Source organism: Carica papaya, chromosome 1 (genome assembly GCF_054855325.1).
Source record: "Carica papaya isolate Zhongbai chromosome 1, ASM5485532v1, whole genome shotgun sequence".
NCBI lineage: Eukaryota > Viridiplantae > Streptophyta > Magnoliopsida > Brassicales > Caricaceae > Carica > Carica papaya.
This window is the reverse complement of record NC_142309.1, coordinates 17,884,381-17,951,878: the sequence shown is the minus strand read 5'-3', so window position 1 is coordinate 17,951,878 and position 67,498 is coordinate 17,884,381. Positions and strand designations below refer to the sequence as shown.

The following is a 67,498-nucleotide window of genomic DNA, read 5'->3' as shown; positions in this document are numbered from 1 at the left end:
CGTTAGAAGCTAAAATCCTAAAACCCAACATAATATAAAGACTAATACTGAGGCATTTACTGTGCCGGAAAAATTATAAATTCATTTTAAATAAATAAAAAAAGTTCGCTTAGAAGAATCCTTGGCCAAATCCATGATACTTTGGAGGCATCATATTCGGATTGTTGAATGGAACAATGCTAAAACTTAATCCACCAGGCTTTGTCTCAAAAGGAAGACTGCTCCACCGGAAGAACTTCCCAGAAAAAAAGGATGGTTAGGATGATGATGATGAGGATGAGGATGAGGAAGATGAGGATGAGGATGAGGAAGATGATGATGAGGATGATGATTATTTTGGGTACGAATCAAAATCTTCTCAGCATGCTTAGCCACATTCTTCTTCAGTTCATCGAGAGAGCCCTTCAGTTGTTGAAGTTGTGTCAATCTCATATCGTTCTTGCGAGCCATCCACCAACATTGATTCTCATTTGCCTTTTTCATATGGTTAAGCTCTTCGCCTCACTTCTTCTCGATTTTGAGTTGGTTAAGAACCTGTACATGTGGTAAAATTAATATATATTATTTATACCGAAAATGTTTTATTAGAAAGGAAATTAATGAAAATAACCTGAGTGAGCTGCATGTTTAGCTCACGGACACTAGTGTTCCGATGAGCCTCAATGAGTTTCATGGTTCCAGATGCAGCTTGTGGTGGATTACTACTAACAAAACGTTCCAACACAGTTTTGACACAAGGATGGCCAAAAGAGAAGACCTTCTGACCGGGTGAGAAGACAATAGTATCAATCTCAGCCCCACATAGAGTGCTCAATTCACTCGCCTTCTTGAAAAGTCCGACTCGACGTTTGGAGAAAGTGACTTGGAGATTGCTTTCATTATTCATCTTCGCCATTTCAACCTTTTGCCGTCCCTTACTCTTTCTCGCCATGGTTACAAGTATTGAATATGTGCAGAGAGAAATTAATAGAGAGATTAATGGAGAGAAATAGTTTGTATTGAAAGAGGAGAAAATGAGTGATATTTATAGGAGATTTGAATCGAGGTTGTGAATTAATAAATTTTAGGTAGACATCCTGTATATATTTTCTTGTTTTAATAATTTACTTGTTTAGGGTTGCTTGAGAATCTCCTCCTTATTGAAATATATGGTAGGAAAAATCTGGACAATTAAAGTTAAATTTTAGCTGTACTTTTATACAATTTTCAAAATCATCATTATTTTAACATATATATATACATAGCTAGATGGATATACATGAAAATTGAACCTTCTTGAAAATTTTATATTTTTTATGTTATATATATGTATATATATTCTCGATATTAATTTGGGATTGAGAAGGGAAGAGAGCTACTTTTAATTTTATTTATTTGTCTCTTGTTAGGAGACACACTGAATCAAATTGCAATGATAAAAATCCTTAGATAATTTCTGTTAAAGTAATAAAAAATTTAAAAATGTATTATAAGATATATTAAAATTTAAAAACTATGATGAATTCTTTATAAAATTAATTGATCATTAGTACTATGGATAATTTTAATTTTATTTATAAGCATTAAGGAAGGATCAAAGTTGCAAATTAAATTATAACTATCAATTGGATCACATTTAAAATTCAAAATTTTAAATAATTAAATTTAATTGTGACACTCGATTAACCTTCATAACAATAAAGTTTTAATTCGATTGCGTGTGATATTCAATTAAACTTAAAATTCATATAATTCATGTTTAGCTCTTTCAAAAGGTGACTTACAATTATTTTACTTGTACAACACTTCAACTTGAGCCTGCTTAAACAAAATCCAATTTCTTTGATCCATTTGATTGAAAATTTTTATTTAATACTGTTTGGTCCTAATATAAAATCTTCCATGCATTTTTTAGGGAATTTTTATTTAAATTATATCTCATATATTTGAATAAGTTAAATAAACAATTAACATTTAATAAAGATATTATCCATACTTGGGATATATATTCCCAAATATATAGATATATTTGCATACTTAGATAAGTACTCTCAATAAAATATTTCCCATGAATATTACTTAATTTCATTATTGATTTATTTTAAGATTAATTACTCACATTAAAGTAGTAGAATTTTCTTAGCTGGAGCTTGTGCATGTGACCCATATAGGCTTAGTATTAAATTATTTATAGGACTTTAACCAATATAATTGATTTATTATGACTAAACACTTTTGACTCATCATCATGATTTATTTATCGCATCAATAAATTGGATGAACATACAGGTCACCAAGAGTGTCACCTAATAAATATATCACAACTCTTACAATGTATAAAAATTTGATCATGAAATTCAATAGTTTGTCCGTTGATGCATAATTACCAGATAGTTAATTCATTTCATTTATTATATTTCAGACTAACTCAAGATGTGACTTGTACCAACCATTATTTAACTGAATAGTTGGTATATTTCTTCCTATGTAAGAGATTGTACTTCCCTGTATGATTTTAATAAAATGTTATTTATATTGTTTTAAATTTGATGTATATATATATTAGTTAATTAACCAACACAGGTATTTATTCAAAAATAGAGACTCATAATTGTCAACGTAAAAAATTAACTCGCATAAATATGACATAATTGAAGGTTTTCCCAAAGATGATTCATGTTCTTATCGAAGCACGATTATGTGACTTTAACATCTTTTTTTTTTATATTTAGACGTTACTTTTGTCTTGAGTTAATGAGTTAAAAGTAAATTACTTAAAATATTTTCTCCTATTACAACTCTTAGAATAGTTGGTTGATTTCAACTTGAAAATAAAAATAAATGCATAGATAAAAATAACTCAGGTTGAATAGTCAGATGGCCTAAACATGTGACTCTCTTCATGTCCTGAAGTTGTACCTGTTGTGCGGTCCTTATCTGCCTACATTTTGAAACCATCAAATGAGCTAATGTACCTGCATTTTTCCTACTAAGTGCGTCGGCTACCACGTTGCCCTTACCCGGGTGATATAAGATGTCGCAATCATAGTCCTTGAGGATTCTATCCACCTTCTCTGACACATGTTGAGATCATTTTGAGTGAATATGTGTTTCAAGCTCTTATGATCAGTATAGATATGAAAGGTCTCCCCATACAAGTAATAGCGCCAAGTCTTCATGGCGTGGATAATCGCGGCCAGTTCTAAGTCATGGGTGGATTAGTTTTTCTCATAACTCTTCAACTGCATAGACTCATAGGCTATGATCTTCCCATGCTGCATCAAAACACAACCCAACCGTAGGTAGAAGGCATCATTATAAATTATATATCCATCCTATCCGCTCGGCAAGGCTAACACATGTGTGGTAGTCAACTGTCTCTTTAGTTCTAAAAAACTTCTTTCACATTCCTTATTCCACTCAAACTTGACGTTCTTCTTTATGAGCCGAGTTAGAGGAGCAACTAGGCTAGAAAATCCTTCCACAAATCTGCGATAATAACCTGCCATCCCTAGAAAGTTACGAATCTTCTTAACCGAGGTCAATTTTTCCCAGCCGACCATTGCTTCAACTTTTTTGGGGTTCACCGACACTCCATCTTTTGATATGATGTGCCCTAGGAAGGTAGTCTGCTCAAGCCAGAACTTACACTTACTCAACTTTACATACAACTTCTTCTCTCTAAGAACTTGCAAAACCTGAGTCAGATAGTGAGCATGTTCCTCTCTGCTTTTTGAATAAATCAAGATATCATCGATGAACACAATGACGAAATGATCTAGGAATTGTCTAAAAACCCTGTTCATCAAGTCCATGAAGATGGCTGGAGCATTAATTAGTTCAAATGGCATGACCAGAAACTCATAGTGTTTGTATATAGTTTGAACGGCTGTTTTGGGGGTGTCTTCTGCCCTGATCTTTACTTGATGGTAATTTAAATGCAGATCTATCTTGAAGAAGACTTGGGCACTCTGCAATTGATCAAAAAGATCATCAATCCTAGGGAGGGAGTACTTGTTCTTGATCGTGACCTTGTTCAGGCCTCTATAGTCAATACATAACCTCAACGTCCTATCTCCCTTTCTTACAAATGTGACTCTGACACCCCAAGGGGACACACTATGTCGGATGAATCCATTGTTCTGTGATTCAGTGATCTATTTTCTCAGTTGCTCCATCTCAACATGACTCATGTGGTAAGGAGCAATCGAAATAGGCTGGGTATCTGGCTGAAGGTCTATGGTGAATTTGACTTTCCTGTCTACTGGCAGTGCAGGTAGTTCATCCAGAAATACATCTGAAAAGTCTCGGACTACTAAAATTTTTTGAATACAAATTTCTTCCTTGGGTTTGCCTTGTTAGAGAAAATAGTTGGGTTAAAGTACTTTATGATAAGAGAATCTGCCATGAGGAAAACAAATGTTAAAGAATTTTATTAATTTGTAAATGACTCCTCATTAGGAGGGTTGAATACAACCTTCTTGCTAAAACAATCTATGGTGGTGTGACATGTCGCTAGCCAGTTCATTCTTAAGATTACATCAAAGTCCCTTGTGTCAATCTCTATTAGGTCCACACTCAATTTTCTAGCTACTATATTTATGACACAGGCTCTGTATACAACTTCCCCCAGTAGTGTTTTACTTCCACAAGTAGACACAAATAACACAGAATCAAGTTTTTTAGGTAATACATTTAATTTTGATGCAAAAACATGTGAAGCAAATGAATGCAGTGTACCAATATCAATCAAAACATGAGCAGGATGATTACAGATAGTGTACATACTCTGTACCATGTCCGGGTCTGCTTTTGCATCTTGTTGAGTGAGGTTGTAAGCCTTGCCTTGGATAGGAGGTCTGGCCTAGTTTTGATTCCTCGGGCACTCCCTTGCATAATGTTGGGCACTACCACATATGCGGCAGGTGTTGTTGAGGCGATAGTAGGGTTGGTCTCCATGATCCTTACCACAGTGCTGACAAGTCTTACCGCGCCTTGCTATTGGAACCTGAGGAGGAGCCTGAGTGATCGACCTGAGTCTTTTGTTCTGTTGAATAGGTGCAGTAGGTGCTGGACTGCGGTGTGGAGCCGATGGCCTGAGATTCCCTACTGCTGGAGGGAAGGTGCGAAGGTTCTTCTCCACCAACTGCGCCTTAGCCAGGACAGCAAAATAAGTGTTGAGCTCAAGCACAAACAACTGATGTCTGATCTTAGGACGGAGACCCCACTCGAACCTTCTAACTTTCCTGCTTTCATCCGTCATGCTCTCCGAAGAATACCAGCCCAATTCTAAGAACTTGTGATCATATTCTGATACAGTCATATCTACCTGGACTAAGTGTGCAAACTCAATCTCCTTTAGATGTCAGAGATGCTCTAGAAGGTACTCTGCATGAAAGGCCGTCAGGAACTATTCCCAAGTGACTGGAAAAAGTAGGGTGACCTGCTTGAGTTACCACCAGCGGCCTGCTTCTCCCATCAGCATGTAGGTAGCAAGGATGACTTTCTGTTCGGGAGTCACCCCAAGCGTCATGAAGGCCTTTTCTGTCTCAGCTAACCAGTACTTTAGCCTCTTCAAAGGAGGATCCCCTGCAAAAGTAGATGAGTTTAGTCTTTTATACCTCTCGATGTAGCTTGGGTCCATCATGGGAGGAGCTGGGTCCCGTAGAAGAGGGACTGGACTGCGCTGAGGATGGACTGGGTGGCCCTGCGGTGGTACTGGATGATATGATAAAGGTACCAGATTGTACTGTGGTGGTGCCGGATGATGCAGTTGGGGTAACGGGCCATATTATGATCGTGTAAGGTGATACTGTGGCTGGGGCACCAGATCATATTGAAGTGGTGCCGGGTGGTACTGTAGAGGAGCATGGTTGTACCGGGGTGTCTCGGAATCCTCTCGCTTCAGAGGTGGCTCAACCTATGGCAGTGGGAGATGGTCAGGTAGCTCTCTCCTTTCTTTCCGGGCTTGTTGGGCAGCGATAAGTCTATTCAGCATCTCAAATAACTGGTCAACATCCTCTCGTAGTGAACCCTCCCGGGCTACTCAGTTTAGTGAGGGCCTTCCTCTCCTCATCTATTTGTACATGCATTTTATGAGGAACGATTGAGTGATAATTCATTGTTTTTTTATGTTTCCTAAGGATTTTGTGTAAGGAATGGGTTTGAGAAACCTGACATTGATACCAACTGTAACGACCTCAAAAATTCTAAAGAAAATAAATTATGAATTTAGTGCGGAAGCGAAATAAATAGTTAAGGTTTACATTCCTTACACAAAAACTTAAAGTCCCAAATAGTGATACGAGAATTACTCTTTGAAGGAAATACGAAGAAAATAAGGAAATAAATAGAAAATAAATAAAACTGGTATCCTACTCGCAACCCTCTTGTGGATCAAGTTTTGGATCCTAGTGCTCTTGATCTGAAATAGTTAAATAAGGAATGAGCTACACTAGCTCAGTAAGAATATCATGCTACTCACTAGTACAGAAATGAAGGTTAGTAGAAAAATCAAAACAACCAATGGAACTTTTAATTAAACAAATTCAGTTATCATATATAAAATCTTTTACCATTTACTTACTGTAGTGAGATTTACAAACAACTTATAGAGACAATAACATAACTCATATAATGATTTCATATGTAATCGATTTAAACAACAATTCTATCATTTATCAGCCTACTAGTATCCATGGGGGTTCATAGGGATGTCCCCAAAATGTGTGAACCTTTTTCTTTAACATTTCAAATTAACGAGTTGTCCCCATACCCCATCCGGTATGAACTCCAAACCACTAAACCTCAATACCCCGTCCGGTATGAGGGTGAAATGGGTCGTCTCCATACCCAATCCGGTATGAGCACCAAATTATCAAATCTCGATACCCCGTCCGATATGAGACAATGTTCACGGTAGGGTTCCTTATGCACCCGATCCGTCCACCATCTCCCAGGATATCCAGTAAGGCTACCGTTTTATCCTTTCACTTAATCACACAATTTTTCGTATTTCTTTAATCTCTATTTTTCCCAATTCAATTGCAAACCCATAAAATAAACAAATGCATGCATTCAAAGTTATAAAATTGATCAATAAGATATTATAATGCATTCATACCGTAAAAACAATCAACAGAAATGACAATAAATAATTTATGATTCTAGCTCCATTAATAGCTCGTATTTAATTATGGATATTTTCTAAATTTTACAAAATACAGTATTATTGTTAATTTGACTTCAGTTCCATAACAGAGAATAGGGTGAAGGATTCTCACTCAATTTGATTTCTGAAAAGCGAAATTTGTTGACTGCGCTTACTGACGGTCCTCGAATTCTCTGAATTTTTTTTAGAGATTAAAATACACTACAAGTATCTACAAATCTATCAAAAAATCCAAAAACAGTGTCAGGACCCCTTTTTGGCCAATTTCAAAATTCCAGCATTGCAGCTCCGTCGTGCTCCAGTGACTGCACCACTGTGGGCGGCGGAGATCCACCTCGAGTTGGCTATTTTTGGCCAGTTTTGCATCAATCCCTATAAAAAAACACGTTAAGGGGCCTCAGTTGGCCAAAAAAAATAAAAAACTGAAACTCGCCAGTGGCGGGGCTCTCTGGTGCTGCGGCTCCGTCAGCTCACTTTTACGGTTGGGTGTTTTGCTTCAGTCAACCTGTAGAGAAGGAAACTGTAATTAGAACGGTGAAAAAATTTCGTAGAATGGGAATTGGGAAGGGCCTCATCGAAGGCATTTTTGAAATTTTCTACGGCAGTGCTGCTAGGCTTTGCCTGCGGTTTTCGGCTAATCTGTCGGTCTTTTGGATCTGATTTGGTCATAGGGGTGTTTAAAATTAAATTCTGAGTAAATGAGAAAATTTTTACCTCTTTTGGCAATCGGAAGTGTCTCCGGTGCGACGGTGAGTGGCGGCGTCTCTCCATCCCAGCGACTTGGTCTTCTTCTCTGGCGAGGGTATCTAGCGACTAGAGTTAGGGTTTGGTGTGAAGTGGGTTATTTATACCCGTTTCCTTTTAATCTGAGCCGTCCATCGCATTTGATCTTGACCATTCGATCGCGATTAAATAAAAAGTGTATCTGAACCATTGATCGCATTTAATTCTGACCGTCCGTGGGCGCGGGAGCGGATCTGGGTTGTCCGATCGCGGGCACGTGGATCGCCCGCGTGGCACCGCATCAATGTCCGTTGCCACGCGACATGTCCTGGTTTGTCAGGGTTGCTGACTGGGCATCCTACGTGGCACAACTTTCATAAATTATATTTTGACTCCCAATTTCTGATTTTTCTTTCAAAAATACCTACAGAACCCAAAATTTCACCATTTTTTCCCAAAATTATTTTCAATTTCATCCCCCTCTTATTTTTTTTTTCATTTTTTCATTAAATTAAAATTCAAAAAATTTAAAATTATTTTTGTAAATTAATTTAATTACATTAAATTAATTTGGGTATTACATTGAGGGATGATATTTTGGCACTCATACCGGACGGGGTATGGGGATGGCCGGTTAATTGAAAATATTAAAAAAAAAATCACGCGTATTGGGATCTATGGACCCTCATGGATACACGTAGGCTGATAAAAGAGAAAGTTGTTGTTGCCAACTGATTGCATATGAGATTATGATATTATTTATGTTACTGACTCTATAGGTTGGTTTCGAAAATCTCGTTATGGTAAGTATGCGGTAAATGATTTTATTTATGGTAAACGAATTTACTTAAATTAAGAGCTCCATTAGTTGTTTTCATGATTTTTACTAACTTTTATTTCTGTGTGAGTAAGTGGTGTGATATTCTTACTGGGCTAATGTACCTCACTCTTTCATTAACCATTTCAGATCAAGAGTACCAAGATCCAGAGCTCGATCCACAAGAATGTTGCGAGTAGGATGTCCAGTTGTTTATTTTTCGTTTATTTCTTTGATTTTTCATTATTTCATTTAAGAGGGTCATTCCCGTAACTCTATTTGGGTAATCTGAATTATTGTGTAAGGAGTGTAAACCCTAACTATTTATTTTGTTTTCGCATTCAATTCATATTTATTTCCTTTCAAGTTCACAAGTCGTTACAAAAATTTTATTTACTTAAAAAATAATAATTATTAATAATAAAATTAGTAGGTTGAGCAGGGCTCCCCCATAATTGTTGGAGTCAAATTAAGAAATTTATAGGCATGAATAACTTATTGAGAGTCTTACTTCGTTCAATGGTTTCTTTTTAATATTTAATTCATGAGTTAAATAAATAATTATTTTTTATAAACTAATTGTTTTTGTAAATTAATAATTTAATAAGCATAATTAACAATAAATAATTATATATTTAAATTAATTAGTGTATTAATAAAAATATAGTGATTAAATCAGTGAAATTATTATGTTTATTTTCTTTTAATTACAGTATCTGTAATGGGTAAAAATATTAACCTAATTCTTTTGATAAAAAAATTAATAGAAACTATATAATAAAAGAATAGTGATTATACTTTTAACTTTTAATATTTTCTAAATTAAAGATTCCACCGTTGGTTATTACATTAGTCATATAATAGTTTATATCTATAAAAAAATTCAACCATCAAAATCCAGTGCCTATTTTAATGATACGTACTTATCATCACCAGTAAATGGACGACACGCATTTATCTTTTTTAATGTTTAAATAATTTATTACATATTTTTTTCTATTTAAAAAAAATACTTATAATAATATATAATTTTGACAATTTATTATTTTGTTTAGCACCAATTATATTTTATGTAATTAATGCTTATTATGTGAAAATATTATGTATTAATTTTCTAGACTAAAATTGAGTTGATTATGTTAAAATATTTAAAATAATTTTTATAATTAATGATTGTAATAGCACGTTCCTTAAAATAATGACAATAACCAACATATTTAATCCATTAATTGAATAATTTATATTAACTTAGATATAATTCAATTATTTTATTTTATCATAAAAATATGATTTATGTTGGTGTTTTGTTAATTTTACATTATAAATGTAATATCCGGAATTAATTTTAATATTTTTAAAATTAATGTATAAATATAAATTTTAAATTTTTAAATTTTTATTTAATGTAAAAATGAAGAAAAATAGGTGGAGGATGAATTGAAAATAATTTTGAGAAAAATGGGTTAAATTTTGGGTTCTGTGAGTATTTTTAAAAGAAAAATTAGAAACTAAGGGTCAAAATAGAATTTAGAAAAAATTTGCCACATACGACGCCCAATCAGCAGCCGCGACGAATTGGAGTGCGCTGCGTGGTAAGGCACTCTGACGCGGTGCCACACGAGAGGTCACGCTTGCAATCTGCGTGCCTGCGATCGGACAGTCCGGATTTGTTCCTGCGCATGTGGACGGTCTGGATTTGTTCCTTCTTTAAACGCGATCGTATGGGCCAAATGAAATCACGATGAATGGTTTAGATTTACTTCCTATTTAAACGCAATCGGACGGTCCAGATCAAATTGATGGATGATCTAAATTAAAAGAGACAGATATAAATACCTCACCCCACACCAAACTCTAACCCAAGCCACCAGACCCCCCACCGGAGAAGAAGAACCTGTTGCCGGGAACGGAGCCGACCGCCACCCGCCGCCGTGTCGGAGCTACCTCTAATAGTCAAAAGAGGTAAAGATTTTTTCATTCGCTCGAAATTCGATTTTGAACACTCCCATGGCTAAATCGGAGCAAATAGACTAGCAGATGAGCCAGAAACCGCAGGTAAAGTTTGGCGGTGTCGCCACAGAAAAAATCAAAAACTGCCTCTGATGAGGCCATTTTCGATTCCCGTTTTTTGTAACTTTTCCATCATTATATTCACCATCTTGTTTCCCATAAGTTGATCAAAGAAAAACGCCTAACCGCTAAGGCGAGCTGGCTTAGCTACCGCACCGAAAAATTTCGCTGTCGGTAAGTTTCTATTTTTTGACTTTTTTCGGCTAACCAAAGTCCTTTAACGTATTTTTTTGCATGAATGAGCACAAAACTGATCGAAATCAGCCGAAACTGGCCAAAAATGGCCAACCTGAGGCAAAGTGCCATCACCGGAGCATGGCAGCACTGCCATGCCGGAATCTCAAAATTGGTCGAAAAGGGTTTCTAACACCGATTTTGAATTTTTGGGGTATTTTTAGGTACTTGGAACGTATTTTAATTTTTGAAAAAAAATTCAGGGAAGCCGGGGACCGTCAGTAGGCGTATGTAAAAGTTCAATGTTCGGACACCAATTTGAGTAAGAATCCCTCACTCTATTCCTGGTTATGAAATTGAAGTTTAATTATAAATAATGTGGTATTTTATACAATTTAAAAAATATTGATAATTAATCACATGTCACTAATGGAGCTGGAACCAGATTATTATTCACTGTTTATCCTGTATGATTGATTTTACAGTGTCAAATGCATAATAATACACTGAAGTTGGCATGATGATTTGTTGTGTTTTCTTGATGTATGTATTGCTTGTTTTGCGTGATTTACAGTTAAATTGTGAAACTGAAAATTAAATGTAAACAAGGAATTGTTTGATTAAGTGATTGAATGAATGGTAATCTTACTGGATATCCTGGGAGATGGTGGAAGGATCGGGTACATAGGGAATCCTACCATGAATGTTGCCTCATATCAGACGAGGTATGGAGGATTGGTACTTTGACGCTCATACCGGACGAGGTATGGGGATAACTCGTTTCACTCTCATATCGGATGAAATATTGAGGGATGATATTTTTGGCGCTCATATCGGACGAGGTATAGGGGCGGCTGGTTAATTGAAAATATTGAATAGGGGTTCACGCATAGTGGGGACATCCCTATGAATCCCCATGGATACCAGTAGGCAGATAAAAGGCGAAAGTTGTTATTTTTACTTAATTGTACGTGAGATTATGAGATTGTTTGTGTCATTACCTCTATAGGTCAGTTTTTAGAAATTTCACTACAGTAGGTGTATAATAAATAATTTATTTATGATAAATGAATTTACTTAAATTAAGAGCTTCATTAGTAGTTTTCATGATTTTTACCAACCTTCATTTTTTGTATCGAGTGAGTGGCGTGATATTCTTACTAGGTTGGTGTAGCTCACTCTTTCATTAACAATTTCAGATCAAGAGAACTAAGATCCAGATCCCGATCCACAAGAGGGTTGCGAATAGGATGTTCAATTGTTTACTTTTCAATTTATTTCTTTGATTTTTCGTTGTTCTTTTAGAAGGGTAATTCCTGTAGTTCTATTGTGTATTCAGAATTATTGTGTAAGAAATGTAAACTCTAACGCTATTATTTCACTTCCGCATTCAAATTTATAATTTATTTCCTTTCAAGTTCTGGGCCGTTACAATAAATTTTGATAGTGTACAATAATTGGATTATCACTTAATAATCCTTTGATATGATTATTAGGTTATCAATTTTTGTTTAAAACAATTGGTTGATAAATTACTAATAAAAATTTGTTCTTTAATAAAATAAAACAAAAGACATTTGTTTATAATTGCATTTAATTTATTAGAGTAACTATGAAAATTATCCTATAACAAATAGGATACACATAAATTATTGTTGTGAATATTTGTATACATTTAGTGCAACTTTTATTTTATAATTTTATTTAGCATCATTCATAGCAACAAAATCTTACAATAATTAAAATATTCGTATTATATTTAAAAATTACGAGTTTGAATATCATTTAACATGTAATAAAATGCTGCTTTATAACTATATTATGAATTAGTGGTGACTGATTGTGACGTCTCTGCTCTCCCTTAAAATGATTATAGTCGTCAAACACTAGATATACAATAAAAATTTACTTAACAAAATATTTATAGATTCAAAATATTCATAATTTATCTTTTGACCACATTGCAATATTATTTACAATACACGAGATTCGTGTAACAGAGTTAAGATAAAATAGATATCCGTCTGGTTACAAAATATAATTTCCATCATAGGTGCTCAAACAGTTTCTTCTCGATCCAGTTCAGGGGTGAGATCCTCTTAATCCACAATCAAATCCTCTTGATATGGAAAGATGATAATTTAATGAGATAAACAATTTTAACACGCTCAGTAAGTATAAGAAACAAGTTACATGATAGGCATGCAACATACAATCAAACAATCAAGTAAAGATGTAAAACTTTTTTTTTTAATCTTTTTATTTGAAAACTATGAAATGCAAATGTAATCAATTTTTTTATCTCATCTCTTAAACTCTCCCTAAACTTAGGTATTATCCATCAAAATTCTCTTAGACTCATTTTTCCTCAAAATCCCTCTAGATCCATTTTATCCCATAGTTTTTCTTAAGCCATCTTTTATCATTCAGAATCACCACCAAAAATGTTCTGCAAGTTTTCGGTCAAAACAAGACATTAGTAACCCCTCAGTGGGTATTCTCTATTCTCAATTTACCCCATCACAATAACTAGATTGAAGTTATTAAAGTTTTAAATTTTTTTTATATTGAACGGATGTATCCGTTATCCATTTGGTAACAATACGAGATCAGAATTTCCACTATCACAAGGGGATGCACATACAAATAATACATTTACATTGGTCATAGTATTCCATTACCAAGTGACCCAAAACAGAATACAGATCCCAACCACCTATGGAATAGTTTCTATCCACTCAAGGATAGGGTTCACCACACTACTAAAGTTCAGCCATACCAATTTTAAATGGGTTATCTCTAAATTTTCACTTCTTTCAATCTTCGTATTATTTTATTTTCTTTCTATTCTATTTAAAAATGATATTTTATTTTATTTTATTTCACAATTGAAGTTTCACTTATCACTCTTCCCTTCCATTTCTAACTAATTCCCTCTTAATTTACTTTAAAAATTTTATTTAATTATTTGAGTTTTTTTTTTTGTTAATATTCGTTTACTTTATGTAATTTTTTATTATTTGTTAATATTATATATATTTGCTAGTATTTATCATTATTATTATTATTGTTATTTTATTTTATTAGTATTACTTATATTATTATTATTATTTAATTTGTTCTATTTATTTTTTATTTTTTATTTTAGATATTATTATTTTTTAATTCTTATTATGTGTAATTAGTATTTTTTAAAAAAATCTTATCCTTACTCTAATTCTTTTTATTTCTAATCTAATTACTTATTTTCCCATTTTTAGTAACTCGAATCTAATTTTCTTTTACTTCTAATTTATTTTTTTCTCTTTTTCTTCATCTACTTAAATTCTTAATTTTAACAACCTCTTTTTCATATTTTTTTAAATTTTTTTATTTTAAGACAATTTATACATATATACATTATATAAATATCATACATGAATTCAATTAATTCAATCAAATAAATGAGAATTTAAAAACATGATAAAAAATATCAAAATATCTAAACAGACAGTTTGAAGACCTTTTCTAGCAGTTTAAACTGCCTTGATAAGTTCTTAGATGAGTTTTGAACCCAACACAGTAATCTCTTTTTGCAAACTTATAACTTCTTATCCGGTTAACGAAATTTAATAAATATTTATGTTATGTAGGCTTTGGGTTACCTATTAATTATACTTATAATTTGAAAGTCATTATGAAATGATTTGAGCTCCAAAAATATCATTTGAGAAAAAAATTGTAGGGAAAAATTCTTTTTCAAGTCAGTAATAAACCAGCAATTTGCATGCAATTTTCCATGCATACATGGCTTGATTTTGATTTAATTTGAACTTTAAACATGTTCTATTATATGTAAGCTATCTCTAGAGAATTTTGTTTAATTAAACTGATAAATAAAGCTCTAGAAAATTACTAACAAAAGTGCCAGTTTGATCATGTGTTGTGCTCACAGGTCACCAGAAAACTTGATAGATTTTCACAATTTTCGGCACCGGTCAGCCATAAATCACCCTTCTCTTGGTGGTAGGGCCTTCGTCGGAGATCTTTGCGTCTCTTTTTCCCTCCTTTCACCTTTTTTTCGCTAAGAATAGCGGACTTCGACCTCTCATTCTCTTCTTCTTCCTTTCTTCTTTTCTTATTTTTTTGTTTTTTTCTTTCTTTCCAAATTGGGCTGGGTTGAGTGGTTTGGATGAGTTTTTAAATCCAACACTAAATAGATCTAGACTGCACAAACATCGCACGTGTGGTCGCGTACAGTCCATTGGATAGGCCTTGGCAAAATTGTAATTTTGCCATCTTGTTCCCTCAATCGCTAAATCGCGATTCTCTTTTAGATCTGAACCATTTGTGCGTAGGACTATTAGATCGCCTTAGAACACAAGCAAGTCATTCGATTGGCATCTTGTATGTGGATTGTTGGATCACAATCATTTTCTCTGCATATTTGCACACTGTTGAATTTGAACACTGCAATTTTCATTGTTGGATTATTTTATAACACTCCGGATCGTCCAATCTGCTTACCATGGGTGCCCACATGGCAGACCACACATGCAAGTCAAATGCCACGCGACTTTCTTTGATTGGTGGCTGCCGCATCACTAGTCCAGGTGACCCATTTTTTAGAAATTATGGAATGACCCAGATTTCGAGTTTTCTTTAGATTTTAGCGCCTAAATCAATTTATTAATTTATAAAGGACCCCAAATAAATTTAATTTTATTCAGTTTAGTCTCTAATTTTATTTTTTGCATATTTAGGGGTAAATTTTAATTTTTTAAAATTTTTCTTGGGTTTTAATTTATGCATAACCATATTTAACACAAAATTTCCATTAATAATTACTTAATTATCCACGTGGTGTTATAAATTCTCCCCCCTTAAATGAATTTGGTCTCCCCAATTACATAATTCAAAATAAGTGATGGTACATTTCCCGCATAGAATCTTCATGTTCCTAAATAGCTTTATTCTAGGAATGGTATGGCCAAAGACCTTTCACCATGAAAATGGTCTTGTTCTTGAATACCTAGTCTTACTATTCAAGAGTGGCCAATGGTACCTCTTCAAAAGTTAGGTTCTCTTCAATTAAAAGTGTTTCATAGTGTAGTATATGAAATGGGTTTGGATGATGCCTGCATAGCATAAATACGTTAAATACATTATAAACCTTGACTAGCTCTGATGGAAGTGCTATCTAATACGCAAAAGTACTTATATTGGCTAAGATCTCAAACAATCCAATAAAGTAGGGACTCAATTTTCCTTTCATTTGAAATCTCATGATGCATTTCAGTGGTGATATCATCAGGAATATATGATCACCAACTTGAAATTCTAGATCTTTTCGCCAGTTATCTGCATAGCTTTTTTGTCGATTCCAAGCAGTTTGAATTTTTTTTTAATTAGGGCAACTTTGGAATTTGGTTATTACTCTATTTCTAGTCTATACAATTTTCAATCTCCTACCTCTTCTCAACACACTGGAGATCTGTAAGGTTTGCCACAAAAAGCTTCATATAGAGCCATACTAATATTGGACTGATAGTTGTTTTTGTAAGTAAGCTCAATTAGTGGAATGTGATCATCCCAATTCCCTCATAAATTAAGAACATAAGCTCGAAGTATATCCTCCAAAGTCTAGATGATTTTTTCTAATTGTCCATCCATCTAAGGGTGAAAGGTTATACTGAAGGACAGTGTAGTGCCAAAAACTTGTGCAAAATTTAGAAGTAAACTGAGTATCTCTATTAGAAATTATTGAAACAAGAATCCCATAGAGTGTGATTACCTCTTTAATGTATAACCCGACAAGCTTTTTGAGAGAATCTGTGGTCTTCTTAGGCAGAAAATGAGCTGACTTAATCAATCTGTTCACAATTGCATCATGAATTGAACTGGTTCTAGGTAGCCCTGTAATAAAGTTCATACTGATGTATTCCTATTTTTATTCTAGAATTAGGATAAGTTGGAGTAAACTATCAGGTTTTTATTGCTTAGTCTTAACTCTTTGACATGTGAGACATTTACTAACGAAGTTTTGACGTCCTTTTCACACCTATCCAGTAATCTCAAGTTCTTATACATCTTTATGCTACCAGGATGGATTAATATTTTAGAATAATCGGCTTCCTCTAAGATTTGCTTCTTCAGATTTTGATCATTAGGAACACATCATCTATTCTTGAATATAAGGATTCCATCATCATGAACCCTGAAGTCAGCCTTTAAATTCTATTTTACTTTCTTTTTTAAGGCTTGAATAGTAGTGTCAGTCATCTAACCATTCTTGATTTTCTGAATTAGTACCAGTTGTATTCTTAAATTGGCCACATAATAACCTGAATGGTAATCTTTCCATTGAAGTTCCTAAACTGTCTCTAGATCCTTCCAATAAAAAACATAACATTGGCCAGCATACAAATACTTTTTTGATGTAATGCATCAACCACTATCCTTACTTGGATGGTAAGAGATGTTACTATCAAAATCCTTTAAAATATCCATCCATCGACGTTGACGCATGTCTAATTCTTTCTGTTTAAAGAGATACTTGAGACTCTTGTGGTCAATAAAGATCTCAAATGTCTTTCCATATAAGTACTGATGCCACATCTTGAGAGGAAATACAATAACAGCCAATTTTATATCATGAGTTAGATAACTTTGCTCATAGTTCTTCAATTATCATGACCTATAAGTGATGACCTTACCATACTGGATTAAAACACAACTAAGTCCAAATATGAAGCATTTGTATACATTACATAAACTCCAGAACTACTAGGAAGAGCTAGCACTGGAGTAGTAACAAACCAATTTTTAATTTCTTGAAAACTATTTTCATAATCATCTATCCATTCAAATTTTACATATTTTCTAGTAAAGTAAGGGGACCTACAATCTTGAAAAATCTCTTGATAAATATGCGGTAATAACCTGCCAATCCTAGGAAGCTTCAGATTTCTGTAACAATAGTAAGACGCTTCTAGTTCACTATGATCCCATCTTAGAAACCTTATGACCAAGGAAGAAGATTTTATCGAGGCAAAATTCACATTTGCTCAGTTTAACATATAACTTTTCTCTTCTGAGAGTTCCCAAAATACACCTTAGATGTTCAACATGTTCATCAATAGTCTTGGAGTAGATCATGATATCATTTATGAACATAATGATAAACTTGTCCAAATAAGATCGAAATACCCGATTCATCATATTCATAAACACTGCAGGAGCATTTGTTAAGCCAAAGGATAAGACCCGAAATTCATAGTGACCATACTTGGTTTTGAAAGCAGTCTTGGGAATATCTTCTGCCTTGATCTTTATCTAATGATATCTAGACCTCAAATCAATCTTTGAAAGTACTTTTACACATTGCAATTGATCAAAGAGGTCATCAATCCTTTGTATAAGATATCTGTTCTTGATTGTGACTTAGTTGAGAGTCTTATAGTCAATACACAATCGTTCAGTCCCATCATTCTTCTTCACAAATAGGACTGGTGCATCCCATGGAGAAATGCTAGGGTAAATAAAATCTTTCTCGAAGAGTTCCTCAAGTTATTTCTATAACTTTGCTAATTCTACTATTCCCATTATGTAAGGAGTAATAGAAATAGGCTGAGTGTCAAGCAAAAATTTAATAAAGAACTCTATCTCTCAATCTGGTGGTAGTCCTGGTAACTCTTCAGGAAATATATTAAGAAATTCTTATACCACTAGTATTTCTTGTAGTGGAATTTCTGTTTGCTTTTTGTCTATCAATTAGTTCCAACAATTAGTTGAGAATAATTAAATTTGCAATTTAATTTTTAGAAACTAATTACATTTTATTTATGAAAGATAAATTTAGGACGTACATGACTTTTGATTAAGAAAATGGAAGACAACCTTTTTGTTGTAACAATCTAAAGTTGCATGGTAGGCTGCTAGTCAATTCATTTCTAAAATTATATCAAAGACTGTCTCTAGAAGTATTAAGTCTACTGCTAATTTCTTTTCGGCTATTTCACTTATATAAGATTTATACATAAAATGGGAAAATAAAATATTATTTTTAGCAGTAGAAACCATTAAAGTCTTATCCAATTAAACAGGTGTACCACCCAAACTTGGTGCAAAAATAGATGATACGAATAAGTGTGTGGATCCTGGATCAATTAATACATGTGAAAGAGTTTTAGATATAAGATATGTACCTTGGATAACCTCTGGATTAGCCTCAACATCTAGCACTCTAAGAGCATATGCTCTGCCCTAGGTGGTATGTGCAGGTTGCATATAGTGGTATCGACAATCACGGATCTTGTGATGAGTGCTTTTACAACCATAACATGCATTATTGGCATGGTAGCAAGACTGATTACCATCCTTTGTACAGGATATCTATTCTTGACTATGACTTGGTTGAGAGTCCTCTTGTCAATACACAATCGTTCAGTCTCATCATTCTTCTTCACAAATAGGACTAGTGCACCCCATGGAGAAATGCTAGGGCAGATAAAATCTTTCTCTAAAGTTCCTAAAGCTATTTCTATAACTTTACTAATTCTACTCTTCCCATTTTATAAGGAGTAATAGAAATAGGTGCCATGTCAAGCAAAAAATCAATAAAGAACTCTATCTCTCGATCTGGTGGTAGTCCTGGTAACTCTTCAATAAATATATTAGGAAATTCTTGTAACACTAGTATTTCTTGTAGTGGAATTTCTTTTTGCTTTTTGTCTATCAATCACTTCCAACAGTTAGTTGAGAATAATTAAATTTGCAACTTAATTTTTAGAAAATAATTACATTTTATTTATAGAAGATAAGTTTAGGATGTACATGGCTTTTGATTAGGAAAATGGAATACAACCTTTTTGTTGTAACAATCTAAAATTGCATGGTATGTTGCTAGTCAATTCATTTCTAAAATTACATTAAAGCCCGTCACTAGAAGTATTAAGTCTATTATTAATTTCTTTTCGGCTATTTCAATTATATAAGATTTATACATAAAATAGGAAAATAAAATATTATTTCTAGCAGTAGAAATCATTAAAGTCTTATCCAATTGAACACGTGTAATATGACTCAGAATAATGGTGGAAATGGGCAGAAGTTTTTCTGAATTTGAAGTTTGTGAGAATGTGTTTTGAATAGTAAGGTCACAGAGTGCTCATGTAGTTTGACTTTCATATTTAAGCTATATTATCAATGGAATGTAAAGTGATATATTTTATAAGTAAAAGATCTATTTGCTTTCATCTCAACTCTAAATTTTACAGTACTATATGTTATACATGCATTATAAATATTATATGTCTGTGCACTGTTTAATAAATATTAGGGCTTAGATTTATGCCCAAAAGAGATAGAGATAGAGAAGAAACATAGACCAAGAATCAAAATGAATTTGTATTTACATATCTAATATGCTCTATTAGATGTTATATGGGGTGGCAGGTTCTTGAAAAATCATCGGTGAAATATTAATTATTTACCAATCTACAGTTAAAACAGATGTTTGGTACGTAATGGCTGTAATAATCCAATGAAAAAACGAATATATAGGTTGTGGATAAGATATATAGTGGATATATATAGATCAACTTCAAAAGTAAAACATAATTAATTTATTCTTATTTAACAAAAAATTTTAAAAAAGACATGGCAGTGAAAGTAAAAATAAATAGCGCATTAAAAATGCATTATGCAAATACGGATACAAGTGCACGTTATCTTAAAATATATATGCGTACTTAATAAATTTACTATGCAACGTGTTATATTTTATATCAAAAATATGATATTTCAGTATATTATAAATAATCGAGTGTTGTTAATATAATATCCCATATTGAAAAAATTAATTGAAAACATTACAACAATGTTCTATATTTACAAAATTTTTATAAAATATATTGTGTTTTTTCATCAGCATAACTACTACTTATGATAGACACTGGTGAGGAACCCTAATCTCTTTCGGGTTTGAGTTTTTTCCAAAAAAAAAACTGCCCTCGAAGACAGATTCCTTCATGAAAATATGAATTCCAATTGAGAATATTTGATTAAAAACATGAGTATCTAAATCCTTCCATTTTGTTGTAAATTTATTGGGAAGAATGACGAGATTAATGAAAAAGCAAACATAAAAATTTAGTTAGATAATCCTAAAATTTTGACTAAAATATCTCTCATGGAAACACATTTAAGTCCCTATGGATTCAAATAGAGTATAAATAATTTTGAATCAATGTAAAGAAGATTAGAGAAGATGAGCAATCATCGAAAGCGTCAAGAAAGATAATGTACTATGAAAGATAACTCACCGTGGTGAAGAATTGAGCCAAATCGGAATAGTTCTATAGAGAAGCTTCATCAAAACCTTTTATGGCTAAGGTTGAAAAGAAGAAAATGGTTTTTAAAATAATTAGTAGGGTGGTAATTGTATGATATTCTGTACTTTGGGATTTTCTTCTTCAAATTTTAATTTATTTTTATATATAACTTATTAAACTTCATGGTGGTTTTGCAATATTCGCTATAATTTTATTACCAAGCTTGAAATTTTTTGTTGACTAATTTATTATTCATGTATGGAGAAACATGAAAAATATTTTCATTATCTTCCCAAATTTGATATATATATATATATTAGGAAATAGGTTTGTAATTATATAATACTGTGTATTAAGATGTGTAATTCAAATTTTATTCATCCTTGCAAATATGCTGACACTATTTTTATTATCTTGTCAAATTTGATAAGCAAGAAAATGTGGCTGCTAATAACTATTTCTAAGAAGATTCATCTCATTTCATTCTACAAGCAAGGATGATTTGGAAGTGGTAAATTCGTATAACTTATAGGTAATATTATATCAATCTTCAAGATTTTTTTACTACATATTTCAATGAGGTGATTGTAAAGCATTCCAAACAAGTAAGTTTTTAAAGCTGATAAATTTACATAGAAAATTCGTCTAAATCAAATTATATATTGAACAATATAAAATAATAATGCCCAACTTGGTGACTCAGAACGAGTAAGTCATCAAAATCGAAAAAAAATTATATAGAAAATTCATCTAAATCAAGTTGTGTTGGATAGTGAAAAATGATAATGTCCAACTTGATGATTTCAAACAAGTAAGTTATTAAAGCCAATAAATTTGTATAGTGAATTCATCTAAATTAAATTGTGTATTGGATAGTGAAAAATGATAATGTCAAACTTAGTGACTTCAAATGAGTAAATAATTAAAGTTAAGAAATTTATATGAAAAATTCACCTAACTCAAGCAATATGTTGGATAGTGCAAAATGATAAAGTCAATCTGGTAACACCAAATGAGTAAGTAATTAAATACAAGAAATTTTTATAGAAAATCTACCTAACTTAAACTATAGGTTGAATAGTGCAAACTGATAATGCACAACCTGATGATTCCAAATGAGTACGTAATTAAAGTTAAAAAATTTATACAAAAGAGCCACCTAACTCAAGCTATATGCTAGATGGTGTATAATGATAATGCTCAATCTGGTGACTCCAAATGAGCAAGTAATTAAAGCTAAGAAATTTATGCAAAAAATCCATTTAGTTCAAGTTATAGATAGTGTAAAATAATAATGTCTAACCTGATGACTCCAAATGAGTAAGTAATTAAAGGCAGAAACTTATATAGAAAATTCATCTAAATCAGATTATAAGTTTCATAGTGAAAAATGATAATGCCCAGTCTGGTAACTCCAAATGAGGATGTAATTAAAGCTAAGAAATTTATATAGAAAATCTCTCTTAATCAAGTTAAATATTGAAGTGCAAAATGATAATGTCCAGCGTAATAATTCTCAATAAATAAGTAATTAAAGTTAAGAAATTTATAAATCAGTTTATATATTGGATGGTGCAAAATGATAATATGCAATCTGCTCCAAATGAATAAGTAATTAAAGTTAAAAAAGTTTATATAGAAAATTAATCTAAATCGAGTTATGTATTCGATAGTGCAAAATGATAATATCTAACCTGTTGACTCCAAATAAGTAAGTAATTAAAGCTAATAAATTTATAAATCAAGTTATATGTTGGATAGTACAAAATGATATTTTCCAATCTGATGAATCCAAATGAGTAAGTAATTAAAGATTAAAAAATTTATATAGAAAATCCATTTAATTAAAGTTTGATGTTGCATAGCACAAAAAAATAATGTCAGTCCGACGACTCTTATAAACACTATACATTTTCTATCAGTTCCTAGTAAATTATAAACCAACTTTTTTATCTTTTCTTCACATCGTCTTTTTCTTTCACTTTTAGCAATGGATAGGAAGGGCAAGGGCCGTCAAAAGATTGAGATGGTGAAGATGAGTAACGAAACCAACCTCCAAGTAACTTTCTCAAAACGAAGAGCTGGTCTTTTTAAGAAAGCTAGTGAATTGTCCACTCTTTGTGACGTTGATATTGCAATGATTGTTTTTTCCCCTGTAAGAAGGCTTTTTCTTTTGGTCATCCTTGTGTTGAAAAAGTGATTGAAGATTTCATTTGTGGTAATCCTCCACGAGATACTTCAGGAGCCATGATGCTCATTGAGGCTCACCGCAACTCAAGGATACATGAGCTCAATATGATCCTCACACAGGTTTGAGTAGACCATATTTAGATTTTAAAACTTAATATACTTATTTGATCTTATTTTTGTTGGATTAAAACTTATACTGACTTGTACTTATTATTTGAAAAAGATAAAAATAGGTTCTCAATCAATTGGAAATCGAGAAAAATCACAATGCGAAGCTTAAGGAAATACAAAAAAAAAAATGTGAGAGTAAGTGTTGGTGGATGGGTCCGAAAAAGGAAATGAGTTTCTCACAACTTGAGCATTTAAAGACATCTCTTATGGAATTGAAGAAGAAAGTTACTGAAGAAGCTGAGACGATTATAATTCAGAACGAATTAAACATGATGCCTCATGTATTGAACGACCCAAACGCGATACCTAACGTGTTCAAGGATAATCCCAATATATATATTCAAGGAAATGGGAAAAAAAGATTCTACTAAGTACATTTCTTGATTAAGTCTTGGAAGGATGAAATTAAAAAGAGTTGTAAACACGATGCTTGTAGTTTGTTTTATTTTATTTATGTTAGATATCTGGTGCCTTAGCGTTAGGGTTTTCATCATGTTCCTTTTCATTGCAGTGTTGTGGTACTTTCTAAGAGTGTAATAATAACATAATTTTTTTATCTATGCATTTATTTTTATTTTCAAGTTGAAATCAACCAACTATTCTAAGAGTTGTAATAGGAGAAAATATTTTAAGTAATTTACTTTTAACTCATTAACTCAAGACAAAAGTAACGTCTAAATATAAAAAAAAAAGATATTAAAGTCACACAATCGTGCTTCGATAAGAACATGAATCATCTTTGGGAAAACCTTCAATTACGTCATATTTATGCGAGTTAATTTTTTACATTGACAATTATGAGTCTCTATTTTTGAATAAATACCTGTGTTAGTTAATTAACTAATATATATATACATCAAATTTAAAACAATATAAATAACATTTAATTAAAATCATACAGGGAAGTACAATCTCTTATATAGGAAGAAATATACCAACTATTCAGTTAAATAATGGTTGGTACAAGTCACATCTTGAGTTAGTCTGAAATATAATAAATGAAATGAATTAACTATATGGTAATTATGCATCCACGAACAAACTATTGAATTTCATGATCAAATTTTTATACATTGTAAGAGTTGTGATATATTTATTAGGTGACACTCTTGGTGACCTGTATGTTCATCCAATTTATTGATGCGATAAATAAATCATGATGATGAGTCAAAAGTGTTTAGTCATAATAAATCAATTATATTGGTTAAAGTCCTATAAATAATTTAATACTAAGCCTATATGGGTCACATGCACAAGCTCCAGCTAAGAAAATTCTACTACTTTAATGTGAGTAATTAATCTTAAAATAAATCAATAATGAAATTAAGTAATATTCATGGAAAATATTTTATTGAGACTACTTATCTAAGTATGCAAATATATCTATATATTTGGGAATATATATCCCAAGTATGGATAATATCTTTATTAAATGTTAATTGTTTATTTAACTTATTCAATTATATGAGATATAATTTAAATAAAAATTCCCTAAAAAATGCATGGAAGATTTTATATTAGGACCAAACAGTATTAAATAAAAATTTTCAATCGAATGGATCAAAGAAATTGGATTTTGTTTAAGCAGGCTCAAGTTGAAGTGTTGTACAAGTAAAATAATTATAAGTCACCTTTTGAAAGAGCTAAACATGAATTATATGAATTTTAAGTTTAAGTGAATATCACACGCAATCGAATTAAAACTTTATTGTAATGAAGGTTAATCGAGTGTCACAATTAAATTTAATTATTTAAAATTTTGAATTTTAAATGTGATCCAATTGATAGTTATAATTTAATTTGCAACTTCGATCCTTCCTTAATGCTTATAAATAAAATTAAAATTATCCATTGTACTAATGATCAATTAATTTTATAAAGAATTCATCATAGTTTTTAAATTTTAATATATCTTATAATACATTTTTAAATTTTTTATTACTTTAACAGAAATTATCTAAGGATTTTTATCATTGCAATTTGATTCAGTGTGTCTCCTAACAAGAGACAAATAAATAAAATTAAAAGTAGCTCTCTTACCTTCTCAATCCCAAATTAATATCGAGAATATATATACATATATATAACATAAAAATATAAAATTTTCAAGAAGGTTCAATTTTCATGTATATCCATCTAGCTATGTATCTATATATGTTAAAATAATGATGATTTTTCAAATTGTATAAAAGTACAGCTAAAATTTAACTTTCATTGTCCAGATTTTTCCTACCATATATTTCAATAAGGAGGAGATTCTCAAGCAACCCTAAACAAGTAAATTATTAAAACAAGAAAATATATACAGGATGTCTACCTAAAATTTATTAATTCACAACCTTGATTCAAATCTCCTATAAATATCACTCATTTCCCCCTCTTTCAATACAAACTATTTCTCTCCATTAATCTCTCTATTAATTTCTCTCTGCACATATTCAATACTTGGAACCATGGTGAGAAAGAGTAAGGGACGGCAAAAGGTTGAAATGGCGAAGATGAATAATGAAAGCAATCTCCAAGTCACTTTCTCCAAACGTCGAGCCGGACTTTTCAAGAAGGCGAGTGAATTGAGCACTCTATGTGGGGCTGAGATTGCTATTATCATCTTCTCACCCGATCAGAAGGTCTTCTCTTTTGGCCATCCTTGTGTCCAAACTGTGTTGGAACGTTTTATTAGTGGTAATCCACCACAAACTGCATCTGGAACCATGAAACTCATTGAGGCTCATCGGAACACTAGTGTCCATGAGCTAAACATGCAGCTCACTCAGGTTATTTTAATTAATTTCCTTTCTAATAAAAAATTTTCGGTATAAATAATATATATTAATTTTACCACATATACAGGTTCTTAACCAACTCGAAATCGAGAAGAAGCGAGGCGAAGAGCTTAACCATATGAAAAAGGCAAATGAGAATCAATGTTGGTGGATGGCTCGCAAGAACGATATGAGCTTGACACAACTTCAACAACTGAAGGCCTCTCTCGATGAACTGAAGAAGAATGTGGCTAAGCATGCTGAGAAGATTTTGATTCGTACCCAAAATAATCATCATCCTCATCATCATCTTCCTCATCCTCATCCTCATCTTCCTCATCCTCATCCTCATCATCATCATCCTAACCATCCTTTTTTTCTGGGAAGTTCTTCCAGTGGAGCAAGTCTTCCTTTTGAGACAAAGCCTGCTGGATTCAGTTCTAGCATTGTTTCGTTCAACAATCCAAATATGATGCCTCCAAAGTATCATGGATTTGGCCAAGGATTCTTCTAAGTGAACTTTTTTTACTTATTTAAAATGAATTTTTAATTTTTCCGGCACAGTAAATGCCTCAGTATTAGTCTTTATATTATGTTGGGTTTTAGGATTTTAGCTTCTAACGAGTAAAGGTTTGTTCTAGAAAATAAGAGGCATCTTATTTTATGTTATTTGTTGAAGTACTTTGTAATCGTTCAGTGATACTGCATCTAGTTCTTAATATAAGTTTTCTTCCTTAAAACCCTTTGCGCTTGATTATATATATATATATGTATATGTATATATCTCAAACATTCTACTACGCTTTTTTTTTTGTCATGCGTTGTGACACTATCAACTGCTACCTATATAACATATTGTAATATGTATTATTTTAATATATAAACAATTATTATCAAAATATTTACTCATTTATATTCACCATACAAAATGTAAAACACATATATACAAGAGTTTTGCCTCTATTATATATATATATATATGTGTGTGTGTGTATATATATACAGTGATCTATTATCTCTTATTTATTGTACACCATACCTCGAGAGATTGAGGAAAGTTTAGAGCTTGAGGTAAGCATACTAGAATTTTTCAATATCAAAAGCTTTCAGGTTAGAGATAGATATTAGATTACACAAGCATGAGTTTTTGTTATTCGGGTAAATTTATGGAATAATTAGCATGCACAAGAATTAAATTACGTAAAAATTATAATCTACTATTTTCTTATGTACAATTTAAACGTATGTATGATACTAAATGACTGTATGAATCCAAATAAAAATAGAACATATAGGTTGTAGAGAAGGTAAGTAGTAGATCTATATATAGATCAACTTTAAAAGTATAATATAGTTAATTTATTCTTATTTAACAAAAAATTTGTAAGAACGACATGATAGGGAAAATAAAAATAAATTATTCATTAAAAAGATGATGCATGTACAGATATAAATGCACGTTTTATTAAAATGTATATACGTATTTAATCATAAATCTGGCTATTACACTCCTATATTGAATTTGGAGCTATGTTGGAATCATAAATCTACTCAGCATATTATTTTCTTTCTCAATTTTTTTTATTTCTATTCCATTTGAATTTCTATTTTCTATATTTTTACACTGGATCTACAACTCGTGTATGTCTACAATTTATATCTTTTTCCCATAAAGATATCCTTCTCTGCTCTAAGTTCGGTGTAGGTATCAAATATTGATCATATTGTAGCTATTATGTGAAGACAGCTACTAAATTTTGTAATAAAAAATTTGCTGGCAATGCTTCTGAAATGCAGGGGACACTGCATATGGATTGGATAGATTGGTTATATTGTTAGCAGGAGCTAGTAAATAAGAGATGTCATAGCTTTCTTGAAGAAAACTATCGTACAGTGTGCTCTCACCCGAGCACCATCTGAAGTCGATCCACAGCAGCTAAAAGATCTTTCAATCTAAAACTGAACATATTTCTAAACCAGAGTTTCAAACATATATTTATACGGGAGAATTTGACTCTGCTTCCCGGTTCATGTGATCCATTCAATTTTGATTAACGAGGGTCTTATTTTTGTATACTTATCTTACTATTTTTTAAAAAACTCGTAACAAAGAATGAAATTTTTTCGCTAAGGAAAACATATTTCTTACCAGATGCTTAATCAATGCATATAAGTGTGATATTCATTCTTAAAATTTTATTTCGAAAGATTTATTGTTAAACATATTTTCAGACTAATTTTGTACACTGAAACTAAATATCTTTCAATTTTGAGAGCAAAATTAATCTTGAGAGCAATAAAGGAGGCCGATAAGGAAAAACATGCTACTAGATTTAAGATTAAATAGAAAAAAAAAGAAAGAGAAATAGGAAGGGCTGCTGAATGATGCATTAACATGGCAATACTATTATGATATATTGTTTACATTTTGAAGCCTTATGAAACACAAACAGATATGCATGAAGAACATATTGCGTTCAAGGACAAAAACAGAACAAGAAGACTGGAATATAAAAAATATATAGACACGTTTATATCAATGAGATTGTGTCAAATTCAATAATAACGATAGAATTTAACTTCTCTCTTGCATTATACCGAGTGCATGACATATTCATTATCAGATAAGATCATCTTTTTGACCATGTTAAAATCGAGCCTTCTGAGTTACTTGAGAACAACTAAATGATATGTTAATACGGGAAATGCATAAAAGGCAAAAACTCTTGAACTATTTCACTTTAGTTAATTTATGCATGATGTAAGAGCATTAGGTTATATAAATCTTCATAAACTTTCTATTTTGTGTTCCAAGATCGTGGCTATTATGATCATTTCCATGCCATTAATAAATTTCTTTTTTGAGATTGAACCAAACTTGATGCAATAATTTATTCATGAATGCATCTAATAATAAAAACCAAACAAAAAAACTGAAATAAATAAATAAAAAACAAATAGATATATCATATCGATGAGACTATCAAATTTATTCAGGGTAAAAACATTTTTAACTTCTCCCTAGCATTACACAATGAACGACATATTAGTTGTTAGATAAGATCACCTTACTGACCATTATAAAACTTAACTTGTTGATTTACATAAAAACAGTTATATGAATTGTTAGTAAGTGAAATGCATGAAAAAGAATAATATTGAACATTAGTTTGTTTTAGTCAATATTAGAGAATTAGGTTCTATACACTTACGTATACATTTCATTTTTGTATTTGTCATGATCATTAATACGCCAAGGATGAATTTCTTCCTTAGTTTAAATCAAGTAGTAATAATTTGTTCACAAATGCATCCAGTGATAGAAGCTAGATAAGAAGACTGGAACATAAAAAATATATAAACATATAAACTATCTCGATGAAATTATATTAAAATTCACTAATTATTAAAGAAATTTAACTTATCTCTAGCATTATACTAAATGAATGAAATACTAATAGTTGAATAAGATCATCTTGACGACCATGATAAGAACAAATTTTTTTATTTAGTAGAAAATAATTAAATGAACTATGAATAAGGAAAATACATTAAAGGGAATTTAGGTTCAACATGCTTGTGTAAACTTTCTATTTTTATATTCCAAGATCGCCGTGCTCATACGATCATTGACAAACGAAGAATAAGTTTTTTCCTTGAGATGTAAGCAAATCAAAATTCATATATGAATGTTTTACTATGTACTAGTAAGAAAGGTAAAGAATTCTTGATAGTATCAGAAATTTAAGTTTTGGATTATGTCAAGATATTCCTTACCTTATATTTTAATGAAAAAAGGATTCTAGCCAGAAATGTAAATGCATAAAAGTTAAGTAAATCCACCTAACTCAACTTGGATAGCCTCAAGTGGTACCTCCAAACCTTATAAATACCTTGCGTAGTTTACAATCGTCAATTGCAATAATAGTATACTTACATCTTCTCATCATAATCTCCATTATCTTCTTCTCAATTTGCCGAGGTTATCTTTTGTTATTTTCAGTTTTAGCAATGGCAGATGAGGGGACATCAAGTAAAAGTAAAGGTCATCAAAAGATAGAGTTAAAAAAGATGGAGAATGAAGCCAGTCTCCAAGTTACCTTCTCAAAACATCGAAGTAGCCTTTTCAAGAAGGCGAGTGAACTTTGCACTCTTTGTAGACCAGATGTTGGCCTTATTGTTTTCTCCCCTGGAAATAGGGCCTTCTGCTATGGCAATCCTAATATCGATATTGTGATTGATCGTTTTTTTAGTATTGATGTTCGTCCAGTTAAGATCCTGACAACGACAATGATACTCAACAAACAATTAGTAGGATCAATGAGGTGTTAGCAACTTATTTGTTATCTTTTTTTTATAATATCCATTTATGATAATCTAAAAATTATCATGAGTCACTAATACTTAAATCTATGATGTTACGTCATATATTTTGAATTTTTTGTTGGACTTTCAAATCTTTAGCCTAATTGTTTATCTAATACTGTAAATACATGAATATGTATATATGATAACAGGCTCAAGACAAGGAGGAGGCAGCAAGGAAGCGAGGTAAAGAGCTCAAACAAAGAAGAAAAGGATTGATGAAAGAGCTTTGGTATATGCATTCAATGGACAAATTCAGCTTGGAAGAGCTTGAAGTTTTGGATGCTGGTATGAAGGCCTTGTGGAATGATGTTGCCGAACTTGCAAAGAAGCTAAAGAAGGAACAAGGTAACTCGAGTTCAGCTGAGGGTTCTCCAAGGGATGACGGGATGTTTTACTCAGATCCAGCAATGAAGGCCTTGATTACTCTCCCCATGCCTAGTATGCCCAGCAACCCAACTCATGAATATGCCCCTAGCAGTACTAATTCAACTCCTCCCCTGAGTAGCTTCTGTAACCTAGACTCTGGCAATCCAACCATAATGATGATGGATAACCCGTTGAATGATTCAAGCATGGCGTTAGATCCTGTTGATGACTTGAAGGCCATGCCTAGGGATCTCTTCAATAATTTAGTCATGATTGAATCAGATGATCCAATTGCAGCACTTAATGCAGGAGATAATCCAGACATAATGTCTGATGCCTTCGGGAACCAAATTGCAACAATGGATATTAATCTGTCAAATGATCCAAATATCGGGCCTAATGAGTTTTTTAATCCGAGTACTATGCCTCATACACCAAATGATCCAATTAGCACAACATCCGATGCTCTAAATATGATATGTATTGTGCCAGATGATTCAAATCTAGACTCAGTATTTGATGGCTTCACTCTAGAGATGCTGTTTGCGGATCCATTGGATGATGAGAACTTCATTGTGGACAATCCAAATGAGGCGGCTAACGGTGATAATCCGAAAACAATGCCGCCTCCTCTTGCAGGGAATGTTCTAGGAAGCAGCCAAGGATTTTAATGACTAAGTTTGTTGATTATCTTGAAAAGAATCAAGGGCTAGTTTAAAGAGTTTCACTATCGTGTCTTTTGTTTTTGTTTGTCTTGTCTTTCAAATAATGCTTTGGGAATTTGGGATTTCAATTGGCTTGAGTTTTGTATTTGCTTACTTTCAGGTGGTGTTCTTGTGTGTGTGCGTGTGTGTGTTTTTTTTTTTCTTTATAAATGTTGTCGTTGTTAGTCTTGGATCGAGGTAATAAGTATATGTGTGTTTCATGAGTGTTGTTTATTTTACATTCTTGTTAAGTACAATTCCACAAATCTTTAAAAATATTTAATCTTCTATAATCACCCTATAAAGTACATTTATATGATAGTTCCGTCTCTTTATATATATGTGTGTGTATGTATATATATGTATATATATGTATATACAGTAGTCAGTTATCTCACATTTTTTGTAAACTATATCTCGAGAGATTTAAAAGAGTTTAGAATTTGGTATCAACACACTCAGTATATGAAAATATTGAAGCTCTTTAAGTACGTAATAAATTTATTATTTTTAGAAAGTTAATTATTACATTATATATAAATATATGTACGTGTAAATCTGTGACTTTGAAGAAAAAAGGTAAAAGATTATTCCGCATACTCATTTCGCTTCCCTATTCCATTATATGGAAATATATAAATCGTTGGTATATATTTAATTTGGTAGCATGCTTAAGAGTTTGTATAATTTTAACTTGTATTTAATTTAAATTACAATACAAATACCACATATCTGAATTGGAAAAGAGTTATGATTCTAAATCAAATTCAAATTATAGTTTTTAAAAATCTTTAATATGAGTTTTGATTTTGTGATTGTATTAAAAATTCTGGATTCACTGATATAATGTAAAATAATTCAATTGACGTTTAGTCTCAATATCCGAATGTTAAAATGAGAATGCTTTTGTTATTATTAAAAAATATGTAAATAATTTATTATGAAAAATTATAAATGTCATTCTCATATATATTAGTTTCAATATAGATATTCAAAAGGACAATATAATATTCTCATCATAGTTAAATGTAATAAATTATATGATAGATATAATTTATAATGTAGATATATTTTTTAAAAAAATTATAATCTATCCAAAATGCAATAGATTGAAAGATCGATCATTCTCTTAAATATATTATTTTGAAATTTTAATATTCAAAATAATAAATAATGTGAAAGAGGCTATAAACTATTTAATTCGTCAGGATCTATTATATTTTCAAAAAGAATTATAATAGTTATTTACATATATAATATTCAACATACAAAACTTAGTAAATTAAAGATTGATCATTCTCTTAACTATGGCGAAATACTTTTAAATTCTATTATCTGAAAGGAAAATATAATATACTCATCGCAATTAGGAATAATAAATTACATGTGTAATAACATGTTAAAATTTATAAGCATTTTGCTATTTATATACTAAGCACATAATAAAATTTGAATGACGCAAGAGATTTCATTTAAGTCAATGTTCATTAAAAAAGATAATTCAATCAATTATTTTTAGTCAAATAAAAAGAATATCTTAGAAGCTCTATGTCAGATTATTTAGGAAAGATTCTAAAAACTTCAAGTGCATTTATTTAGACTAGTCTAAATTAGTTAAATTATATTCTCTCCATTATTACAAAATCCTAAAGGAGTAAGTAAAATTTAGACACAGTTAATTTAAATGTAGGAATACTTAAAAATTGTAATTGTCAAATTGAGTAGTCTATAAATATACTTCATTCTACTTCATCCTTATTCAATCATTCAAATCATAAATTAATCTTTTTATTCGTGCTAAATTTATCCATGGAGCCTCCTTGGAAGGTAAAGGGTCGCCAAATGATTGAGATGGTGAAGATCAAGAAGGTGACGAATCTCCAAGTTACCTTTGCCAAACGGCCGGCTAGCATTTTCAAGAAGGCGAGTGAAATTAGCACGCTTTGTGGCGCTAAATTTGCAGTGATTATTTTTTCACCTGCCAAAAAAGTGTTCTTTTTTGTCAGTCCTTCTATGGAAAAGTTGATCAATCGATTCAGTGGCCTAATAGAACAACCTCCTTCAGCTAACAGATGTATGATGGATGCTCATCGAAATGCTTATCTCCAAGGGCTCAACTCACAGCTAAATAAGGTATAATCACTACCATGTCTTCATATATCTATACTATTTGATTTTTATAACTAATCCTTGAATTTTTTTTGGACATGATTATATATAATTAAAGCTTAATGCCCAACTGGATGCTAAAAAGAAGCGAAGTGTGGAGCTTAAGAAGGTGATGAAGGAGAATGCAAGTAAAGCCTGGTGGATGGGTTCCATAGATGACATGAACCTTTCACAGCTTCAGCAATTTCAAGCTCCTCTTGAGGAATTATACGAGAATGTTATAAAAGTTGCCAAAGAAAAAGATGTTGAAGAGGACAAATATTAATCCTAATTCTGATGATCAGCTTTTTCTTGGAACCTCTTCCAATAGAACTAGACTTCCATTTGAATCTATCCCCTTAAATGCTATCGTTGGTCCCAGAAACATGGTTAATCCGAACATGAATAGGGTTAATTCCAACATGGTTAATCCAAACGTGATTAGTCCCAGCATGATTAATCCTAACATGTTAATCCTACAGCTTATATGAAGATGCTTCGTGACATGCTCAACAACAATAATCCAAACATTCCCTTGTCCAATTCCATGATTCCCAATAATCCAAACATGGTCTCTAATGTCATGCCTATCAACAATAACCCTACAAACATGATGCTATCGGCGGCAAATATAATGATCAACAATGATCAAAACATGGTTCCAGTCGATCATATGATGATGAACAATGACCAGAACATGATGGTGGGGGGATCGGATGCGATTAACGATTAAAACTTGATGTATACCAATGGTCTTAACAATGTGAACATGATGCCAGCTACAGGATATAATATGACTTAGAATAATGGTGGAAACGGGTAGGAGTTTTTCAAAATTTGAAGTTTATGGGAATGTGTTTTGATTAGTAAGGTCACAGAGTGCTCATACAGCTTGACTTTCATATTTAAGCTATATTATCAATGAAATGTAGAGTGATATATTTTATAAATAAAGGATCTATTAGCTTTCATCTTAACTCTAATTTTACAGTACTATATGCTATGCATGCATTATAAATCTTATATAGACGTGCATTGTTTAATACATATTAGGGTTAGGGCTTAGATTTCACCCCAAAAGAGAGAGAGAGAGAGAGAGAGAGAGAGAGAGAGAGAGAGAGAGAGAGAAAGAGAGAGAGAGTGTAACACCCAAGTAATTTAATTTTTATCATACTATTTTTATTTTTATTTATTTGAATTTTTTAGATTTTTAATTAATTTAATTTGATTTAATTTAATTTAATTTAATGAAAATAAAAATAATAAAAATGATAAAATTGGGTAAAAATATTATTTGGATTTAATTGAAATTGATTTTGAGAAAAAGGGATGAAAATTTGGATTCTGTGGGTGTTTTTGAAAAGAAAATTGGAAACCGGGGGTCAAAATACAATTTAGAAAAGTTATGCCACGTCAGCAGCCACGTCAGCGGCCCGGTCAGCAGCCCCGGCCAACCAGGACACGCCGCGTGGCAAGAAAATGCTGACCAGGGGACGGGCCACGTGGGTGATCGGACAGCCCAGATCCGTTCCCGCACGCACGGACGGCCCAGATTCAATCTGGCACGGACGACCTAGATTGCATCGTGATGGACGGCCCAGATTTAATCCCAATTAAATCGTGATCGAACGGTCCAGATTTAATCTTGATGGACGGTTGAGATTAAAAGGCAAAGGGTATAAATAACCCCACCCACACCTAACCACAAAACCCTAGCTGCCAGTGCCTCGCCGGAGGAGCCGGCCACCGCCACCGCACCGGGGAAGTTTTCGACCGCTGAGCGAGGAAAATTTTCTCCTCCTGGCTCATTTTTCGATGCTGAGTTCGCCTATGGCCAAACCAGAGCCAAAACATCGACCAAACGGCCAGAAAACCCAGCTGTAGTCCAGCAGCGCCGTCCCGCCCCCCTCTGTTTTTGCCTCCGATGAGGCCCTTCCCGGCCTTCGTTCGATGCAAATTTTATACCAGTGTGATCACCGTTCTTTTCTCTACAGGTTTATCAGAGCCAAACATCAAAACACGACTCACGCCGTAGGAGCCGCCGCACCCGAGAGCACCACTGCCGGTAAGTTTCAGTTTTTTGTGATTTTTTGGCCCACCAAGGGCCCTAGGGTTGTTTTATCATAGGGATCGATGCAAGTGTAGCCGAATTCGACCAAAAACGGCCAACCCGAGCCGTCGCCGGAGCACGGCGGAGACATCGTGCCGAAATTTCGATATTGGCCGAAAGGGGCCCTAGGTCTGATTTGGGATTTTTTGGGACACGTGCAGGTACCGGTAGTGCGTTTCAATTTTTCAGAAAAAATTCAGAAAAATTTGGGACAGCTTGTAGGCACACTGTAGAGTCGAATTCAGACCCCGAAACAAGTAAGGACCCCTCACCCTATTTCCTATCACGATATTAAAGCTAAATAAATAACTAAACTGTACTTTGTGACTTTATAGATGTATAATTGATTAAGGTTGCCAATGGAGCCCGAGTCTGATACAGTGTTGGTCTGTTGTTGTTTGATCTAATTTTCAGTATTAAATGCAGTATGATGTTTGATGTAATTATGTTATGTTCTAGTATGCATGAATCATGGTTTCTTTCATTATGGTTTGTATTATGGTGAACCCGGTACTGTATTGTCTTGTTTGGTGTCAATGACTGGTTTACATGTTTGTGTATGGTTGGATGAGTGAGACCAAGGAAAATGACAAAAAGGTTATGTGAATTGATGAGTGAAAAATGTGGACAGTCTGACTAGATATCCTAGGAGATGGTGGACGGACCGGGTCCGTAGGGAACCCTACCGGGAACGTGGTCTCTCATACCGGACAGGGTATGGAGACCTTATATGTTTTGGCGCCCATACCGGACGGGGTATGGGGATGACCCGTTTCACCCTCATACCAGACGGGGTATTGAGGTTTATGGTTTTGGTGCCCACACCGGACGAGGTATGGGGACGGCCCGTTTCACCCTCATACAGGACGGGGTATTGAGGTTCATGGTTTTGGCGCCCATACCAGACGGGGTATGGGGACGGCCCTGGAATTAGGTTGTAAATGTTAATGGTTCATGTGTAGCGGGGTCCCCCTATGGATCCCCATGGATACTAGCAGGCTGGTAAAAAGGAAATCTATTTTCTGATGATTGAAATGTAAAGGTATGATATGTGTTATGTTATAAAGTGTGTATGATTTCACGATATTATAAGGTTATTGTTTTCATATGTTGTTTTATAGATCTCACCGAGGTAAGTGGACAGTAAAGGTTTTTATGTTAATAAATGAGTTCGTTATAAATTATGCTCCATTGGTCATTTTTGTTTTCTACCCACCTTTACTTCCGTGGCGGTGAGATAGTGTGATGTCTTTACTGGGCTGGTGTAGCTCATCCCTTATTTAACCATTTCAGATCAGGAAGACGTTGTTCCCGAGCCCGTTCCGCAGGAAGACGGCGAAGGGGACGCCTAAAGACTTCATAGTTATATTTATAGTTTTTATTTCGAGTATCTCTTTTAGTTAGTTTGTTCCTTCATGTTTTGAGTACGTTTTGGTTATTGTGTAGGGGATGTTAATCAAAATTTTTATTACTCTTCCGTATTTGAGATTTTTAAATACATATATTTTATTTAAATTTCCGAGGCCGTTACAGAGAGAGAGAGAAACAACAGATACAAAGAATCACAATGAATTTGTATTTACATATCCAATATGTTCTATTAGATGTTATATGGGGTGGCAGGTTCTTGAAAAATCATCCATGAAATATTAATTATTTACCGATCTACTGTTAAAACAGATGTATGGTGCGTAATGGCTGTAATAATCCAATGGAAAATAGAATATATAGGTTGTGGAGAAGATATAAAGTGGATATATATATAGATCAACTTCGAAAGTAAAACACAATTAACTTATTCTTATTTAACTAAAAATTTTAAGAAAGACATGGCAATGAAAGTAAAAATAAATAGTAAATTAAAAATGCATTATGAAAATACGGATACAAGTGCACGTTATATTAAAATATCTATGCGTACTTAATAAATTTACTATGCAACGTGTTATAGATTATATTAAGAATATGATATTTCAATATATTATAAATAATCGAGTGTTGTTAAAATAATATCTCATATTGAAAAAATTAATTGAAAAAATTAATTGAAAAATTACAACTGAAATGGTCCCAGAAATTTAGAATGAAATATGTGTATTAAGAATGTCAAATGCGGAAGTGTAATAAAAATTTTGATTAACATCCCTTACACAAAAATGAAAAACGTGCTCAAAATATAAAAGAACAAACTAACTAAAAGAGATACTCGAAAATAAGAACTATAAACATAACTACAGAGTCTTTAGGCGTCCCTTTCGTCGTCTTCCTGCGGAATGGACTCGGGAACAATGTCTTCCTGATCTGAAATGGTTAAATAAGGAATGAGCTACACCAGCCCAGTAAAGACATCACACTATCTCACCGCCACGGAGGTAAAGGTGGGTAGAAAACACAAAAAAGACCAATGGAGCATAATTTATAATAAACTCGTTTATTAACATAAAAACCTTTACTGCCCACTTACCTCGGTGAGATCCATAAAACAATATATGAAAGCAATAACATTATCATCATCATGAAATCATATGAACTGTATGACATAATAATTACCACGCCTTTGCATTTCAATCATTAAACAACACATTTTCCTCATTTACCAGCCTACTAGTATCCATGAGGATCCATAGGGGTCCTGCTACCCGTGAACCCTTAACATTTATAACCTGATTCCAGAGTGGTCCCCATACCCCGTCCGGTATGGGCACCAAAACCATGAACTTCAATACCCCGTCCGGTATGAGGGTGAAACGGGCCGTCCCCATACCCCGTCCGGTATGGGCGCCAAAACACATAAGGTCTCCATACCCCGTCTGGTATGAGAGACCACGTTCCCGGTAGGGTTCCCTACGGACCCGGTCCGTCCACCATCTCCCAGGATATCTAGTCAGGCTGTCCACATTATCCATTTATCAATTCACGTAACCTTTTATTCCTTTTTTCCTCAGTCACCATCGTCAAATCACACACAAACATGCAAACCAGTAGTTTATGCCAAACATGACAACACACAACATCAGGTTCTCAGTCATTTAGCCCATAATCAATAAAACAGTGATATATGCACACGAAACTATGAAATGAAAACATCAGACATCATACTGCATTTAAAACTGTAAAATAGAACAAACAACAACTGACCGACAAATACACCAGACTCGGGCTCCATTAGTGACCTTAAACAATTTCACATATCTGTTGATTCATGAAATACCATTTTATCATTTATTAAACTTTAATACCGTGATAGGAAATAGGGTGAGGGGTCCTTACCTATTTCGGGGTCTGAATACGGCTCTACAGTGCACCAACAGGTTGTCCCTAATTTTTCCTGAATTTTTCCTAGGAAACTGAAACGCACTACTTGTACCTGCACGTGCCCCAAAAAATTCCAAATTAGACCTAGGGCCCCTTTCGGCCAATATCGCAATTCTGGCACAGCGGTTTCGCCGTGCTCCGGCGACCGGCGGCGATTCACCTCGGGTTGGCCGTTTTTGGCCGAATTCGGCCACGCTTGCATCGGTCCCTATGATAGAACAACCCTAGGGCCCTCGGTGGACCGAAAAATCACGAAAAACCGAAACTTACCGGCAGCGGTGCCCTCGGGTGCGGCGGCTCCTCCGGCGTGAGTCGCGTTTTGATGTTTGGCTCCGGTCAACCTGTAGAGAAAAGAACGGTGATCACAGTGGTATAAAATTTGCATCAAACGGAGGCTGGGAAGGGCCTCATCGGAGGCAAAAATCGAGGAGGGGCGCAGCGGCACCGCTGGATTTTGGCTGGGTTTTTCTGGCCGTTTGGCCGGTGGTTTGGCTCCAGTTTGGCCATAGGCAGACTCAGCGTCGAAAAACGAGTAAGGGGGAGAAAATTTACCTCGATTGGCGGTCAGAAACTTCCCCGGTGCGGCGGCGGGTGGCGGCGGCCGGTTCCTCCGACGTCTGGTTCTTCTTCTCCGGGGAGCACTGACGGCTAGGGTTTCTTTGGTCAGGTGCGGGTGGGGTTATTTATACCCTTTGCCTTTTAATCTCGACCGTCCATCAAGATTGAATCTGGGCCGTTCGATCGCGATTTAATTGGGTTAAATTTGGGTCGTTCATTGCGTTGAAATCTGGGCCATCCGTGCGCACGTTTGATCTGGGCCGTCCGTGTGCGCGAGAACGGATCTGGGTCGTTCGATCGCGCGCACGCGGATCGCAATTTAATTGGGATTAAATCTGGGCCGTTCATCGCGATGAAATCTGGGCCGTCCGTGCCTGATTGAATCTGGGTCGTCCGTGCGCGTGAATTTGGGCCGTCCGTGCGCACATTCGATCTGGGCCGTCCGTGTGCGCGGGAACGGATCTGGGCCGTCCGATCGCGCGCACGCGGATCGCCCACGTGGCCCGTTCCCTGGTTAGCGTTGCCTTGCCACGCGGCACATTTTGGTTGGCCGGGGCTGCTGACCGGGCCGCTGACGTGGCTGCTGACGTGGTGCTGACGTGGCACAACTTTTCTAAATTGCGTTTTGACCTTCGGTTTCTGATTTTCTTTTCAAAAACACCCCGAGAATCCAAATTTTCTCCCCTTTTTCCCAAAATCAATTTCAATTAAATCCAAATAATATTTTTACCTAATTTTATCGTTATTATTACTTTTATTTTCATTGAATTAAATTAAATAAAATAAAAAAATCAAATAAATAAATAAATAATAAAAATAAATAAATAAAATTTTTATTTTTATTTGGGTGTTACAACTCTCCCCCCCTTAAAGAAATTTGGTCTCCCAAATTTACCTCTTACTCTTGGTCGAACAAATGGGGATACTGGGCTCTAAATTCTGATTCTAGCTCCCAAGTAGCCTCCCTGGGCGTGTGGTTCTGCCACACGACCTTTACAAATGATATTTTCCGGTTGCGGAGTATTCTACTCTTTCGGTCCGTGATACCGACCGGCACTTCTTCATAAGACAAGTCCTCTTGGAGTGGAAGCGGTTCATGAGCCAAGACATGAAAAGGGTCCGGGTTGTACTTACGTAGCATGGATACGTGGAACACGTTGTGGACTCTGGAGAGCTCTGGAGGCAGTGCTAGTCTGTAGGCAGCAGTACCAATCCTGTCTAAGATTTCGAAGGGTCCAATATACCGGGGGTTTAATTTTCCCCTCCTGCCGAACCTACTAATTCCCTTGAAGGGAGTGACCTTAAGAAACACCCGGTCGCCTTTCTCAAACGCTAGGTCTCTCCTCCGGGTATCTGCATAACTCTTCTACCTACTCTGAGCTGTTTGAATGTTATTCTTGATTTTAACTATCTTGGACATGGTCTCCTTTACCAACTCCGGGCCGAACAATCTTCTATCGCCCACTTCCTCCCAGCAAATCGGTGATATGCACGAGCGTCCATATAACGCCTCATATGGAGCCATGCCAATGCTTGCTTGGTAGCTGTTATTGTACGCAAACTCTATCAGGGGTAGATGGTCGTCCCAATGGCCCTCGGAGTCAAGGACACAAGCTCGGAGCATATCCTCAAGCGTACGAATTGTCCTCTCTGATTGTCCATCAGTCTGGGGATGGAAAGCAGTACTAAGGGATAGCTTGGTTCCCATAGCTTGCTGGAAGCTACTCCAAAACTGAGAAGTGAACCTGGGATCCCTGTCGGACACTACTGTCACTAGAACCCCATGCAATCTGACTATCTCCCGAATATACATCCTTGCCAACTTGTCCAATGAATTGGTCATCCTGATGGCTAGGAAGTGGGAAGACTTGGTAAGTCGGTCAACGATTACCCATATGGCATCATGTCCTGAACGTGCCTTGGGTAGCCCCGATACGAAGTCCATGGTGATGTGTTCCCACTTCCACTCCGCGATTGGTAAAGGCTGAAGTAACCCACCTGGGCGCTGATGCTCTGCCTTGACCTGCTGACATACCAAGCATTTAGATACAAAGTCGGCTATGTCTCTCTTCATCCCATGCCACCAAAATCGGGGTCGCATGCTTTGGTACATTTTGGTACTTCCTGGATGCATGGTAAACTTTGAGCTATGGGACTCCATCATGATGTCCCTTTTTAACTCACTGTCATCTGGGACACACACTCTGTCTTGGAAACGAAGTAATCCATCGGCAGAGATTCGGAATTCTGAGCTCCCTCCCTGTTCTGCATCCTTCCTGCAGGCTACCAGGGCGGGGTCAACTGTCTGGGCTTCCCTTATTCTTTGGATTAACTCGGGCTGGACTGTCAGGCGGCCCAAACATGTGACTCTCTTCAGATCATGAAGTCGAACCTGTTGCGTGGCCCGAATTTGTGTGCATTCTAAAACCATCAAATGGGCTAAGATACCTGCACTTTTCCTACTGAGGGCATCTACTACCACGTTGCCCTTACCCGGATGATATAAGATGTCACAATCATCGTCCTTAAGGAATTTCATCCACCTTCTCTAACGCATGTTGAGATCCTTCTGAGTGAATATGTATTTCAAACTCTTGTGATCGGTATAGATCTGATGAGGTCTCTCCGTACAGATAATGGTGCCAGGTTTTCAAGGCATGAATGATTGCGGCGAGCTCCAAATCATGGGTGGGATAGTTCTTCTCGTGATTCTTTAACTGTCTGGACCCGTATGCTATAACCTTTCCATATTGCATCAGGACACAACCCAGGCCCAGATAGGAGGCATCACTATAAACTGTATATCCTCCCGATCCACTCGGTAAAGCCAGCACGGGTGCAGTGGTCAGCCGTTTCTTTAATTCTGAGAAACTTCTTTCGTAGTCTTCATTCCACTCAAACTTGGAATTCTTCTTTGTGAATCGGGTTAGAGGAGCTGCTAGACTGGAGAATCCTTCAACGAACCTGCGGTAATAACCTGTCATTCCCAGGAAGCTACGGATTTCCTTAACTGATGTCAGCTTCTCCTAGCCAAGTACCGCTTCAACCTTTTCGCGATTCACTGATACCCCTTCCTTCGATATGATGTGTCCTAGGAAGGCAATCTGCTCAAGCCAGAATCCACACTTACTCAGCTTCGCATATAACCTCTTGTTTCTAAGGACCTGTAAAACCTGGGCCAGATGGTGAGCATGTTCTTCTCTACTTTTTTAGTAGACTGAGATATCATCGATGAACACGATGACAAATTGATCCAAGAACTCTCTGAAGACCCTATTCATCAGATCCATAAAGATTGCCGGGGCATTGGTTAGCCCGAATGGCATGACCAGGAACTCATAATGTCTGTTCGTGGTTCGGAAGGCCGTCTTGGGGATGTCTTCTATTCTTATCTTCACCTGGTGGTAACCTGATCGTAGATCTATTTTAGAGAAGACTTGTGCACCCTGCAGCTGATCAAAGAGGTCATCATTACGGGGAAGGGGATACTTGTTTTTGATCGTGACCTTGTTCAATCCTCTGTAATCAATGCACAGTCTCAACGTTCCATCTCCCTTCCTTGTAAAAGTGACTCCGGCACCCCAAGGGGACACACTGTGTCTAATAAAACCACTGTCTTGCAATTCAGTGATCTGTTTCCTCAGCTCTTCCATCTCAATGCGGCTCATGCGGTAAGGAGCAACCGAAATGGGCTGGGTACCTGGCTGTAGGTTTATAGTGAACTCGACTTCTCTGTCCATTGGCAGACCGGGCAGTTCGTCCGGAAACACATCTGGGAAGTTTCAGACTACAGGAATCTCTTGAATACAAATTTCCCTCTTGGGCTTGCCTAGTCAGAGAAAACAACAAGATTAAGGCACTAGAAGTTAAGAAAACTTGCCATCAAGGAATACGTACTGAATAATTTTATTAATTTGTAAATGGCTCCTCGTTAGGAGGATTAAATACAACTTTCTTGTTGAAGCAATCTATGGTGGCGTGATACACTGCTAGCCAATCCATTCCTAAGATTACATCAAAATCCTCCGTGTCTAACCCTATCAAGTCTACACTCAGTTTTCTATTTGCTATCTCCACGGCACAAGCCCTATAGATAGCTTCCCCTAGTAGTGTTTCACCCCCAGCAGTAGACACAAACAACAGTGATTCAAGTTTATCAGGTGATACATTAATTTTAGAAGCAAAAGCATGTGAAACAAAAGAATGCGATGCACCAGTGTCAAATAAAACATGAGCAATATGGTCACAGATAGTATACATACCCTGTACCATATCCGGGTCAGCGTCGGCATCCTGCTGGGTAAGGTTGTAAGCTCTGCCCTGGATAGGAGGCCTCCCTTGATTCTGGTTCCTCGGGCATTCTCTAGCATAATGCTGGGCACTGCCAAAAATGCAACAAGTGTTGTTGAGGCGGTAGCAGGGTCGGTCCCCGTGATCTCTGCCACAGTGTTGACAGATCTTCCCACGTGCTGCCCCTGGAGCCTGAGGAGGGGCCTGGATGGCTGGTCTGGGCCTCTTGTTTGGTTGGGCAGACGCCGTGGGTGCTGGCCTGTGGAACGGAGCTGAGGGTCGGGAACTCCCTCCTGGCTGAGGACGGGTGCTGAAGCTTCTTTCCACGATCTGTGCCTTTGCTAAGACTGCTGAATATGTCTTGAGCTCCAGTACTACTAAGTGTTGCATGATCTCTGGGCAGAGACCCGACTGGAATCTCCTAGCCTTTCGGCCCTCATCCATCAACGTCTCTAGGGAGTATCGGCCCAGCTCGAGGAACTTACAAGCATACTCTGATACTGTCATGTTTCCCTGAACCAGTTGAACAAACTCCGTTTCCTTTAGGTGTCGGATGTGCTTAGGGAAATATTCCGCATGGAAGGCCGTTAAGAACTGCTCCCAAGCGACTGGTGTAGGCAGGGTGGCCTGCTCGAGCTCCCACCAACGTCCTGCTTTCCCTACCAGCATGAAGGAAGCAAGGGCAGCTCTCTGCTCAGGGACTACTCCCAAGATCCTGAAAGCTCTCACAGTCTCCGCCAGCCAGTACTGGGCCTCTTCAAAAGAGGATCCCCCTGCAAAGGTGGAGGGGTTCAGTCTCCTGTACCTCTCTATATAGCCCGGGTCGATCAAGGAAGGAGCGGAGTCCCGTGGAGGAGGGACTGGACTCGGCTGGGGATAGACTGTGGGGCCCTGTGGTGGCACCGGATTGTACTGTGGCGGTGCCGGGCAGTACGGTGGCTGGGGCACCAGTTCATACTGCGGTGGTGGTGTCGGGTGGTACTGTGGTGGAGCAGGCTCGTGCCGGGGTGACTCAGGATCCGCTTGCTGTAGCGGTGGCTCAACCCGTGGTAGTGGGGAAGGTTCGGGTAACTCCCTTCTCTCCTCTCGACCTTGCTGGGCGGCCATGATCCTTTCCAGCATGTCAAATATTCTGTCCACATCTTCCCGAAGGGAACCATTCCTGGCTGCTCAGTTTAGTGGGGGTCTTCCTCTCCTCATCTCTCTGCAGCTGCATTTCATAAGGAATGGTTGAGTAACGATTTATCGGTGAATATTTCTCTAAGAATTATTGTGTAAGGGATGGGTCCGGGGAACGCAGCTCTGATACCAATTGAAACGGCCCCAAAAATTTAGAATGAAATATGTGTATTAAGAATGTCAAATGCAGAAGCGTAATAAAAATTTTGATTAACATCCCTTACACAAAAACGAAAAACGTGCTCAAAATATAAAAGAACAAACTAACTAACAGAGATACTCGAAAATAAGAACTATAAATATAACTACGGAGTCTTTAGGCGTCCCCTTCGCCGTCTTCCTGCAGAACGGGCTCGGGAACAATGTCTTCCTGATCTGAAATGGTTAAATAAGGAATGAGCTACACCAGCCCAGTAAAGACATCACACTATCTCACCGCCACGGAGGTAAAGGTGGGTAGAAAACACAAAAAAGACCAATAGAGCATAATTTATAATAAACTCGTTTATTAACATAAAAACCTTTACTGCCCACTTACCTCGGTGAGATCCATAAAACAACATATGAAAGCAATAACATTATCATCATCATGAAATCATATGAACTGTATGACATAATACTTACCACGCCTTTACATTTCAATCATTAAACAACACATTTTCTTCATTTACCAGCCTACTAGTATCCATGGGGATCCATAGGGGTCCCGCTACCCGTGAACCCTTAACATTTATAACCTGATTCCAGAGTGGTCCCCATACCCTGTCCGGTATGGGCACCAAAACCATGAACCTCAATACCCTGTCCGGTATGAGGGTGAAACGAGCCGTCTCCATACCCCGTCCGGTATGGGCGCCAAAACACATAAGGTCTCCATACCCCGTCCGGTATGAAAGACCACGTTCCTGGTAGGGTTCCCTACGGACCCTATCCGTCCACCATCTCCCACGATATCTAGTCAAGCTATCCACATTATCCATTTATCAATTCACGTAGCCTTTTATTCCTTTTTTCCTCAGTCACCATCGTCAAATCACACACAAACATGCAAACCAGTAGTTTATGCCAAACAAGACAACACACAACATCAGGTTCTCAGTCATTCAACCCATTATCAATAAAACAGTGATATATGCACACGAAACTATGAAATGAAAATATCAGACATCATACTGCATTTAAAACTGTAAAATAGAACAAACAACAACTGACCGACAAATACACCAGACTCGGGCTCCATTAGCGACCTTAAACAATTTCACACATCTGTTGATTCATGAAATACCATTTTATCGTTTATTGAACTTTAATACCTTTATAGAAAATAGGGTGAGGGGTCCTTACCTGTTTCGGGGTCTGAATACGGCTCTACAGTGCGCCTACAGGCTGTCCCTAATTTTCCCTGAAATTTTCCCAGGAAACTGAAACGCACTACTGGTACCTGCATGTGCCCCAAAAAATCCCAAATTAGACCTAGGGCCCCTTTCGACCAATATCGTAATTCCGGCACGGCGGCTCCGCCGTGCTCCGGCGACAGCGCTGCCGCAAGCGGCGGCGATTCACTTCGGGTTGGCTATTTTCAGCCGAATTTGGCCACACTTGCATCGGTCCCTGCGATAGAACAACCCTAGGGCCCCCAGTGGGCCGAAAAATCACAAAAAATCGAAACTTACCGGTGGTGGTGCTCTCGGGTGCGGCGGCTCCTCCAGCATGAGTCGCGTTTTGATGTTTGGCTCCGATCAACCTGTAGAGAAAAGAACGGTGATCACAGTGGTATAAAATTTGCATCAAACAGAGGTCGGGAAGGGCCTCATCGGAGGCAAAAATCGAAGAGGGGCGCGGCGGCGCCGCTGGGTTTCGGCTGGGTTTTTCCAGCCGTTTGGCCGGTGGTTTGGCTCCGGTTTGGCCATAGGCGGACTCAGCGTCGAAAAACGAGCAAGGGGGAGAAAATTTACCTCGATCGGCGATCAGAAACTTCCCCGGTGCGGCGGCGGGTGGTGGCGGCCGACTCCTCCGGCGTCTGGTTCTTCTTCTCCGGCGAGCACTGGTGGCTAGGGTTTCTTTTGTCAGGTGTGGGTGGGGTTATTTATACCCTTTGCCTTTTAATCTCGACCGTCCATCAAGATTGAATCTGGACAATTCGATCGCGATTTAATTGGGATTAAATCTGGGCCGTTCATCGCATTGAAATCTGGGCCGTCCGTGCCTGATTGAATCTGGGTCGTCCGTGCGCGTGAATCTGGGCCATCCGTGCGCACGTTTGATCTGGGCCGTCCGTGTGCGCGGGAACGGATCTGGGCTGTCTAATCGCGCGCACGCGGATCGCCCTCGTGGCCCGTTCCCTGGTCATCGTTGCCTTGCCACGCGGCGCGTTCTGGTTGGTCGGGGCTGCTGACCGGGCCGCTGACGTGGTGCTGACGTGGCACAACTTTTCTAAATTGCGTTTTGACCCCAGATTTCTGATTTTCTTTTCAAAAAACTCCCATAATCAAAATTTTCACTCCTTTTTCCCAAAATTAATTTCAATTAAATCCAAATAATATTTTTACCCAATTTTATCATTATTATTACTTTTATTTTCATTGAATTAAATTAAATTAAATTAAATAAAAAAAATCAAATAAATAAATAAAAAATAAAAATAAATAAATAAAATTTTTATTTTTATTTGGGTGTTACAACAACCATGTTCTATATTTACAAAATTTTTATAAAACATATTGTGCTTTTTCATTAGCATAACTACTACTTATGATGGAAATTGGGAGGAACCCCAATCTCTTTGGGGTCTGAGTTTTTTTCCAAAAAAAAAGCTCTCGAAGACATATTCCTTCAAGAAAATATTAATTCCAATTCAGAATATTCGATTAAAAACATGACTATCTAAATCCTTCCATTTTGTTGCAAATTTATTGGGAAGAATGACGAGATTAGTGAAAAAGCAAACATAAAAATTTAGTTAGATAATCCTAAAATTCTGACTAAAATATCTCTCATGGAAACACTTTTAAGTCCCTATGGATTCAAATAGAGTATAAATAATTTTGAATCAATGTAGAAAAAGTTAATAGAGAAGATGAGCAATCATCAAAAGCGTCAAGAAAGATAACATACTATGAAAGACAACTCACCATAGTGAAGAATTGAGCCAAATCGGAATAGTTTTATATGGAAGCTTCATCAAAACCTTTTATGGCTAAGGTTGAAAAGAGGAAAATGGTTATTAAAATAATTAGTAAGTTGGTAATTGTATAATATTCAGTACTTTGGGATTTTCTTATAATTTTAATTTATTTTTATATATAACATGTTAAACTTCATGGTGGTTTCGCAATATTCGCTATAATTTTATTACCAAGTTTGTAATTTTTTGTTAACTAACTTATTATTCATGTATGGAGAAACATGAAAAATATTTTCATTATCTTCCCAAATTTGATATATATATATATATATATTAGGAAATAGGTTGGTAATTATATAATACTGTGTATTGGGATGTGTTATTCAAATTTTATTTATCCGTGCATAGATGTTGACACTATTTTCATTATCTTGTCAAATTTGATAAGCAAGAAAATGTGGCTGCTAATAACTATTTCTAAGAAAATTCATCTCATTTCGTTCTACAAGCAATGATGATTTGGAAATGGTAAATTCATATAACTTAAAGGTAATATTATGTCAATCTTCAAGATTTTTTTACTATATATTTCAATGAGGTGATTGTAAAGCATTCCAAACAAATAAGTTTTTAAAGTCGATATATTTACAAAGAAAATTTGTCTAAATCAAATTATATATTGAATAATATAAAATAAAAATGCCCAACTTGGTGACTCAGAACGAGTAAGTCATCAAAACTAAAAAAAATTATATAAAAAATTCATCTAAATCAAGTTGTGTTGGATAGTGAAAAGTGATAATGTCCAACTTGATGATTCCAAACGAGTAAATTATTAAAGCTAATAAATTTGTATAGAAAATTCATCTAAATTAGATTATGTATTGGATAGTGCAAAATGATAATATCAAATTTAGTGACTCCAAATGAGTAAGTAATTAAAGTTAAAAAAAATTATAAAAAAATTCACCTGACTCAAGCAATATGTTGGATAGTGCAAAATGATAAAGTTAATCTGGTAACACCAAATGAGTAAGTAATTAAATCTAAGAAATTTTTATAAAAAATCTACCTAACTCAAACTATAGGTTGAATAGTGTAAAATGATAATGCACCACCTGATGATTCCAAATGAGTACGTAATTAAAGTTAAAAATTTTATACAGAAAATTCACCTAAATCAAGTTATATATTAGATAGTGCAAAATAATAATGTCTAACTTAATGACTCTAAATGAGTAAGTAATTAAAGTAAAAAATTTATATAGAAAATCCATCTAAATCAGATTATATATTTGATGGTGAAAGATAAAGATCCCTAACCTGGTAACTCCAAATGAGAAAGTAATTAAAGCTAAGAAATTTATATAGAAAATCTCTCTCAATCAAGTTATATATTGAATAGTGCAAAATAATAATGTCCATCCTAATAATTCCCAATAAATAAGTAATTAAAGTTAAGAAATTTATAAATCACTTTATATATTAGATGGTGCAAAATAATAATATGCAACCTGCTCTAAATAAATAAGTAATTAAAGCTAAGAAATTTATATAGAAAATTAATCTAAATCAAGTTATATATTTGATAGTGCAAAATGATAATGTCTAATCTGTTGACTCCAAATGAATAAGTAATTAAAGCTAATAAATTTATAAATAAAATTATTTGTTGGATAGTACAAAATAAAATTTTCCAATTTGATGAATCCCAATGAGTAAGTAATTAAAGATTAAAAAATTTTATATAGAAAATCTATTTAAATAATGTTTGATGTTGCATTGTGGAAAATAATAATGTCAGTCTGATAACTCTTATAAATACTACCCATTTTTTATCACTTCCTAGTAAATTATAAGCCAACTTTTTTATCTCCTTCTCACATCATCTTTTTCTTTCACTTTTAGATGGATAGGAAGAGCAAGGGTCGTCAAAAGATTGAGATGATAAAGATGAGTAACGAAATCAACCTCCAAATAACTTTCTCAAAACGAAGAGCTAGTCTTTCTAAGAAAGCTAGTGAATGGTCCACTCTTCGTGGCCTCGACATTGCAATTATTATTTTTTCCCCCAGTAAAAAGGCTTTTTCTTTTGGTCATCCTTGTGTTGAAAAAGTGATTGAAGATTTCATTTGTGGTAATCCTCCACGAGATACTTCAAGAGCCATGACACTCATTGAGGTTCACCGCAACTCAAGGATACATGAGCTCAATATGATCCTCACACAAGTTTGAGTAGACCATATTTAGATTTTAAAACTTATTATACTTATTTGATCTTCCTTTTGTTCGATTAAAACTTATACTGAATTGTACTTATTATTTGAAACATATGAAAATAGGTCATGAATCAACTGGAAATCGAGAAAAATCGCAATGCAGAGCTTAAGGAAATACAAAAAATATGTGAGAGTAAGTGTTGGTGGATGGGTCCAAAACAGGAAATGCGTTTCTCACAACTTGAGCATTTAAAGACATCTCTTGAGGAATTGAAGAAGAAAGTTACTAAAGAAGCTGAGATGATTATAATTCAGAACAAATTAAACATGATGCCTCATGTATTAAACGATCCAAACACGATACCTAATGTGTTCAACAATAATCCCAATATATATATTCAAGGAAATGGATAAATAAGATTCTACTAAGTTCATTTCTTGACTAAGTCTCGGAAGGATGAAATTAAAAAGAGTTGTAAACACAATACTTGCAGTTTGTTTTATTTTATTTATGTTAGATATCTGGTGCCTTAGCATTTGGGTTTTCGTCATGTTCCTTTTCATTGTAGGGTTGTGGTACTTTCAAAGAGTGTAATAATAACATAATTTTTTTATCTATGCATTTATTTTTATTTTCAAGTTGAAATCAACCTGCTATTCTAAGAGTTGTAATAGGAGAAAATATTTTAAGTAATTTATTTTTAACTCATTAACTCAAGACAAAGGTAACATCTAAATGTAAGAAAATAAGATATTAAAGTCACGTAATTGTGCTTCGATAAGGACATGATCATCTTTGGGAATACCTTCAATTATGTCATATTTATGTGAGTTAGTTTTTACATTGACAATTATGAGTCTATTTTTGAATAAATACCTGTGTTGGTTAATTTAAATAATGAAATTAGGTAATATTCAGGAAAAATATTCTATTGACAGTGCTTATCTAAGTATGTAAACATATCTATATATTTGGGAATATATATCCCAAGTAGGGATAATATCTTCATTAAATGTTAAGTATGTAAACAAGGAAGATTTTATATTAGGACCAAACAGTATTAAATAGAAATTTTCAATCAAATAAATCAAAGAAATTGCATTTTGTTTAAGCAGGCTCAAGTTGAAGTGTTATACAAATAAAATAATTGTAAGTCACCTTTTGAAAGTACTCAACATGAATTATATGAATTTCAAGTTTAATTGAATATCACATGCAATCGAATTAAAACTTTATTGTTATGAAGGTTAATCGATTGTCATAATTAAATTTAATTATTTAAAACTTTGAATTTTAAATGTGATCCAATTGATAGTTATAATTTGCAACTTAGATCCTTCCTTAATGCTTTTAAATAAATTAAAATTATCCCTTGTACTAATGATCAATTAATTTCATAAAGAATTCATCATAGTTTTTAAATTTTAATATATCCTATAATACATTTTTATATTGTTTATTACTTTAACATAAATAATCTAAGGATTTTTATTATTGCAATTTGATTCATTGTGTCTCCTAACAAGAGACAAATAAATAAAATTAAAAGTAGCTCTCTTACCTTCTCAATGCCAAATTAATATCGAGAATATATATACATATATATAACATAAAAAATGTAAAATTTTCAAGAAGGTTCAATTTTCATATATATCCATCTAGCTATGTATCTATAAATGCTAAAACAATGATGATTTTGCAAATTGTATAAAAGTACAGCTAAAATTTAACTTTAATTGTCTAGATTTTTCCTATCATATATTTCAATAAAGAGAAGATTCTCAAGTAACTCTAAAGATGTATCTTATTAATACAGGAAAATATGTACAGGATGTCTACCTAAAATTTATTAATTCACAACCTTGATTTAAATCTCCTATAAATATCACTCAATTCTCCCTCTTTCAATACAATTATTTCTCTCCATTAGTCTCTCTTTCAATTTCTCTCTGCACATATTCAATACTTGTAACCATGGCGAGAAAGAGTAAGGGACGACAAAAGGTTGAGATGGTGAAGATGAATAATGAAACCAATCTCCAAGTCACTTTCTCCAAACACCGAGCCGAACTTTTCAAGAAGGCGAGTGAATTGAGCACTCTATGTGGGGCTGAGATTGCTATTATCGTCTTCTCACCCGGTCAAAAGGTCTTTTCTTTTGGTCATCCTTGTGTCGAGACTGTGTTGGAACGTTTTGTTAGTGGTAATCCACCATAAGCTACTTCTGGAACCATGAAACTCATTGAGGCTCATTGGAACGCTAGTGTCTGTAATCTCAACACTCAGGTTATTTTAATTTCTTTCATTTCTAATAAAACATTTTCAATATAAATAATATATATTAATTCTACTACATGTACAGGTTCTGAACCAACTCGAAATCGAGATGAAGCGAGGCGAGGAGCTTAATTATATGAAAAAGACAAATGAGAATCATTGTTGGTGGATGGCTCCCAAGGAAGATATGAGCTTAACACACTTCAACAATTGAAGGCCTCTCTCGATGAGCTGAAGAAGAATGTGGCTAAACATGCTGAGAAGATTCACCCGAGCACCATCAGAAGTCAATCCACATAAGCTAAAAGATCTTTCAATCCAAAACCAATAATCTCTCCTGTTTTCAGTCTGAACATATTTCTAAACTAGAGTTTCCAATAGATATTTATATGGGAGAATTTGACTCTACTTCCCAGTTCATGTGACCCATTCAATTTTGATTAACGATGATTTTATTTTTGTATACTTCACTTACTACTTTTTAAAAAACTTATAACAAAGAATGACATTTTTCTGCTAAAGAAAACATATTTCTTACCAGATGCTTAGTCAAAGCATATAAGCGTGAAATTCAGTTTTAAAATTTTATTTAAAAATATTTACTATTAAGATATTTTTAGACTAATTTTGTACACTAAAACTAAATTGTTTTCAACTTTGAGAGAAAAATTAATCTTGAGAGCAACAAAGGATGCTGATAAAGAAAAACATGCTAATAGATTTAAAATTAAATAAAAGAAAAAAAGTGAAAGAGAAATAGGAAGGGGTTGCTGAATGATGCATTAACATGGCAATACTATTATGATATATTGTTTACATTTTGAAGCCTTATGAAACACAAACAGATATGCATGAAGAACAAATTGCATTCAAGGACAAAAACAGAAGAAGAAGACTGGAATATAAAAAATATATAGACACGTTGTTTATATCAATGAGATTATGTCAAATTCAATAATGATGATAAAATTTAACTTCTCTCTTGCATTATACCGAGTGCATGACATATTCATTATCAGATAAGATCATCTTTCTGACCATGATAAAATTGAACCTTCTGAGTTACTTGAGAACAACTAAATGATATGTTAATAGGGGAAATGCATAGAAGGCAAAAACTCTTGAACTATTTCACTTTAGTTAATTTGTGCATGATGTAAGAGCATTAGGTTATATATAATCTTCATAAACTTTCCATTTTATGTTCCAAGATCATGGCTATTATGATCATTTCCATGCCAATAATAAATTTCTTCTTTGAGATTGAACCAAACTTGATGCATTAATTTATTCATAAATACATCTAATAATAGAAACCGAACAAAAAAACTGAAAAAAAAAATAGATCATATCGACGAGTCTATCAATTTTATTCAGGGTAAAAAGATTTTTAACTTTCCCTTAGCGTTATACAAAATGAACGACATATTAGTCGTTGGATAAGATCACCTCACTGACCATGATAAAGCTTAACTTGTTGATTTACTTAAAAATAATTATATGAATTGTTGTAAGTGAAATGCGTAAAAAAGAATTAACTATTAAACACTAGTTTGTTTTAGTCAATATTAGAGAATTAGGTTTTATACGCTTACGTATACTTTTCATTTTTGTATTTGTCATGATCATTAATGCACCAAGGATGAATTTCTTCCTCAGGTTAAATCAAGTAGAAGTAGTAATTTGTTCACAAATGGATCCAATGATAGAAGCTAAATAAGAAGACTGGAACATGAAAAATATATAAACATATAAATTATATCGATGAAATTATATTAAAATTCACTAATGATTAAAAAATTGAACTTATCTCTAGCATTATACTAAATGAATGACATATTAATAGTTGAATAAGATCATATTGACGACAATGATAAGAACAAAATTTTTTATTTAGTAGAAAATAATTAAATGAACTATGAATAAGAAAAATACATTAAAGGGAATTTAGGTTCAATATGCTTGTGGAATGATGTTGCTTAATTGCAAAGAAGCTAAAGAAGGAACAAGGTAACTCGAGTTCTGCTGAGGGTTATCCAAGGGATGACGGAATGTTTTACTCACATCCAGCAATGAAGGCCTTGACGACTCTCCCCATGCCTAGTATGCCCAGTAACCCAACTCATGAATATGCCTCCAGCAGTATTAATTCAACTCCTCCCCTGAATAGCTTCTGTAACCTAGACTCTTCCAATCCCAACATAATAATGATGGACAACCCATCGAATGATTTAGCGATGGCATTAGATCCTGTTGATGACTCAGAGGCCATGCCTGGCGATCTCTTCAACAATTTAGCCATGATTGAGTTAGATGATCCAGTTGCAGCACCTAATATAGGAGATAATCCAGACATAATGTGTAACTGCCCCGGAAATAAAAATGAAATGTATGTATTAAAAAGTTCTAAGTGCGGAAGTGAAATAAAAATTCTGATAAACATCCCTTACACAATAACCAAAAACATATTCAACGTGTGAAAGAAAAAACTAATTAAGGTAAATACTAGTAATGAATGCTATAAATAAAACTGTGAATTCCCTAGACATCTACTCGCCGTCTTCCTGCGGGACGGGCTCGGAAACCAAATTTTCCTGATATGAAATGGTTAAATAAGGAATGAGCTACATTAGCCCAGTAAAGACATCACACTATCTCACTGTCACAGAAGTAAAAGTTTGTAAAACAATAAAAACAACTAATGGAGCATAATTCATGATAAATTCATTTATCAATAATAAAAACCTTTACTGTCCACTTGCCTCGGTTAGATTCGTGAAAATAACATATAAAAATAATAACATTATAACCATCATAAAATCATATACACTTTGTAACGTAACACATGTTATACTTTTGTACCTCAATAATCAGATAACAAATTTCCTCTTTTATCAGTCTACTAGTATACATGGGAATCCATAGGGGGTCCCCATTGCACGTGAACCATTAACATTAATAACTTAATTCCAGGGCCATCCCCATACCCCGTCCGGTATGGGCGCCTAAAAACCATGAACCTCAATACCCCGTCCGGTATGAGGGTGAAACGGGCCGTCCCCATACCCCATCCGGTATGGGCGCCAAAATATATAAAGTCTCCATACTCCGTTCGATATGAGAGACCATGTTCCCAGTAGGGTTCCCTATGGACCCGGTCCGTCCACCATCTTCCAAGATATCTAGTAAGGCTGTAGCCATTATCCATTTATGAATTCACATACCTTTTTCCATTTTTTTTGGTCTCAATTATCCAATTATACACAAACCCATAAACCAGTAATGAACACCAAACAAAACAACACAACATCGGGTTCCCAATAATTCAAATCAGAATAGACGAAACCGTGATTCATGCATACGAAACTATAAAATAAATACATTAGATACCGTGCTGTGTTTAGACTGTAAAATAGATCAAACAGAAATAGACCGACAAATACATCAGGTTCGGGCCCCATTAGCAATCTTAATTAATTATACATATTTATGAATTCATAAAATACCGTTTAATCATTTATTAACCTTTAATGTCGTGATAGGAGATAGGGTGAAAAATTCTTACTTGTTTCGGGGTCTGAAATCGGCTCTACAATGTGCCTACGGGCTGTCCCTAAATTCCCTGAATTTTTCCTAGGAAACTGAAATGCACTACCGGTACCTACACGTGTCCCAAAAAATCCCAAATCAGACCCAAGGCCCCTTTTTGGCCAATATTGGAATTCCAGCACGGCGGCTCCACCGTGCTCCGGCGACGGCACCGCTACCCGCGGCGGCGATCCACCTCAGGTTGGCCGTTTTCAGCCGAATTCGGTCAAACTTGCATTGGTTCATGCGATAAAACAACCCTAGGGCCCTCGGTGGGCCAAAAAATTGCATCGAACAGGAACCGGAAAGGGCCTCATCACAGGCAAAAATCGAGGGAAGCCGCGGCGGCACCGCTGGACTTCGGCGTTGTTTTTTGGCCGATTGGGCGGTCGTTTGGCTCCGATTTGACCATAGAAAAATTTAGCATCGAAAAATGAGCCAAAGGGAGAAAATTTACCTCGTTTGGTGGTTGAAAAACACTCCGGTGCGGCGGCAGGTGGAGGCGGCCGGCTCCTCCGGTGACTGGTTCTTCTTCTCCGACGAGGGTATTGGCGGCTAGGGTTTAGGGTCAGGTGTCGGTGAGGTTATTTATAACCTTTTCCTTTTAATCTCAGCTGTCCTTCACGATTTAATCTGTCCCGTCCGATCGCGATTAAAATGGAAATAAATCTGGACCGTCCATCGCGATGTGATTTGGACCGTCCGCAAGCGTGAGATCTGGGCCGTCCATGCGCGGAGATCTGGGCCGTCCGCACGCGTGAGATCTGGACCGTTCGATCGCGTGCACACGGATCGCCCACGTGGCTCCGTCCCGCGTGGCCTCCTGCGTCAGCTTCCTTGCCACGCAGCGTGTTCTGGTTGGCCAGGGCTGCTGACGTGGAACAACCTTCCTAAATTATTTTTTGACCCCCGGTTTCAAATTTTCTTTTCAAAAACACCCATAGAATCCAAATTTTCACCCCTTTTTCCCAAAATTAATTTCAGTTAAATCCCAAAAATAATTTTACCCTATTTTATCATTATTATTATTTTTATTTTTATTAAATTAAATTAAATTAAATTAAAACCTTATAAATTAAATATTAAAAAATTAAACTAAAATTCTAATATAAATTAAAATAAATTAAAAAAATAAAATAATAAAATTTGGGTGTTACAACTCTCCCCCCCTTAAAGAAATTTGGTCCTCCAAATTTGACTCTTACTATTGGTCGAACAAATGGGGATACTGGGCTCTAAAATCTGATTCTAGCTCTCAGGTAGCCTCCCTTAGCTTGTGGTTCTGCCACACGACCTTTAAAAATGATATTTCCTGGTTGCGGAGTATCCTGCTCTTTCGGTCCGTGATACCGACTGGTACTTCTTCATAAGATAAGTTCTCTTGGAGTAGAAGCGGTTCATAAGCCAAGACATGAGAGGGGTCCAGGTTATACTTATATAGCATGGATACGTGGAACACATTGTGGACCTTGGAGAGCTCTGGAGGCAGTGCTAGTCTGTAGGCAGCAGTACCAATCCTGTCTAAGATTTCTAAAGGTCCAATAAATTGGGGGTTTAATTTTTTCCTCCTGCCGAACCTACTAATTCCCTTGAAAGGAGTGACCTTAAGGAACACCCGGTCGCCTTTCTCAAATGCTAGATCTCTCTTTCGGGTGTCTGCATAACTCTTTTGCCTGCTCTGAGCCGTCTGAATATTCTTTCTGATTTTAACTATTTTAGACGTGGTCTCCTCTACCAACTCAGGGTCAAACAATCTTCTATCGCCCACTTCTTCCCAATAAATCGGTGATCTACACGGGCACCCATATAACGCCTCATATGGAGCCATGCCGATGCTTGCTTGGTAGCTGTTGTTGTAGGCAAACTCTATCAGGGGTAGATGGTCGTCCCAATGACCCCCGGAGTCAAGGACACATGCTCAGAGCATATCCTCAAGTGTACGAATTGTTCTTTCTGATTGTCCATCAGTATGAGGATGGAAGGCAGTACTGAGAGACAGCTTTATTTCCATGGCTTGCTGAAAGCTACTCTAAAACCGAGAAGTGAACCTGGGGTCCTTGTCGAATACCACTGTTACTAGAACTCCATGCAATCTGACTATTTTGTGGATATACATTCTTCCTAACTTGTCCAAGGAGTCGTTCATCCTGATGGCCAAGAAGTGGGAAGATTTGGTAAGCTGGTCAACAATTACCAAGATGGCGTCATGTCCTAAACGTGCCTTGGGTAATCCCGTCACGAAGTCTATAGTGATGTGTTCCCACTTCCACTCCGAGATCGGTAAAGACTGAAGTAGCCCACCTGGGTGCTGATGCTCTGCCTTGACCTACTGACATACCAAGTATTTAGATACAAAGTCGGCTATGTCTCTCTTCATCCCATTCCACCAAAACTGGGGTCGCATGCTTTGGTACATTTTAGTGCTTCTGGGATGCATGGCAAACTTCGAGCTGTCGGACTCTGCCATGATGTCTCTCTTTAACTCGCTGTCCTCTGGAACACAAACTCTGTCTTGGAACCGGAGTAACCCATCGATAGATACTCGGAATTCTGAGCTCACTCCCTGTTCTGTATCAATCTTGCGGGCCACTAGGGCGGGGTCGACTGACTGGGCTTCTCTTATTCTCTGGATTAACTCGGGCTGGATTGTCAGGAGGCCCAAACATGTGACTCTTCTCAGGTCCTGAAGTCGAACCTGTTGTGTGGCCCCAATTTGTCTACATTCTGAAACCATCAAATGGTCTAAGATACCTGTACTTTTCCTGCTGAGAGCATCTGCTACCATGTTGCCCTTACCCGGATGGTATAAGATATCACAATCATAGTCTTTAAGGAGTTTCATCCACCTTCTCTGACGCATGTTGAGATCTTTCTGAGTGAATATGTGTTTCAAACTCTTATGATCGGTATAGATCTGAAAGGTCTCTCCGTGTAAGTAGTGGTGCCAGGTTTTCAAGGCGTGTATGATTGCGGCAAGCTCCAAGTCATGGGTGGGATAATTCTTCTCATGATTCTTTAACGGTCTGGACCCATATGCTATGACCTTCCCATGCTGCATCAGGACACAACCCAGGCCTAGATAGGAGGCATCACTATAAACTGTATATCCCCCCGATCCACTCGGTAAAGACAGTACGGGTGCAGTAGTCAGCCGCTTCTTTAATTCTGAAAAACTTCTTTCACAGTCCTCATTCCACTCAAACTTGGCATTCTTCTTTGTGAGTCGGGTTAGAGGGGCTGCTAGGCTGGAGAATCCTTCAACGAACCTGCGGTAATAACCTGCCATCCCCAAGAAGCTCCGGATTTCTTTAACTGATGTCAACTTCTCCCAGCCAAGTACCGCTTCAACTTTTTCGGGATTCACTGATACTCCTTCCTTCGATATGATGTGTCCTAGGAAGGCGGTCTGCTCAAGTCAGAATCCACACTTACTCAACTTTGCATATAACTTCTTGTTTTTGAGGACCTGCAAAACTTGGGCAAGATGGTGAGCATGTTCTTCTCTACTTTTTGAGTAGACTAAGATGTCATCGATGAACACGATAACAAATTGATCCAAGAACTCTCTGAAGACCCTATTCATCATATCCATAAAGATTGCCGGGGCGTTGGTTAGCCCAAATGGCATGACCAGGAACTCATAGTATCCGTAACTGATTCGAAAGGCTGTCTTGGGGATGTCTTCTGTTCTTATCTTCACCTGATGGTAACTTGATCGCAGGTCTATTTTAGAGAAGACCTGTGCACCCTGCAGCTGATCGAAGAGGTCATCAATCTTGGAAAGGGGATATTTGTTCTTAATTGTAACCTTGTTCAATCCTCTGTAATCAATACATAGTCTCAATGTTCCATCTCCCTTCCTGGCAAAAGTGACTCCGGCACCCCAAGGGGACACACTGTGTCTAATAAAACCACTGTCTTGCAAGTCAGTGATCTGTTTCCTCAGCTTTTCCATCTCAATGCGGCTCATGTGGTAAGGAGCAACCGAAATGGGCTGGGTGCCTGGCTGTAGGTCTATAGTGAACTCGACTTCCCTGTCCACTGTCTGTCCGGGTAGTTCGTTTGGAAACACATCTGGAAAGTCTCGGACTACCGAAATCTCTTGGATATAAATTTCCTTCTTGGGCTTGCCTAGTTAGAGAAAACAGCAAGATTAAGGTACTAGAAAATTAAAGAAACTTACCATCAAGGAATAAGTACTAAATAATTTTATTAATTTGTAAATGGCTCCTCATTGGGAGGATTAAATACAACCTTCTTCTTAAAGCAATCTATGGTGGTGTGATGCGCCGCTAGACAATTCATTCCTAAGATTACATCAAAATCCCCCGTGTCTAACCCTATCAGGTCTACACTCAGTTTTCTATTATCTATCTCCACGGCACAAACCCTGTAGACAACTTCCCCTAATAGTGTTTCACCCCCAGCAGTAGACACATACAACATTGAATCAAGTTTATCAGGTGATACATTAAGTTTGGATGCAAAAACATGTGAAACAAATGAATGCGATGCACCAGTGTCAAATAAAACATAAGTAATATGGTCACTGATAGTGTACATACCCTGTACCACGTTCGGGTCGACGTCGGCATCCTGCTGGGTGAGGTTGTAAACCCTGCCCTGAAAAGGAGGTCTTCCTTGGTTCTGGTTCCTCGGACACTCTCTCGCATAGTGCTGAGCACTACCACATATGCGACAGGTGTTGTTGAGGCGGTAGCATGGTCGGTCCCCGTGATCCCTGCCACAGTGCTGGCAGATCTTTTCATGTGTTGCCCCTGGAGCCTGAGGAGGGGCCTGGATCACTGGTCTAGGCCTCTTATTTGGTTGGACCGGCGCAGTAGGTGCTGGTCTGCGGGGTGGAGCTGAGGGTCGGTGACTCCCTGCTGACTGAGGATGGGTGTTGAAACTCCTCTCCACAATCTGTGCCTTTGCTAGAACGGCTGAGTATGTCTTGAGCTCCAGTACCAATAAGTGTTGCTTGATCTCTGGGCGGAGGCCCCACTAAAATCTCCTGGCCTTCCTACCCTCATCCATCAATGTCTCCGGGGAGTACCAGCCCAGCTCTAGGAACTTACTAGCATATTCCGATACCGTCATGTTTCCCTGGACCAGCTGAACAAACTCCATCTCTTTCAGGTGTTGGATGTGCTCAGGGAGATACTCCGCATGGAAGGCTACTAAGAACTGCTCCCAAGTGGCTGGTGTAGGTAGGGTGGTCTGCTTGAGCTCCCACAAACGACCTGCTTCCCCTACCAGCATGTAGGAAGCAAGGGTAGCTCTCTGCTCGGGAACCACTCCCAAGGTCTTGAAAGCTCTCTCAGTCTTCGCCAACCAGTACTGGGCATCTTCAAAAGAGAATCCCCCTGCAAAAGTGGAAGGGTTCAGTCTCATGTACCTCTCTATGTAGCCTGGGTCGATCAAGGAAGGAGTTGGGTCCCGTGGAAGAGGGACTGGGACCGGTTGGGGATAGACTGGGGGGCCCTGTGGTGACATCTAATGATATAGTGGGGGCACCGGATTGTACTGTGGCGGTGCCAGGTAGTACGGTGGCTGGGGCACCGGTTCACACTGCGGCAGTGGTGTCGGGTGGTACTGTGGTGGAGTAGGCTCGTGCCGGGCTGACTCGGGATCCACTTGCTGTAGCGGTGCTCAACCCGTGGTAGTGGGGGAGGTTCGGGTAACTCCCTTCTCTCATCTCGACCTTGCTGGGCGGCCATGATCCTTTCCAGCATCTCAAATATCCTATCCACATCTTCCCGAAGCGAATCATCTCAGGCTGCTCGGTTTAGTGGGGGTCTTCCTCTCCTCATTTCTTTACACCTACATTTTACAAGGAAGAGTTGAGTAACAATTTATCGGTGGGTATTTCTCTAAGCATTATTATGTAAGGGATGAGTCCGAGGAACGTGGCTCTGATACCAACTGTAACGGCCCCGGAAATAAAAATGAAATGTATGTATTAAAAAGTTCTAAGTGCGGAAGTGAAATAAAAATTCTAATAAACATCCCTTACACAATAACCAAAAACGTATTCAATGTGTGAAAAAATAAACTAACTAAGGTAAATACTAGTAATGAAGGCTATAAATAAAACTGTGAATTCCATAGACGTCTACTCGCCATCTTCCTGTGGGACGGGCTCGGGAACCAAATCCTCCGGATCTAAAATGGTTAAATAAGGAATGAGCTACACTAGCCCAGTAAAAACATCACACTATCTCATTGTCACAGAAGTAAAGATTTGTAGAAAAATAAAAACAACCAATGGAGCATAATTCATGATAAATTCATTTATCAATAAAAAAAACCTTTACTGTCCACTTAACTCGGTGAGATTCGTGAAAATAACATATGAAAACAATAACATTATAACCATCATAAAATCATATACACTTTGTAACGTAACACATGTTATACTTTTGTACCTCAATAATCAGACAACAAATTTTCTCTTTTATCAGCCTACTAGTATCCATGGGAATCCATAGGGGGTCCTCACTACACGTGAACCATTAACATTAATAACTTAATTCCAGGACCGTCCCCATACCCCGTCCGGTATGGGCGCTTAAAAACCATGAACCTCAATACTCCGTCCGGTATGAGAGTGAAACGGGCTGTCCCCATACCCCGTCCGGTATGGGCGCCAAAACATATAAAGTCTCCATATTTTGTCTGATATGAGAGACCATGTTCCCGGTAGGGTTCCCTATGGACCCGGTCCGTCCACCATCTCTCAGGATATCTAGTAAGGCTGTAGCCATTATTCATTTGTGAATTCACTTACCTTTTTCCATTTTTCTTGGTCTCAATTATCCAATTATACACAAACCCGTAAACCAATAATGAACACCAAACAAAATAACACAACATCGGTTTTCCAATAATTCAAACCAGAATAGACAAAACCGTGATTCATGCATACGAAACCATAAAATAAATACATCAGATACCATGCTGTGTTTAGACTGTAAAATAGATCAAACAGAAACAGACCGACAAATACATCAGGTTTGGGCCCCACTAGAAATCTTAATTAATTATACATATTTATGAATTCATAAAATATCGTTTAATCATTTATTAACCTTTAATGCCGTGATAAAAAATAGGGTGAGAAATCCTTACTTGTTTCGGGGTCTGAAATCGGCTCTACAATATACCTACGTGCTATCTTTAAATCCCTAAATTTTCTCTGAAAAATTGAAATGCACTACCGGTACCTGCACGTGTCCCAAAAAACTCTAAATCAGACCTAAAGCCCCTTTTCGGCCAATATTAGAATTCTGGCACGGCGGCTCCGCCGTGTTCTGGCGACAGCACCGCCACCCGCGACAGCGATCTGCCTCGGGTTAGCTGTTTTTGGCTGAATTCGGCCAAACTTGCATTGGTTCTTGCGATAAAACAACCCTAGGGCCCTCGGTGGGCCAAAAAATCACGAAAAATTGAGACTTACTGGCGGCGGAGATCTTGGGTACGGCGGCTTCTCCAGCGCGAGTCGCGATTTGATGTTTTGCTTTGGTCAACCTATAGAGAAAAAGACGGTGATCACAGTGGTGTAAAAATTGCATCGAACAGGAACCGGAAAGGGCCTCATCGCAGGCAAAAATCGAGGGAAGCCGCGGCGGTGCCGCTGGACTTCGATGGTATTTTCTGTCCGATTGGCCGGTGGTTTGGCTCTGATTTGGCCATAGGCAGATTCAGCATCGAAAAACGAGCCAAGAGTAGAAAATTTACCTCGTTTGGCGGTTGAAAAACCCTCCGGTGCGACAGCGGGTGGCGTCGACCAGCTCCTCCAGTGACTGGTTCTTCTTCTTCGGCGAGGGTACTGGCGGCTAGGGTTTGGGGTCGGGTGTGGGTGAGGTTATTTATAACCTTTCCCTGTTAATCTCAGCCGTCCTTCACGATTTAATCTGGGCCATCCGATCGCGATTAAAATGGGAATAAATCTGGACCATCCATCACGATGTGATCTGGGCCATCCGTGCGTGATTCACTCTGGGCCGTCTGCACGCGTGAGATCTGGGCCGTCCGCACGCATGAGATCTGGACCGTTCAATCGCGTGCACGCGGATCGCCCACGTGGCTCTGTCCCGCGTGGCCTCCTGCGTCAGCTTCCTTGCCACGCGGCGTGTTCTGGTTGGCCGGGACTGCTGACTGGGCTGCTGACGTGGCACAACTTTCTTAAATTGCGTTTTGACCCCCGGTTTCTGATTTTCTTTTCAAAAACACCCCCAGAATCCAAATTTTCACCCCTTTTTCCGAAAATCAATTTCAATTAAATCCCAAAAATAATTTTACCCTATTTTATCATTATTATTATTTTTATTTTTATTAAATTAAATTAGATTAAATTAAAATCTTATAAATTAAATATTGAAAAATTAAACTAAAATTCTAATATAAATTAAAATAAATAAAAAAAATAAAAAAATAAAAAAATTGGGTGTTATATAATGTCTGATGCCTTCGGGAACCAAACTGCAACAAGGGATATTAATCTATCAAATGGGTTCGAGAAACCTGACTCTGATACCAACTGTAACGAACTTGAAAATTCTAAAGAAAATAAATTATGAATTTAGTGTAGAAGCAAAATAAATAGTTAATGTTTATATTTTTTACACAAAAACTTAAAGTCCCAAATAGTGATACGAGAATTACCCTTTGAAGGAAATACGAAGAAAATAAGAAAATAAATGGAAAATAAATAAAACTGGTATCCTACTCGCAAATTTTCACCATTTTTTCCCAAAATTGTTTTCAATTTCATCTCCCTCCTATTTTTTTTTTATTTTTTCATTAAATTAAAATTCAAAAAATTCAAAAATTATTTTTATAAATTAATTTAAATTACAATTAAATTAATTTGGGTATTACATTGAGGGATGATATTTTAGCACTCATACCGGACGGGGTATGGAGATGGCCGATTAATTAAAAATATTAAAAAAAAAAAATTCACGCGTATTGGGATCTATGGACCCCAATGGATACCAGTAGGGTGATAAAAGAGAAAGTTGTTGTTGCCAACTGATTGCATATGAGATTATGATATTGTTTATGTTACTGACTCTATAGGTTGGTTTCGAAAATCTCGTTACGGTAAGTATGCGGTAAATGATTTTATTTATGATAAACGAATTTACTTAAATTAAGAGCTCCATTAGTTGTTTTCATGATTTTTACCAACTTTTATTTCTGTGTGGGTAAGTAGTGTGATATTCTTACTGGGCTAATGTAGCTCACTCTTTCATTAACCATTTCAGATCAAGAGTACCAAGATCCAGAGCCCGATCCACAAGAATGTTGCGAGTAGGATGCCCAGTTGTTTATTTTTCGTTTATTTCTTTGATTTTTCATTATTTCATTTAAGAGGGTCATTCCCGTAACTCTATTTGGGTAATCTGAATTATTGTGTAAGAAGTGTAAACCCTAACTATTTATTTCCTTTTCGTATTCAATTCATATTTATTTCCTTTCAAGTTCACGGGTCGTTACAAAAATTTTATTTACTTAAAAAATAATAATTATTAATAATAAAATTAGTAGGTTGAGCAGGGCTCACCCATAATTGTTGGAGTCAAATTAAGAAACTTATAGGCATGAATAACTTATTGAGAGTCTTACTTCGTTCAATGGTTTCTTTTTAATATTTAATTCATGAGTTAAATAAATAATTATTTTTTATAAACTAATTGTTTTTGTAAATTAATAATTTAATAAGCATAATTAACAATAAATAATTATAATATTTAAAATAATTAGTGTATTAATAAAAATATAGTGATTAAATCAGTGAAATTATTATGTTTATTTAAAAATTTTCTTTTAATTACAGTATCTGTAATGGGCAAAAACATTAACCTAATTCTTTTGATAAAAAAATTAATAGAAATCATATAATAAAAGAATAGTGATTATACTTTTAACTTTTAATATTTCCTAAATTAAAGATTCCACCGTTGGTTATTACATTAGTCATACAATAGTTTATATCTATAAAAAAATTCAACCATCAAAATCCAATGCCTATTTTAATGATACGTACTTATCATCACCAATAAATGGACGACACGCATTTATCTTTTTTAATGTTTAAATAATTTATTACATATTTTTTTCTATTTAAAAAAAATACTTATAATAATATATAATTTTGACAATTTATTCTTTTGTTTAGCGCCAATTATATTTTATGTAATTAATGCTTATTATGTGAAAATATTATGTACTAATTTTCTGGACTAAAATTGAGTTGATTATGTGAAAATATTTAAAATAATTTTTATAATTAATGATTGTAATAGCACGTTCCTTAAAATAATGACAATAACCAACATATTTAATCCATTAATTGAATAATTTATATTAACTTAGATATAATTCAATTATTTTATTTTATCATAAAAATATGATTTATGTTAGTGTTTTGTTAATTTTACATTATAAATGTAATATCCGGAATTAATTTTAATATTTTTAAAATTAATGTATAAATATAATTTTTAAATTTTTATTTAATGTAAAAATGAAGAAAAATAGGTTGAGGATGAAATTGAAAATAATTTTGAGAAAAATGGGTGAAAATTTGGGTTATGTGAGTATTTTTAAAAGAAAAATTTAAAATTAGGGTCAAAATAGAATTTAGAAAAAATTTACCACATATGACGCCCAGTCAGCAGCCACGATGAACTAGAGTGCGCTGCGTGGTAAGGCACTCTGACGCAGTGCCACACGGGAGGTCACACTTGCAATCTGCGTGCCCGCGATCAGACAGTCCGGATTTGTTCCTGCGTGTGTGGATGGTCTGGATTTGTTCCTTCTTTAAACGCGATCATATGGTCTAGATGAAATCGCGATAAATGGTTTAGATTC

General features: G+C 35.7%; 3 pseudogenes; all 3 read left to right on the top strand.

Annotated features, from left to right (window-relative positions):
* The first annotated feature begins 26,061 nt into the window (after window positions 1-26,061).
* LOC110825092 (agamous-like MADS-box protein AGL62 pseudogene) lies at window positions 26,062-26,884 on the top strand (annotated as a pseudogene).
* Window positions 26,885-33,617: 6,733 nt separating this feature from the next.
* On the top strand, window positions 33,618-34,242 carry LOC110824960 (agamous-like MADS-box protein AGL62 pseudogene; annotated as a pseudogene).
* An 18,479-nt stretch (window positions 34,243-52,721) lies between these two features.
* Window positions 52,722-59,584, top strand: LOC110823140 (agamous-like MADS-box protein AGL62; annotated as a pseudogene).
* The last annotated feature ends 7,914 nt before the right edge of the window (window positions 59,585-67,498 follow it).